The following is a 72,089-nucleotide window of genomic DNA, read 5'->3' on the forward strand; positions in this document are numbered from 1 at the left end:
CATATTGTGATTTCAGACAATTTGGTGCACGTTCTACAGTTTTTAAGAAATTATTCTTTTATAAGAAGTGCAGTTTTTTAGTAATTGGAAAAGGAGAAGGAATTCTTGTGCCAAACTAGCCTTTCTGTTTAGATTAGCAGCAGAAGCAGAATTGCACAGATACTGTTTATCTGTGCTGTTTTTATGAGTTGGGCATTATGTGTTGTGGTTGTGCATTATGCATGTTGTGATTGCACGTTGCAGTTCTGCATTTTATACATTGCAGTCAGGTAACTTCTGTTTTATCATCTTCTTGTGTTTTAAACTGTGTGTATTGCTTATGTATTTGCGTTGTTACTTTTGTAACATTGTGAGCCTCCCTGAGTCTCCACGGGGAGATGGTGGCGGGGTATAAATAAAGTTATTATTATTATTATTGTTATTATTATTATGCATAAAGGTAGTATATAGAGCATAATGTAGCAAGCACCTGGTTTTTGGCTTGAGGCTATTGAGAAATTGTGTATGTGTGTGTGAGCTTCTAAATAACTGTTGACTTCTAGGTAGCCCAATAATTTCATAGGGCACATTTAGGCAAGAAATACTCAGACGTAGTCATGTCAATTCCTTACTCTAAAACAGTGATTCCCAAAGTGGGCGCTACCGCCCCCTGGTGGGCACTGCAGTGATCTAGGGGGGCGGTGATGGCCACAGGTGAAACAGGTAGAAACATTAATACAGTAGAGTCTCACTTATCCAACATAAACGGGCTGGCAGAACATTGGATAAGCAAATATGTTGGATAATAAGGAGGGATTAAGGAAAAGCCAATTAAACATCAAATTAGGTTATGATTTTACAAATTAAGCACCAAAACATCATGTTATACAACAAATTTGACAGAAAAAGTAGTTCAATACGCAGTAATGCTATGTAGTAATTACTGTATTTATAAATTTAGCACCAAAATATCACGATGTATTGAAAACATTGACTACAAAAATGCGTTGGATAATCCAGAACGTTGGATAAGCGAGTGTTGGATAAGTGAGACTCTACTGTATATCTTTCTGTTTAATTGCTATTAAAATTAAAAAAAAATAATTTCCAGGGGCAATATTATTTCTGGAAAGGGGGCAGTAGGCCAAATAAGTTTGGGAACCATTGCTCTAAAATATAGTGAATTTCTCCCTAAACATTCTTAGTCTGGCATCTAATGCTTAACAGCAGAAGTTGAAAGAGATGCATTTGTTTTTATTTTTTCTCTCTACAAGTAACTTGCCATTCTCAACAAGTAACTTACATTATTTTGTTATTTAAAAAATAAAAAAAATATCTAAGTATTAAGGCAGTGCAACGCTAGAAATCTGGTGAATGAAGAAAAATAAGAATCTGTACTTGCGGAGACAATTTCCTCATTTTCCATTCCCCCAGCTGTGTTCCATGTCTTCTTGCACTAATTTATCACAGAAACATAATGCAGGGTTGTTGACTTTATTTCTCATAGTTTGGAAGAAGTACAAGTAATAATATAGTAAAGTAAGTAAGTAAAAGTTTATTTGTATACCGCCCTTTCTCCCAAAAGGGACTCAGGGCGGTTTCCAATATAAAATCAGCATAAAACATTATACAATAAAACACTGAAAATGCTATAAAAATACAAAAAAAACCCATAACAATTGACTAAGACAATCACATAAACAGAAGCAATCTATATATATAAAAGAGTGATGGCATCAGGGCAGCGGACAAAACAACAAAACTACAGGCCCCCCAACCTCGAAAATTGACAGCACAACCCCTCATCCATGCCTCTAGGTTGATACAACAAAAAGAAAAGAAAAATAAAGTCCTAATTAGAGGGAGAGGGATAATTGTTTTTATCCAATTGCTGCCCGTTACAAGGCTAAGCTCCGCCCACTTGGTCTCCTAGCAACCCACTCAGCCCAGGGGACAGGCAGAGTTAGGCCTCACTTAGGCCTCTTCCACACTGCCTATAAAATACAGATTATCAGATTTTAACTGGATTATATGGCAGTGTAGACTCAAGGCCCTTCCACACAGCTATGTAACCCATTTATAATGGACTTAATGTCAGGGGAAAACCTTTATCCTTTACCTTAGCTACCACCAATTCTTCAATACTTTATTTCCCATACCACCAGACTTCGCCACAGCAACGCGTGGCCGGGCACAGCTAGTATAATATATACAGTGTATTGGAATCTTCAGCAGAATTTGCGCATGCAAATGTTTATAATGATTGCTCTGCTGATTGTATTTTGAATAGTGGAGGATGCAAGAGATGTCTGATTTTTGTCAGTCCTATTACGATGCAAACAATTTAACTAGGCACCACTGAGCCATCTTCACCCCTGGGCTACTGAGAACATGCCCAGCAGGCAGTTTTTCAAGCAAGATAGCTTTCTGGTGGCTCTGTGGGCATGCTGAATGTATTGCAATCTTTGATAATTGAACTGTTGAGTCTGGTAAGACATTGCAAGAAGGACAAGGAGTTCAAAAAGAAACAAATGCATGGTTTTGATTATTTGGATAGGGTTGTGCACTGTTTCAAAACAGAAATGATCAAATCTGACTTGATTAGCAGTTTATCTGGACCAGGGGTCCCCAGACTTTTTAAGCTGAGGGCCGGTCCACAATCCGTCAGACTGTTGAGGGGCCGGATTATCATTTGAAAAAAAATACAAACAAATTCTGATGCACACTGCATATGTCTTATTTGTAGTGCAAAAACAACAGCAACAACAACAACAACAACAACAACAACAACAACAACAACGAAAGAACAATACAATATTTAAAAATAAAAACAATTTTAACCAACATACATTTATCAGGATTTCAATGGGAAGTGTGGTCCTGCTTCTGGCCAATGAGATAGTCAAGTTAATTAGGGTTGTTGTTGTTGTTGTTGTTGTTGTTGTTGTTGTTGTTGTTGTTGTTGTGTGCCTTCAAGTCATTTCAGACTTTGGGTGAGCCTAAGTCTAAAATGTATTATTTATTTACTGCATTTATTTACTACATTTGTATCACACCCTTCTCACCCCAAAGGGGACTCAGAGTGGCTTACAAATTATATGTACATACAATATATTATATTATTAGCATAGCACAATTTTAGCATTATATAGTACTATATTGAACTATACCACTATACTGTAAGATTATTAGTAATATTATATGTAATATAGAATATATAATTAATATTATTATATGGTATTATTATTATTAGTGTTATATTGTATTGCATTATAATATTATTATCAATATTATATGTATATACAATATATTATATTATAAAACTGAGGGCGGGGGCCAGGTAAATGACCTCGGAGGGCCGCATCCGGCCCCCGGGCCTTAGTTTGGGGACCCCTGATCTGGACCATGCAGATAGGTTCATTAAATTGGATGCTGGGCAGGTCAACCAATTTAAAGAACTCTAAAAGGGAGCCCCTGGTGGTGCAGCATATTAAAGCGCTGAGCTGCTGAACTTGTGGATCGAAAGGTCGCAGGTTTGAATCTGGGGAGTGGAGTGAGTGCCCACTGTTAGCCCCAGCTTCTGTTAACCTAGCAGTTCGAAACATGCAAATGTGAGTAGATCAATAAGTACCGCTCCAGCGGGAAGGTAACAGCTCTCCATGTAGTCATGCCGGCCACATAACCTTGGAGGTGTCTACGGATAACGCCGGCTCTTTGGCTTAGAAATGGAGATGAGCATCAACCTCCGGAGTCGGACACAACTGGACTTAACATCAGGGGAAAACCTTTACCTTTACCTTAGAAGGGAGATGGTGGCAAGCTTTTAAACAGGAAATTTTAGTTATTTCTATGCAGTGGACAACAAGAGCCAGGTCTTAGTTATTGTTACAAAATGGTCTGATTTAATAGTATTCTGAGGTATGCAGCTGGAAGTTGGCTTGAGAACAGGACAAATGATGGAGCAATCTCTTTCAACCATCTGCTGTCTGAAGTACAATAACTGAACACAGGGTTTATTCCCTACCGTATGGGATGCTGACATGACATTTCTGTCCTAAAAATAATGATGGGGACATTATCCTTTTTATGTTAAAAAAAATATATAGGACACCAAATGTTTACTCAATGTCAGATTGTATGTGATAAAGCTCCTGATGTCACCAGGATTGTCTAAGAATTGCTTTATCCCAATGCTCTTAATATAATTGAAATGAATCAGGGGAAAACAAAGCTTGATCTCTGTATAATAAGATCTTTACAAAGTATTGTGGCATGAAAGCCTTTTAGGAAAAGGAGAAAAGTATGTGTGATTCTAGAGTCTACAGAGAGCCAGCTAGACAGACTGTCTCTCTTTTAATCAAGTGGATTGCAATGGATGGAAAGTTAAATGAAATGAAATGGACGTGTTTAATGAAAGAGATTGTCATAGTTATCCCATGAAACTGATTAAAGTAAGATGAATGAAACACAAATGAGTATTGCAATATAATCTGATGTGTAGGAGACCTCTACTTCAGGCAAACACGATTTCCTTCCATGGCAAGATTTGCCCTAAGCATCCTCACTAGACAAATTCCTCTGGTGCTTGGAGTAACTTTGTCCTTAGGTTTAATTGACTTCATCTGACTTCAGTGACTAAAACATTTCAGAGTTTGGATGATATGTTTGTCCAATCTTATTGAGATGGGAGTCAGGTAAAAAGTCTCAGGGAAAAGAAAATAATAGGCATGTCCGATCGATGAAAAAAATGTTTCAGTTCTCGTTTCTAAAGTAGGGGGCGCTGGCGTTTCGATATAGAAAGTATTTCCGATTTTTTCACCCAAAAATTTCGGATATTTCGTAATGATTCTAAATGTTTCTAAAATGGCGGACGCGCATGCGCAATCGCTAAGAAAAAGGAACCGGGGGGGGGGGGAACGGGACTTTTACAGGGCTCTCCTGCCCTCATTTCTTGAGCTATCCTCATCAAATTTGCAATGCAAAGATACTTTGAAAACTAGAAATTCCCTTCCTATATTTGTAAGCAAAAAGGACACTGGAAATCAATGGTATCTCTGGCTATGTAATCCCACAAGCCTCAACTCAATGCCTTCAATTAGAAATGGACCAGTGACCACCACGCCAAGCAATGCCCTGGCAAGGAATGCAAAGATACTTTGAAAACTAGAAAATCCCTTGCTAAGAGAAAGAACCAGCAACAAAACCCTAACCCTTTCTCCAAACCCCTCTGTGGGAACAGCCAGACTGGGCCCCTTCACCCTCTCCCTCCAGACGTGAGGCTTGCTTGCTCTCCATTCGCAGCAACAGAGACCAGACCACCACCCTCTCCGTGCAAATCCCAGCCCAGAATGGCTCACCTGTGCTACACACCAGGCTTGTATGGCAATCTTCCATGTGGACGCAGAGGACATTAGCCCCCACCTTGCGTCCATCATGGAAGCTTCTGATTGGCCGGGGAGCGGCAGCCATGTTAGGCTGCGCTAAGCTCCCATTCAAGGTAGGTTGCAGAAACAAAAAATTTTTAAAAAATATTTTTAAAAATATATTTTAAAAATGGGGGGGGATTAACGAAACATTAAGAGACAATTAGAGAATGGGCCAACAATGGTTCGAATTACATTGTTGGTTGCGCTGTGAGACAATGTCTCGGAATGCGTATCAAAAAGCGAGAGCAATCCGAAATAATTCCGATATACGATTCAAAACGATTTTTGGACATGTCTAGAAAATAAGCATAAGGAGCTTAGTCAGAACTTGCCACTATTCAGTCAATATCTTTAAGATGTTTGACCTTGCTTAAGAAATGTAAAGGGACAGTCCGAAATCAACAGATGCATACATATAATCAACAGATGCATCCGAAATCAACAGATGCATACACTAGCAGCCTTTAAGAAAGACCTGAAAACATGGCTCTTCCGTTGTGCCTTTGGAAAGTAATCACTACATACATCCCTTTTGCTGCTCTCCTTCAATATTTGTCCTCCAGATCGTACCGCCACTTTATGACCCTGTCCTCTGTGGTTTTTACTCCTACTTCCTTTCTCACCTCGAGTTTTAATCTAGTGTTCATGTGGCCCGCCCTTGGTTTTATTGTTCTTTGATCTTGTTTAATGTAGTGTATATTTTCTTTTATTGTGTTGTTTAATGTGCTATGATTTGTTGTTCTGTTATATTTTGTTATATTGTATTGTTCTGGGCATGGCCCCATGTAAGCCGCCCCGAGTCCCTGTTGGGGAGATGGTGGCGGGGTATAAATAAAGTTTATTATTATTATTATTATTATTATTATTATTATTATTATTATTATTATTATTATTATATAAGACATTATAGTAGTGATAGAAATCCTTTTCACTTATTGTTTTAACACTATCGAATTCCCTTTCACTGGAAACAATGTTGGGGCACTTTCTGCTGTATTTTCCCTGGCAGACAAAGACCCTTTTTATTCAAATAGGACTTTAATGAGTAACTCTTTGCAGGGATGGATTGCCGTTCAGATTTTCAGCTGATTTTGATTTAGCTTTGTAATCCATCTTGGGTCGCAAATCAGGAAGAAGGTGACATAGAAATAGCATGAATAAATACATTGAATTCATATCTGTAAGACATTTAGTGTCTCAGTTCCTTCTACTTGCTAGTATCAAACTCTCCTTCCAAGCAGGCATTTTTTAAAAAATCACAACAGAATGATGACACTACAATAACATTATTGATGACATGCTGTACAGGAAGTGTGCACCCAACTGCCCTTGGTTGTCTGCAGCTATTGCAAAATGTAGTAAATCACTCATACTTTACTTTATGGGTTGTAAAAACTATCATAGTTAAAGATATCTTAGGGCAAGATGGTAAATTTCACAGTTTTCTCCATGAATTCATTGCAAACTCTAGAAGAAATAGCTCCTTATAAGATTACAGGAAGGAAAAAAAATGCTGACTCTAAAATTAAAGAGTATGATTTGCCTCTAGTTTATGTGCTGAGCTTCTGCCAACATCAAGGGCAGCATATGACCCAAGTGGTACATTTTCAGATGATTAGGAACAGAAATAGGCATTAGATTTGGGGTGACAGAACATGCAAATGACATTGAAGGTATTTGAACGCTACAGCAACCAAAAGAACTGGCTATCATTTAGTATTATGTACATAAATATCTTGCAGATATTAAAACTGGCCTGATGTTCCCCAGGGAATATGATGGTAGGCTAGTATTGGAGGCTTATGGTTCCTTCAGTACAACTAAGTTTCCAACTAAGGGTGCATTTTCACTTGGTCAGATTTTCTCAAATCCTAAATCGCTAAATGTAATTTTGCACACACCCCTTTTTTTGTTCCAGATTTTTGCATTTCAGAGTATGATTTTTTACATGAAGCTGTTGTTTTACATATAATCCTAACCAACAGTGATGACTTAGTAAATAGGGTGGAAGGGGAATGTTCCTTAGACTGAAGTGACTATGTTTTTCTAGAGTAGTAGTTCTCAACCTGTGTGTCCTCATATGTTTTGGTTTTCAACTCCCAGAAGTCCTAACAGCTGGTAAACTGGCTGGGATTTCTGGGAGTTGTAGGCCAAAGCACCTGGGGACCCACAGGTTGAGAACCACTGTTCTAGAGCTTGTTTGCAGTGGAAAGGAAAAATAATGTATAGATAATAATGTATGTATCCACACTAGACCCTAAGAAAACTGACTTCAGTAAACTTAGGGAAAACTGAATGTGATCCCATGTTCAGGAATAATAAGAGAGAAAGGAGTTCATGATGGCTGGGTGTTCTGTCACGCGCTGGGCCTGTAACTATTGTCTTTGTATAGGACGTATACTTTATGCCCAGCGAGAAGCCTCAAAAGAGAGGTTAGTGAGAATTTTCCTGAACAAGGATAGTCCTTTGGGTCTTTAATGTGATAACAAAGTCTTTCTTGATGAACAAATAATAAATCTTCAAGGAGTCAAATAACACTTCAAAGTTTCCTTAATAAACTGTTGGCCCTTTCAGTCTTGTCCCCAAGGGACAGGCATTTGGCTTTGGATAACTGTGAAAACCCTCTTATAACCTCTCCCAGGCTGTCTATCAAAATGGGCCTAGCTGATGTGGAACCCACTACTGATTCCAAATGTGTCTGGGTATCGAGTGGACCTACCAACCAAGGCTTGTAGATGTTTCAGCTGGGGTTCCGTGGATCTGTGGTGTTCTTCTCTCTCCGAGGTTCCTTTGGAAACTTTAGGGCTGTTTCCCTCAAGAGCTGTGAGGCTGAGAGGCTGTAAGCTCTCAGCCAGAGCCTTTGGGACCTTTTCCCCTGGAATGTCCATTTCTATTTTCTCGGATGTTCTATATCCCCGGATGTTATTGAGATATGAAGCTTTTCTATGGGACAAGCTGGTCTACGTCCTATAGCTTAGCTTCCTAAGTGAGACTAACTTAAAAATGGCTCCTTCCCTCCCAGAGCCCTGAACAAGGGGCGGAACCAAACTTGATGATTGACAGGCGGCCTGTCCTATGATTGCAAACATTAGCAGCAAGAAAATAAAGTCGGAGCTTCTGCTACAGCTGTACCAGCACACTGGGAGTTTCCGAAAAGCAAGATATTGGAGGCACAGTTTCAAACAGTTCATTCGCATCAGCCTGTGTGTGTTGTGTGGATGCACCCAGACTAATTTGACTCTTCATGGCATTGGCAGTCTAGAACCACCCTCAGTGCTGGGAAGTCAAGTCAGAAAATGATAATATAGTGATATCTGTGATGTAGGACCTCAACCTCCATTTTAACAAATGACTGAGCCAAGACAGACAAGATTTTCAATCATTTCATTGTCTTTGTTACCTGCTTCCTGTACTGAATAAATTCCTGGAAAGAGTTATTTATTCCTAAGGAGAAAGGAGTAATTCCTTCACTTATAGTCTGTATTTTTCTACAGAACTTTTTCTTCACTACCATGCCACTGCTTCACAATGGTTCCTTTTCTTTCTTTGTTTTAAAATATCAGAAATGAATGGATGCCATCTTGTCCTTTCCTTTTATAGGATATTGAGGTGATGCTTCTTGAAATATTCAGAGCCAATGTCTACAACCACATCTAGATTGGGACAAATGAACATCTGGACATCAGAAATGTACAAACTCACTTTGGATGGCCAACAGTCCAACATAGAACTGTCTGTGAATTTTGCTTCTTGTTTTCCTTAAGTAACGAGTAAAACTGTTCTGAATATATATTTCATTCTCTTCCTTCCCCATGACCAATTTTATGCCATTGGTTTAAAAGCTGATTTGCACATAAATCTACAGTAAAAGTGAATTTCATTTCAGTGCTTACAAAATCAATTTGACCTTCTCAAGCCAAGCAATATACCTGCATTTAGTTCACCAATGGATGAAAATGAAAATATGAATATCAATTTGCTATGAACCACATACATTCAATAAAAACCCATTACCCTCAGAATTATCTAGCAAGACTTATGTGAGTAGAAGCTGCTTGCTTACTGTGCCGTCGCGCCTGGGGCTGTAAACTCTTAGTGAAAGAGGCATGGACGTGACATCTTTCCCCAGGGGATTGCTTCTTGCCCTCCTTTAGGGAAACTGGAACTCCCAAGGACCAAAACACTGTAGTTAACTCAAAAACTGGGTTTATTCTTCACAAAGGGGGTAAAAGAAAATATACATTACAGTCTTTGATTGTTTAAGTCCATGAAGCTTGTCCAGATCCCTCTTTCTCTGGCTGTGAATGCCGGAGCAAACTCAACCTCAGTCCAATGACCTATGTCTGAAGACAAGAGTCTTCCTCTGTTGCCAAAGGACTGATGTGAAGGCGCTTGAGACTCCTCAACGTTGTTCAGGTTGGCCCTGAACATGAAGTGTGAGTCCCAAGGGTAAGAACCTCAGAATTGGTGCTGAGAGGTAACTTTTGAAGGGCTTTTTGAGCCAAGCCTCTCTTTCACGTCCATCCGATAGCGAACTTGCTGATGGAATGAAAAGGAGGAAACACAGTCCTACTCCAGGAAGAGGTGGAGCCAAATAGTTTAGCTAAGTGAGCAATATAACAGGTACAAACAACATTGATTGACAGATATAAATAACCAATCCAACTACATTTACAGGGTAAGGGCAAAATCAGGCATGTATCAATTCAAATCTTGAAACTTATAGTTTGACATATAAATGGCGCCACTCGCGCCGTCACACTCCCGGCCTAGATTTCCGGACTTTCGGAAATCTAAACAAAATGGAGTTAAATACCTTTAACTCTAATAACTTTAGACTGTATGTCTTCTGAAAATAACACAACCATGCCGCTAATAGGCCTGTCAAACAAAAAAAAACCTTTTCGTTAGAGACGACCTTAACCTGGGCCTTATGCACTTTATTGTCAGAGCTAGGATATAATTTTGACACAATACCCTTAGCCCATTGGTGTCTAGGAGCAGCTTTTTGTTCAAGTAACATCAAATCCCCAACCTTTACGTTGGCACTTAAACCAAAACCCATTGTTTCTTAGGGCAGACTCAGTAAATGTCCTTCCTTGGTGTTTAACCTTTGCGTGGAAATGCTGTGTCAACAGCAGAGCTATGTGGCTATGGTGTGGCAAAATAACAGGATTTTTAACACAGGATCTAATCTTTGCTCTTTTTAGTCTACCTCCAACCCTAAGGAGACCCTCATTGTCCAGGAAGAGGTTCAAGTCCTTTAAACAACTATTTTTGGGCAAGGAAGCTTTTCTTTCTAGACAAGCTATTTCTTCTAAAAAACACTGTCTTTGAGTGGATCTCAGGATGACTGTTGAGGCTTTTGAAAGATCTTGGGGCTGAATTGCATCACTGTTTTTTGTAGTGATGTAATGTATGAGCCTGGCAATGGCTGCCTGAAGTCTAGTCCGTTTTGAAAATCTTTCAAACTTGGCTGGATTTAAACCTTGCCTTGATAAGTCTTGGCCATCGATGGTAGATTTGCAGGACTGAATTTCTGGCAACTCAGTGTCTTTGAGCACGGAAATGCTTTCTGGAAAGGAAGGATTTTGAAGACATTTGGGTCCAGTGATCCAGGATGACTTGGACAACTTTGCGGCTGATGTTCCTCGGGATGTCACATCTGCCGGATTTTCTGAAGTGGATATGTAATGCCACTGCTCTTCTCCCTCCGCACACACGCTGGCTGGTTCAGCGTAGTTGCTTCTGAAGAGGTCTTCCACAAACTGGGTGATCTGGGCCTTTACCTTCGGATCCTTTAGCATCCTTCTTCTTAAGGACAGGAGACGATGAAGGGCAACATCTCTGTTGTTGGGTAGAGATGGTCTTTCCGGCTTGAAAGGTAAAGGTGCTATCCAATTACCTTCAGGGTCTTGAGTGACTTGGTTGTTCATCATCTCAAGAAACTTCTGATCATTTTTAGAGAAGGCTGTTTGCTCATCTCTCTCTGTCACTTCGATGATGGGAGAGTAATCTGGCATTACTCCCTGGCAGCAAACTGAGATGTGGCTGGCACATCCTTGCATTAGTGAAGGCCTTTTAGTGACAGGCTGGAACATCTTGTTCAGGCAGACTGGGCCTAACACCGTCCATCCTAAAGGCAACTGCTGGGCCATGGGTGATCCCTTAGGACCTTCAATCTGGTTGCTAACACGGAACAGTGTGGGACAATCTGCACCGATAAGCATGACGATGTCTGTTTCCAAGTCCAAAGCTGGAATTAGATCTTGAATACCTTTGAGATGAGGATGGGCTTGTACCACCTCCTTCGTGGCTATCTGTTCTTTGTTCCTGGGAATCAGGCTGCATTCTATAAGGTCAGGAAGATCGTACCTGGCCTTTTGTCCGACAGGTGAGATTTTGAACTTTGTTGCAACTCTGCCATTCATCTTATTCTTTCCAGAACAAGTGGATATGGTGTATTCTATTGTCTCTGTATGAAGGTCAAACATGTTGAAGAACTCTGGGGTTGCAAGAGATGCGTCACTTTGGGCATCCAAAGCGACGTAGACCCTTTTCTTATTCCACGGCTGCTTGTCTGGATACACCTCTGCCAGGCAGATTGGGTGGCAAATCCTGGGCTTGTAGCTATTTTGACAAAGCTTGGTGCAGGCAACCGCAGGAGCCTTGAGAGCTACCTGAGGTTCTGTAGGCTTTTGGTCTTCTTTGGTTTCTTCTTTGGCAGGAGAATTTGACTTTGCTTTGAATTGAGGGGAATCGAAGTTGTGCATTGCAGAGCAATGCTTGATGCTGTTGCAGTGTTGGCATTTAACCTTTTCTTTGCAGTCCTTGGAGAAGTGAATAGTGGCGCCGCAGCATCTAAAGCACACCTTGGCCTTTTGAACTATTTGGAGTCGTTCTTTGTAAGGCTTCTTTGCGAACTCTCTGCATTCAGCTAGGCTGTGTGGCCTTTGATGAATGGGACAGGATATGGTGTTGCTGACTGGTTGAGCAGAAGTTGCAGGAGTTGCGTCTGTCATCTTGACACTTAGGTTCCTACTAAGATCTTTGCCCTGGGCTTTGTCTTCTTTGGAGGTCTTTTCAGGCTTTAGGTCTTGGTACAAAGCGAGAAGACCTGTTTGAGGGTCATTCCTCTCACGGGCTGCTCTAGTGACGAAATCCACCAAAAAGGTGAAGGGCGGGTATACATTTGCATTCTCCTCTTTGTACTTGAACACCTGTTTCCCCCAAGCTTCTCGAAGAGGAAAAGGAAGTTTGCAGAGAATGGCACTCTGCGACGTGTGCTGGTCCAGACATGCTAAACCTGGCAGCTCTGGATTTCCTTTGGCTGAAGCTAGCTCTAGTAAAAGATCACTAAAGTCCCAAAGCTGTTTGCAATCTTTCATCTTCAGTGATGGGAACCTGTTGAGTCGATCCATGAGGGACGCTTCTATCTCAGTGCTCGCACCGAAGCGCTGGTCCAAGCGAGACCACGCTGTGGACAAAGCTCTTTGGGGGTCTGCTACATGAGCAGCATAAAGTCTTTTTACTTGCTCGGCTGAGCTGGGTCCAAGCCACGCCATAAGAAGGGACAGTTCTTCATCCGCTTCTAGCTTGAAATCTCGAATGGCCCTCATGAAGGTGATTTTCCACAGAAGGTAGTCATCCGGTCGGTCAGTGAATTTCTGGACGCCTTTGTCTCTGATGTCTCTTCTTGGATTTCTCAAGAGGGAACCCAATTGAGACTCCAGTGTGTAAGGGTACATCTGAGGAGTGTGATGTGGCGTGACAAACTCAATGTTCTTCGGTTGAACATATCTTTTCGCGATGGTAGGCGATGCTGGGTTCAGCAGATTGCTGGCAGGCAGCACCTCTGAAGCCTTCATCTTCAGCGATGGGAGAATTGACTTGGTATGCAGGGATGAATGTGGTGGTTCACTCCCGGCCATGCCTTGCCAATGTGAATGGACATCTGGATGTTGTTGAAAGACGTCATCCTTTTGTTCCCAAGTAGACAAGTGGTATCTCTGAGGCCTAAGTACAGGGATGGACTCTGACAGAGATGGCACTCTCCCGGCCGTGCTTTGCTGTACTTCTGAGGAATGGGCTGGCCTTGAAGTTGCAAACACTGGAACAGGTGAGCGATCTTCAAGGTGGCGAAAGGAGATATGACTCTGCACTACAGGTGATTCCAGTTGCAGATGTGCTGAAACCTTTGCTGTAGGCTCTTGTGTTGGCAGGAAACTAAGGTTTTCTTGGGTTAGTTCCTGTGATAGAGCTTTGGCTAGAATGTTAGCTCTGACTATCTTTTGTGCTGTGTCTCTTTTTACTTGAAGCAGATCTAGATCCCGTTGCAGTTCATCTTGCTTGGCTTCAGCCATTGCAAGCTCTATTTCTCTCTGGGCCCTGGCCTGTGCTAGGTCAGCTTCTTGTTGAGCCCTAGCCTGCGCTAGAAGCAGTTTCTGCTTGGCTTTAGCCTGTTGAAGGAGGAGTTCCTCTTCATTGAAGGCAAAGTCTTGCCTAGCCATTTCTGCAGACGCCTCTGCTTCTAAAACCTCTTTTCTAATTTTCAAACGGACAGCCTCTCTGTTGTAGTGGGCTGCTTTGGAAGAAGTACTGATGAATGAGTGTGTGGATTGGGAGGAACTGCTATGCCTAGATGAATGCTTGGATTTATGGCTAGCATCATTAGATGGAATCTTGAGCAGACTAGATCTAAGGCTTACACATGGGGAGCCTTGAACCCTTTCTTCTGCACCTTCTACAAGGGGGGATTTGACCCTTGTTTGCAAAATCTCATTGCTATGACTTGACATTCTGTAATTCAAAAGGAAACTTATCCCAAGTTTCAAACAGTACAAAATGCAATACTATAAACAAGACAATTAAAACAGCTGCTTAACTGAGAAGTTAAGCCTGGGCTTTCATAAACTTGCAGCAGGCTTTGAAGAAATGGCAGGAACTGCAGAAGGTTGGAATTTATTGCTTTGCAAACTGGTTTCTGGAAGAGGCTTGGTTGCTGTAAAGGCTGGCTTCTGGAGAAATGTATCTACTTTGCAGAAACCTGGATTTTGCAGCAGTTGCAAGAGCTGGATGTATCAATTTGCTGGTGGCTTGAGATGCAAAAGAGCGGGAAAGCTTGTAAATGTCTCAATTTTGCAAAGGCTAGGCTTCTAGCAAATGTATCCACTTTGCAGAAGGCTTGAACTTGCTGCAGCTACAAGAGCTGAATGTAGCAGTTTGCTGGTGGCTTGAGATGCAAAAAGAGCGGGAAAGCTTGCAAATGTCTCAATTTTGTGAAGGCTGGGCTTCCCTCTGGAGGCAAAGGCAGGCTTCTTTTGACTTCTTTATCTTTAGGAGACTATGGGCTTGGCAAATTCAAGGCCCTTCCTGGCTCCTTCTTTTCCCTTCTTAGCACTTCTGGAAGGCTTCTTTCAGCAGTTCTGGAAAAGAAGGCTCCTCTCTCAGTACTTCTGGAAAAGAAGGCTTCTCTCAGCACTGCTGGAAAAGAAGGGTCCTCTCAGCACTGTGCCGTCGCGCCTGGGGCTGTAAACTCTTAGTGAAAGAGGCATGGACGTGACATCTTTCCCCAGGGGATTGCTTCTTGCCCTCCTTTAGGGAAACTGGAACTCCCAAGGACCAAAACACTGTAGTTAACTCAAAAACTGGGTTTATTCTTCACAAAGGGGGTAAAAGAAAATATACATTACAGTCTTTGATTGTTTAAGTCCATGAAGCTTGTCCAGATCCCTCTTTCTCTGGCTGTGAATGCCGGAGCAAACTCAACCTCAGTCCAATGACCTATGTCTGAAGACAAGAGTCTTCCTCTGTTGCCAAAGGACTGATGTGAAGGCGCTTGAGACTCCTCAACGTTGTTCAGGTTGGCCCTGAACATGAAGTGTGAGTCCCAAGGGTAAGAACCTCAGAATTGGTGCTGAGAGGTAACTTTTGAAGGGCTTTTTGAGCCAAGCCTCTCTTTCACGTCCATCCGATAGCGAACTTGCTGATGGAATGAAAAGGAGGAAACACAGTCCTACTCCAGGAAGAGGTGGAGCCAAATAGTTTAGCTAAGTGAGCAATATAACAGGTACAAACAACATTGATTGACAGATATAAATAACCAATCCAACTACATTTACAGGGTAAGGGCAAAATCAGGCATGTATCAATTCAAATCTTGAAACTTATAGTTTGACATATAAATGGCGCCACTCGCGCCGTCACACTTACTATTTGGAGTTGCATGTGTGCTTTCAATCTTTTAAAATGTTCTTAAACAAGGTCAAAGAAACAGACAATAGTGTGTTAAATCTTAATATATTTATTTATCGTGTCAGAAGCAAACTGAGGGTACAGTTGTGATGTATTTAAAAACAGAAAGTTAAAAACTTGGCATTATGCTAAATGTCCTTTGACCAGTAGCTGGCCACTTGAAGTGCCTCTGGTGAGAAGGCCCTCCATTGTGCATGTGGCAGGGCTCAGACTGCATTGTAATAAGTGGTTTGTGGTTTGCTCTTCTCCACATTCGTATGTTGTGGACTCCACTTTGTGGCCCCATTTCTTAAGGTTGGCCCTGCATCTCGTTGATCCAAAGCACAGTCAGTTTAGCACCTTCCAAGTCATCAAGTCTTCTGTGTGCCCAGGAGGTTATGTATTTGTGGCGCCCCTGAAGTTGAAAATTTGAACCACACTTTGCATAATTGTAACCTATACGAAAAAGAAAGGAAACAATACTTATGGCCTTTTATTTGTAATAAAACAAGCTGGGACATAGCGGCCAAAACTACATTTTTATTGGCCGGTTATAATCCCATTGTGACAACAAAAGTGGCCCTGTATTTGTTTAAAGCTGCTAAAAGGAGATCGGAGTACATAGATCAGATTGGGGTGCAGTGTAAAGGAGATGAGGATAGTTGATGCATACATCTATGGCTAAGTTACATTGGCACCAAGCTGGCAAATACCTGTATATTTGTATTTTATTTTAAGTGAACCAGATGTATGTTGTATTTTGTGTTTGTATTGTCTGTGCTTGATAAGGCCAACTGGCTAATCAATAAATTGTTGTTGTTGTGTGCCCAGGAGGAGTCTCTCATTCAGTATCAGTTTTGGATTGAGGTTCCGGGTTTTAGCCTGCCACTTTTGGACTCTTGCTTGCTGAGGTGTTCCTATGAGTACCCCTGTTGATCTTAAAGAATTATTTCTTGATTAAAGCATTGGTGTGCTGCCTGATATCGTTACAGGGGGTGGGCGAGAGATTTCACTGCCTTGGTCAGGGCCGTAGCCAGAAAAAAAATTCGGGGAGGGTTTTGAAATTTTTTGGGGGGGGGGGGTTGAACCCCTAACACACACACACACACACACGCACCCTCCAACTACAGACCAGTTAATATCTGCTTGAGATAGTGCCTGGAGGGACTCTTAATTTTTTATTTTTTTTTTGCTTCTCATAGACTAAGCATGGGGATTTGGTTAACCTGTTAAAATTCATGAGTAAACCAGGTTTTTTTTTAACCTGAAAAATTTCAGGGAGGGGGGGGTTTGAACCCCTAACACCCCCCCCCCCCCCCCGGCTACAGGCCTGGCCTTGGTCCTTTCATTGTTGTTTGCTACTTCCCGGCAGATGTCAGGTGGTGCAATACCAACTAAACAGTATAATTTCTTCAGTGATAATGCGGCATGTCTCATTGAGAGCCACATCCACTGTTTTAATGTGGTGAGATGTATTCCACACTGGACATGCATATTCAGCAGCAGAGTAGCAAAGTGCAAGGACAGATGTCTTCACTGTGTCTGGTTGTGATCCCCAGGTTGTGTCAGTCAGCTTTCCTATGATGTTATTTCTAGCGCCCACTTATTGCTTGAGAGTCAAGCAGTGCTTCTTGTAAGTAAGGGTAACTCCCAAGTATTTTGATGTACTGCAATGCTCCAGTGAGATTCCTTCCCAGGTAATCCTCAGAGCTTGAGAGGCTTGTCTCTTTGGAGTTGTATACATCTTAATATATGCATGCATATTTATTTTAGCCTGTATCTAATACATAATCTCCTAAAATGAAGCATTTAAGTCACCTCATGGATCAAGTCTCTCCCCCGCAAGCAGTGTGATGAAAATGAAAACCTTTCACCTCTCATATTAACAGTTACTCGATATAGGAGATCAAACAACCATTTCCATTTTCCTTTGTGCTTTCTGTGTTCCATGTATCTTTTTTTTTTTACTAACAGCATAATAGATGTATTTATTTATTCTTTCATTGTTGGCTGATACTGTTTTAACCTTTGTCAAATGTACTGGCATTCTGTTCAATTCAAGCACAACAGTGATATAAAAATGATCACAGATTTTGGGAAATTTGGGTAAGAGACTACGATATCCAGAATCTGGGGCTGCCTATGGGAGCAAGCAACATCCCTGTTGGAACAGCTCCACTGACTGCCGGTGTATTGTCCAGGCACAATTCAAAGTGCTGGTTATCTATCTATATATATAAAAGGGTAGTGAAATTTCGGCCTAGGACAAAACAACAAAACTACACATCCGAGAAACATTAACTTGGCAGCACAACCCCTCATCCATGCCTCTACGTTCATACAACAAAAAGAAAAGAAAAATAAAGTCCTAATTAGAGGGAAAGGAATAATTATTTTTATCCAATTGCTGCCAGTTAAAAGGCTAAGCTCCGCTCACTTGGTCTCCTAACAACCCACTCAGCCCAGGGGACAGGCCAAGTTAGGCCTCACTTAGGCCTCTTCCCCACTGCCTATAAAATACAGATTAGCAGATTTGAACTGGATTATATGGCAGTGTAGACTCAAGACCCTTCCACACAGCTATATAACCCATTTATAATCTTATATTATCTACTTTGAACTGGATTATCTTGACTCCACACTGCCATATAATCCACTTCAGTGTGCAGTCAGACACAACTGGACTTAATGTCAGGAGAAAACCTTTAATCTTTACCTTAACTACCATCAATTACTCAATACTTTATCTCCCATACCACCATACTTCGCCACAGCAACGCGTGGCCGGTTACAGCTAGTGACCTATAAATCTCTATACGATTTAAGCGCAAGCTATTTGGTGGATCATATCTCCCAGTACAAACCTACCCAGGCCCAGAGGATCCTCAGGAGAGGCCTGTCTTTAGATCCTGCCACTATGGGTGTGCATTTTGGGTAAACCCATTCTGTTTTCAGTATCCGGTTTTTGGGTGCCCCCGTTCCATTTTTTGGAACTTCCCAAATTTGGGAGGAAAAAGGCCATTTTTGATCTTGCAGCCTGAAGATCTGTTTTCACTCCCGAAAAATCTGGCCCATTGGTGGCAATGCGGGAACTTCCCAGGCTCCCCTTTCCGTCATTTTTAGGGCTATCATGATGAAAAAGGCCACCCACAGAGAACACATTTACCACTGCAAGCCCACCATGTTTCAGAACTGTTGGACCCCAAGGCAGCATGAGCACTGGAAACCAAACAGAGACCAATAATCATATAATATCTTTATTAAAACAATAATAAATTCAGGAAAGAATAAGTAGAAAGGATGAGTGAGCAATAGTCCTTTAAGGAACGGTATGAATTAGTCCAAAGAGTTGAAGAGATATGTCCAATATTATTGTCCAAAGTCCAGAAACCGAAACACGCTAAAAACTGTTGATAAGTTCTTGAGCGGGGAAAACAACAAGAAAGCAGGAGTGAATAACAAGGTCCAAAGTCACTAGGAAGTCTTGGATTTCAAGTCAGGCAGAAGATGAAGCTAAAAGCAATCTAGATTCAGGAACAAGGTAAGGACGTGAATTTACTCCGGATTAAATCGGGAGTCGTGGCTCGACTTGGCCGCCAGGAACAGGAGACTCGGCTTGGTGAAATCAGGGAACTGGAAACGGTGAAGTGTTCTCAGAAGCTGCTACGTTGACACCACACATTGTTCACAGTGCAAGACACTTTTATAGAACTTAGATCTAATAACAGCGAAGGGAAACCAACTCCTCAAAGACAATCTGCTATTCAGTATCCCCTCTAGATGCCAATCGTTGACTCCTTCGAAACTGCTGTTTCTGAGATCTCTGTTGATGCAAAAACTCCCTTCTGTTAAAGGATACATTCCCTGGGGAACTCGGAACATCTGGTTCTACCACGGGAGTAATGTTTTCAATATCTCTCCCAATTAAGGAAGCATCGGAGCTATCCACAGCTGGGGTCTGTAATTGGAAGGAGCTCGGAGGAGAACTGGGTAAAAAGTCAGAATAAGCTTCATCCTGGTCAAAGTTAATTTCTGAACCAGGTTCAGAACTCAAAGGTGGCTGGGGTATAACAAGAACACTCCTTCAAATTTTCTAGAAATAAAATCATTATTGCTCTGTTATTGTGTTTTTAAATAAAAATTAGTTTAAAGTAGCTCAGAAAGTAGCATTTATGTAAGCAAAAAGTAATATTTTGTGTACAAATTATTTTTTTCTTCATAGAAAATGCCAATGTAATTTTGAGAGAATAATCCCCAAATTGTGAGTAGGCTTTCAAAGTATAGACTTCGTTGCATTGGGAAGTAAATTGCTAATCCAACATTTCCTTCCATCACTAATATCTAATTGTGAGCTTGCTGCAATGGCAGGGGCAGATAAATTCACCAAGGGACACAGTCAGTGGTCCTTCTTATTTATTATTTTATTTATTTATTTGCTACATTTATATCCCGCCCTTCTCACCCCGAAGGGAACTCAGAGCGGCTTACAAATTAAATTTACATACAATATTATATTATTAGCATAGTACAATACTGGCAATAAATTACTATATTGTACTATATCAATATATGGTAATATTATTAGTAATATTACATGTAAAATATAATATATAATTAATATTATTATATTGTATTATTAGTATATCATATTACAATATAATATTATGAATATTATATGTATATACAATATGTTATAATTATATAATTCTTCTGCTCTATCTGAGATGAAAGCCATTATTCCAGCATATTATTCCTCCTTTTAGGAGTACATATGACTCTTTTAAAACTTTAAAATAAAAGGGGTTTTAAATGAATAAAACCCAGCTATTTCTTTTATTCTAATCATAACGACATCAAAGTGGAGTATCCCCCATCTCCTGTAGTACATAAACAGATCCACAACCATAGGAACTGTTTATTGCTTTAGCCATGCTCTCTTTGATGCATTTATCAGTTTAAGCATATTAGTTCTGCTTAAGAGTTATACACAAAAACAGTTCAAAGCAGCTTCATGTAAATATTAAAGAGCAATGGAGATAGAATGGCACCTTGTGGGATGCCACATAACAGCTCATAGAATCATAGAATCATAGAATAGTAGAGTTGGAAGAGACCTCATGGGCCATCCAGTCCAACCCCCTGCCAAGAAGCAGGAAATCACATTCAAAGCACCCCCGACAGATGGTCATCCAGCCTCTGTTTAAAAGCCTCTAAAGAAGGAGCCTCCACCACAGTCTGGGGGAGAGAGTTCCACTGCCGAACAGCCCTCACAGTGACGAAGTTTTTCTGATATTCAGGTGGAATCTCCTTTCCTGTAGTTTGAAGCCATTGTTCCGTGTCCTAGTCTCCAGGGCAGCAGAAAACAAGCTTGCTCCCTCCTCCTTATGACTTCCCCTCACATATTTGTACATGGCTATCATGTCTCCTCTCAGCCTTCTCTTCTGCAGGCTAAACATGCCCAGCTCTTTAAGCCGCTCCTCATAGGGCTTGTTCTCCAGACCCTTGATCATTTTAGTCACCCTCCTCTGGACGCTTTCCAGCTTGTCAACATCTCCCTTCAACTGCGGTGCCCAAAATTGGACACAGTATTCCAGGTGTGGTCTGACCAAGGCAGAATAGAGGGGGAGCATGACTTCCCTGGATCTAGACGCTATACTCCTATTGATGCAGGCCAGAATCCCATTGGCTTTCTTAGCAGCTGCATCACATTGTAGGCTCATGTTTAACTTGTTGTCCACAAGGACTCCAAGATCTTTTTCACATGTACTGATATCTAGCCAGGCGTCCCCCATTCTCTGCTGTGTGTGTATGTCTATGTGCTCTCTCTCTCTCTGTCTCTCTCTCTCTGTCTCTCTCTCTGTCTCTCTCTCTCTCTCTCTCTCTCTCACACACACACACACACACACATTCACCTCTTACCTTCTACAATTTATTTTTCAGTGATTGGTTTGCGTGGGTGTGTGTGTGTGTGTGTGTGCCAAAGATACTGCTTGCATACACTTGAAAATTACCTAGAGCCGACCCTGTATCTCATCTAGTTCCTTCATCGTTGCCCTTGCCTTCTGGTTTCTTGACTGCTGTCTTCATTCTAATTGAACAATGGGTTCCCCTAAAACTGTGGAGACCAAAATCCACTGCTAGTGGTAATCAGAGCCGGCCCTAGATAATTTTCAAGTGTAAGCGAACAGAATTTTGGTGCCCCCTCCCGTATTTTGCCATCCCCCCCCCCGAATTTTGCCACCCCCCAAAAAAACCAATAGCTCAAAAATAAAAGTATAGCAGAGTCTCACTTATCCAACATTCTGGATTATCCAACACATTTTTGTAGTCAATGTTTTCAATATATCGTGATATTTTGGTGCTAAATTCGTAAATACAGTAATTACTACATAGCATTACTGCGTATTGAACTACTTTTTTCTGTCAAATTTGTTGTATAACATGATGTTTTGGTGCTTAATTTGTAAAATCATAACCTAAATTGATTTTTAATAGGCTTTTCCTTAATCCCTCCTTATTATCCAAGATATTCGCTTATCCAAGCTTCTGCCGGTCTGTTTATGTTGGATAAGTGAGACTCTACTGTATTGCTACATTCACACTTGCCTCAAACAGACAAGAACTCTTTCTCCCACCCTGGACATTATTCCACAGATAAATAAACCCCACTTGCCTTTCTTCCTGAATCCTACAGACCAGAAGTAGGGAACTTTATTTTTTGATTTTATTTTATTTTTACATTTTCCCCCTTTTTATTTTTTCTCTTTTTCTTTTGTCTTTTGGCGTTGCCATGTTTCTTTTATCATATATATGTAAAACCTGAATAAATATTTTAAAAGAAGAAGAAGAAGTGGTTTGATAAAGCTATATGAAGTTATCTGAACCAACTCTGTACCCACATATTCAACCATCAATAGCTTGAAAATATTTTTTCAATCCAAAAGGACATCATTTCACTAACCCACTGGAGACATGATAGTTACCTTTATGCAGGATGACTTGAAAGAAAAAAAGAGGAGAGACTTGAGAGAGAAAAAAGGACCTGTCCTAACAGATGACTATCCAGCCTCTGCTTTAAAAAAGCACCAGATAGGCAGATAAGCAGACTCCCAGGCAAGGAGATACAATTAAAACCCTCCCGACAGATGGCCATCCAGCCTCTGCTTTAAAAAAACACCAGATAAGCAAACTTCCCCAGATTCCCAAGCAAGGAGATACAATTAGAACCCTCCCAATAGATGGCCATCCAGCCTCTGCTTTAAAAAAGCACCAGATAAGCAGATAAGCAGACTCCCAGGCAAGGAGATACAATTAGACCCCTCCGAATAGATGGCCATCCAGCCTCTGCTTTAAAAAAGCACCAGGGAAGGAAATTTCCTCAGACTCCCAGGCAAGGAGATACAATTAGACCCCTCCCAATAGATGGCCATCCAGCCTCTGCTTTAAAAAAGCACCAGGGAAGGAAATTTCCTCAGACTCCCAGGCAAGGAGATACAATTAGAACCCTCCCAATAGATGGCCATCCAGCCTCTGCTTTAAAAAAACACCAGATGAGCAAATAAGGAGACTCCCAGGCAAGGAGATACAATTAGAACCCTCCCAATAGATGGCCATCCAGCCTCTGCTTTAAAAAAAAGCACCAGATAAGCAGATAAGCATACTCCCAGGCAAGGAGATACAATTAGAACCCTCCCAATAGATGGCCATCCAGCCTCTGCTTTAAAAAAACACCAGATAAGCAAACTTCCCCAGATTCCCAAGCAAGGAGATACAATTAGAACCCTCCCAATAGATGGCCATCCAGCCTCTGCTTTAAAAAAGCACCAGATAAGCAGATAAGCAGACTCCCAGGCAAGGAGATACAATTAGACCCCTCCCAATAGATGGCCATCCAGCCTCTGCTTTAAAAAAGCACCAGGGAAGGAAATTTCCTCAGACTCCCAGGCAAGGAGATACAATTAGACCCCTCCCAATAGATGGCCATCCAGCCTCTGCTTTAAAAAAAGCACCAGGGAAGGAAATTTCCTCAGACTCCCAGGCAAGGAGATACAATTAGAACCCTCCCAATAGATGGCCATCCAGCCTCTGCTTTAAAAAAACACCAGATGAGCAAATAAGGAGACTCCCAGGCAAGGAGATACAATTAGAACCCTCCCAATAGATGGCCATCCAGCCTCTGCTTTAAAAAAAAGCACCAGAGAAGCAGATAAGCAGACTCCCAGGCAAGGAGATACAATTAGAACCCTCCCAATAGATGGCCATCCAGCCTCTGCTTTAAAATAGCACCAGATAAGCAGATAAGCAGACTCCCAGGCAAGGAGATACAATTAGAACCTTTACAACAGATGGCCATCCAGCCTCTGCTTTAAAAAAGCACCAGATAAGCAGATAAACAGACTCCCAGGCAAGGAGATACAATTAGAACCCTCCCAATAGATGGCCATCCAGCCTCTGCTTTAAAAAAGCACCAGATAAGCAGATAAGCATACTCCCAGGCAAGGAGATACAATTAGAACCCTCCCAATAGATGGCCATCCAGCCTTTGCTTTAAAAAAAAAGCACCAGATAAGCAGATAAGCATACTCCCAGGCAAGGAGATACAATTAGACCCCTCCCAATAGATGGTCATCCAGCCTCTGCTTTAAAAAAGCACCAGATAAGCAGATAAGCAGACTCCCACGCAAGGAGATACAATTAGAACCCTCCCAATAGATGGCCATCCAGCCTCTGCTTTAAAAAAGCACCAGGGAAGCAGATAAGCAGACTCCCAGGCAAGGAGATACAATTAGAACCCTCCCAATAGATGGCCATCCAGCCTCTGCTTTAAAAAAGCACCAGATAAGCAGATAAACAGACTCCCAGGCAAGGAGATACAATTAGAACCCTCCCAATAGATGGCCATCCAGCCTCTGCTTTAAAAAAGCACCAGATAAGCAGATAAACAGACTCCCAGGCAAGGAGATACAATTAGAACCCTCCCAATAGATGGCCATCCAGCCTCTGCTTTTTAAAAAAAGCACCAGATAAGCAGATAAGCAGACTCCCAGGCAAGGAGATACAATTAGACCCCTCCCAATAGATGGCCATCCAGCCTCTGCTTTAAAAAAGCACCAGATAAGCAGATAAGCAGACTCCCAGGCAAGGAGATACAATTAGACCCCTCCCAATAGATGGCCATCCAGCCTCTGCTTTAAAAAAGCACCAGATAAACAGATAAGAATACTCCCAGGCAAGGAGATACAATTAGAATCCTCCCAATAGATGGCCATCCAGCCTCTGCTTTAAAAAAGCACCAGATAAGTAGATAAGCAGACTCCCAGGCAAGGAGATACAATTCCCTATAGATGGCCATCCAACTTCTTTCTCCCACTGTGGACCTTCTACAGATATATAAACCCCACTTACTTAGCTTCCAACAGACCTCAAAACCTCTGAGGATGCCTGCCACAGGCCCCTGAGGGCGAGCGAAGGGCCTGGAGGCCGGGAGAAGGCCCCGTTGGGTGGATCCAGGCCTCGGAGGCCGGGAGAAGGCCCAGGAGGGCGGATCCAGGCCTCAGAGTTTGGGGGGGGGGGGAGAGAGAGAGAGAGAGAGAGAGAGGGAGGGAGGGAGGGAGGGGGAGGGAGGGAGGGAGGGAGGGGGAGGGAGGGAGGGAGGGAGAGAGAGAGAGAGAGAGAGAGAGGGAGGGAGGGAGGGAGGGGGAGGGAGGGAGGGAGGGAGAGAGAGAGAGAGAAGCAGGGAGGGGGGAGAGAGGAGAGAGGAGAGAGAAGGGAAGAAAAAGCCATGCCTGCTGCTGCCGAACATGGAAGGCTTCAACTGAGGCCTATCGCATTAGCCGTTGACGGAGCCAGTGGTCCCCGCGGGGGGGGGGGGGGGCGCTCAATGGCGCCCCTGGGGACCTGCGCCCCAAGCGGGGGCTTCATTGGCCTCCATATTGAACCGGCACTGGTGGTAATATGAAAATAACCAAATAAACTCAATGTATATATTACAATAACATATATCCAAAAAACAGGACTGTTCCAATCGCATAGAAGTAGAAACCAGCAGTTCTTCTCTCGAAATACAAGGCCAAGTTTTTCATGCAAGTAAATGTCCTGTTCTTTATTACATATGAGTAGACTCCACTTCTCATATAACTTGACTGAAACCTGCAACCAGTTTCGACTCACAGGAGTCTTCGTCAGGCGGTTGGGTCTACAAATAATACATATCATGTATGTATTTATGATATGAGCCAAGTTATGGAAAACCTTGGACTATTTCAGTTTCTCCATGGTGTATGTCATATGTTTGATTTCTTCCCTTCTTAATACAGATGCACTTAATCCATGAGATTGATTTGTCGGAAGACTTTCCTATAGGATTTATTTTTGAAAAATTGCTTCACAGTTGGACCTTGCATGTTTTTCTTCTCCATCTGATTTCTAGTGAATGTATTTGAACTGAACAGTTCTCGACAGATTTTTTTAAGGAACAAGAAGCTACAGCTGCTCCTGCTAAGGGTCTTTGTTGATACCCATAAATCACTGATCATGCCAGGTATCATTCCTGTTTGCTAACTGAGGAGTTTACACATATAGTAGGAACAAATAAGTCAGCAAGAAGAAAGCAAAATATTTATTGGTATTGAAAGAAAACAGGAGGTCAGGATGCTGAGATTAGTTTACTCTTGCCCTCTGAGTTTAAGTCAGTACACATTTGCTTTCTATTTTTATACAAACTCTGTTGAACTCTGCATCCTTAGAAGAAGGAAAGCAAAGATGACTGAGATCATGGCTAGAAATGCTCTGCCTATAGTGCCAATTCCCCGCTCAATTTATCACCCTCCCACCATAAAGCCTTAGTTAAAATTTAGGCCCTTTTGAGCCAATCCACCTCCTTACCTCACTGCTTATGCTGACCCTCCACCAGATTTCAAATCTGGCTGGCTCTTTTGGAAGGACAACAAATTGTGAAGCAAGGGAATGGGACAAGGAGTTTGATGGGTTAAAAATAAGGTCCGCATAGTGAAAGCAATGGTATTCCCCATAGTAAGCTATGGATGCGAGAGTTGTACCATAAGGAAGGCTGAGCAAAGGAAGATAGATGCTTTTGAACTTTGGTGCTGGAGGAAAATTCTGAGAGTGCCTTGGACCGCAAGAAGATCTGTTCAGTCTCCATCTCCATGTCTTCCTAACTTGATTTAATGTTATTTCTAAAGGTCAATGATCAGTATCTAATCTGGGTAGAATCTTAACTTTCTTAATCTTTGAAACCAATGAATTTGACACCCAAATCATATCGATTCTCGACCAGCTGTTATGCCTGGCCAAGAAGTACGTATAATCTTTTTCTCCTTTGTGAAGTAATCTTCATGCATCCTGAAGATGGTATTCTTCTTTTATATTCTTGAATTCCTTGGGTAATGTTCCTATAAGTTCTTTCCTTTGTTTTGCTTTACCTGAGCTTTTGTCCTTAGAGCTGTCTATGACTCCATTAAAGTCCCCCAATATAATTAGGCTGTCAAATTCTTTGTCTGCAATTAGTTCTTTTAAATTTTTCACAAATGTCGATTTTGAGTAATTAGGAGCATATATATTACATATTAATATTTTCATGTTCTCCACTATAATTGTAACCCCTAGGATCCTACCTTCTTTATCTTTAAAGGATAGGTATGCTGGGATTTTCGCATTAATGTAGGTTATCCGATGAGTGAAATTCTTCTGTGTCAAGTATGTCACATCTGCTTGTGTTATATGCGTCTCCTGCAAAGCTGCGTTGTTTAATAGAAGTATTTGCTGTATGACAAGCAAGATGTTTCTTTTAAACTTTTTCTTATGTAACTTTCCTGCTTTTCATGAACTAAGTTCCCAATTCATAATAAATGAAAAGCTGATAAGACCATCATTAGCTTCAGAGATAAGTACAGTTATGTCTTCCATCCTGCATCAGCCAGAGATTTTGCTTAGTTTAAAGGAAACATTAGCTCATGCTAATGACTGCTGCAGCTTCTTAATTTACATATTAGATGAGATAAATATCAAGCAAATTAATGCCGAAGACGGGCTTTCATTCCACAGTTGCATTCTGCAGATATTGTGTACAGAGGTTGTATGCCGTTTACATGAAGATGCTGAAAATAGGTTTAATAGGTTTCTTGCTCTCATTCTCATTTGGTGAAAGAACAAACATGAAAAATGCTTCTTAGTGCTTTAGTACATTTACTTTTGAATGGAAATAATATGTATAATAGCAAAACTTTATTTATATCCCATCCCATCTCCCAATACAGGGAAGATGGGAATGTAACTGCAATTTGTGCGTGTTATGGGTAAAATAAGTACTTTAGACCAAGTAAGAGCTCTGTTAAGGCACATCTGGTAATGTCTGTCTCAAATAAAGCCACTATGTGAAAATTCATGCCCACAAGGTGATTAATCTTAATCAAAGCCTGGAAAGCTCTTACCATTTGGAACAACATGTTCCCAAGGGAGGCATCTGCCACACATTACTAGAAAGTTAATAGAATGCTGAATCAATAGGCTGGCCCCAATACTCAGATTCAGAGAACTTGAAGCGTTCTGTTCAATACAGTCAAATATTGGCATCTTAAAAAGCTAGTCTTCACCACAAAAATAGAGCTCAGCATCACATGCATACATCACAGCTATCTTGATTTGACAAGAGCTATCCTATTTAATTTTTGATGGCCCACTTTTCCAGCTGCTTATAAATGCAGTTGATGTCCTCTTTCCACTTTCTGCCTTTGTCCTGAAGTTACACCCAAAGTAAATTCTGGTAAAACACCTCAGTAGGAGGGATGCGGGGGGTGAATTCTTGTTCTTTTCAGCAAATGCTGGACAAAAACAAATGGCTGCTTGTGTTTTTTTATTAATATTTTTTGCTATCTTGGCCAAGCTTTGATGCTGCTTGACCACATGTGTCCAGTGGAAGGCTGGGGGTACAGACACGTATACTAAGTGAGATTTTTTTACCATCTCTTCACACGGGGCATTTTTGCTCCATTTCTCAGCAAGGACAGGGCCTTCTGTGTGCCATAGCTGTCAAGGAAACAGCCCCCCAAGATGCACGCCTGTGGGTTCCCCAACCAACTGGTAGAAGCCCTAGAGCAGGGGTCCCCAAACTAAGGCCCGGGGGCCAGATGTGGCCCTCCAAGGTCATTTACCCGCCCCCCACCCTCAGTTTTAGACTTAGGCTTGTTTAAAGTCTGAAATGACTTGAAGGCAAACAACAACAGCAATCCTACTTAACTTGACTATCCCATTGGGCAGAAGCAGGCCCACGCTTCCCATTGAAATCCTGATAGGTTTATGTTGGTTAACATTATTTTTATTTTGAAATATTGTATTGTGTTGTCGAAGGCTTTCATGACCGGGATCACAGGGTTGTTGTATGTCTTTCGGGCTGTGTGGCCATGTTCCAGAAGCATTCTCTCCTGACGTTTCGACCACATCTATGGCAGGCATCCTCAGAGGTTGTACCTCACAACCTCTGAGGATGCCTGCCATAGATGTGGGCAAAACGTCAGGAGAGAATGCTTCTGGAACATGGCCACACAGCCCGAAAGACATACAACAACCCAAATATTGTATTGTTTATTCATTTACTAATATTGTGCTACGATAATAATATAATTTATTGTATATACATATAATATTGATAATAATACTATAATGTAATACAATGTGATATTTATTTATTTATTACAGCATTTCAGTACTTATAGCACCCTAACTTCCTTCATGTTTACAAATTTCACTCAGTACGCTTTGCCCAGTCCATTGTATGATTTTATTACTGTGTTTTATTATGTGTTTTATAATGACTGTGATTTTATTTTATGCCTTTTAATTTTATTTGTGTGTTTTTTGTATTTGATACCATTGTATGCTTATTTTATATCTGTGAGCCGCCCCGAGTGTCCCTCTGGGGAGATGGTGGTGGTGTATAAAAATTAAATTATTATTATTATTATTATTATTATTATTATTATTATTATTCTACCCCACCCTTCTCACCCAGTAGGGGACTCAGGGTGGCTAATAATAATAATACAATGTAATAATATTGTATAACATAATACTACTTATTATATATTATATATTAAATATTAGTAATAATAATATGGTATAGTACAATATAGTAATATATAATGCTAATATTGTGCTATGCTAATAATATAATATATTGTGTATACATATAATACTGATAGTAATGTTGCAATGTAATACAATATAATGCTAATAATAATACAATATAATATTTATTATATATTATATATTACAGTATAGTGGCATATTACAATAAGCTGCTCTGAGTCCCCTTTGGGGTGAGAGAGGGTAGAGTATAAATGTAGCAAATAAATAAATAAATAAATAAATAAATAAATAAATAAATAAATAAATAAATAATTGTTGTTGGGGGGTTTTTTTGCACTACAAATAAGACATGTGCAGTGTACATAGGAATTTATTCATTTTTTTAAAAATGATAATTCGGCCCCTCAACAATCTGACGGACCATGAACTGGCCCTCCACTTTAAAAGTTTGAGGACCCCTGCCCTAGAGCCTTGGGACTTCTAGATCACCAGATCCAGAGACCAGCAAGCAGCTGGCAACCTTCCCCTATATTGTTTCAACCCCTCAGTAAAAGGATTACGCTGACTCCCTGTCTTGAAGGTGCCTTCTTTGACTCTTTTCTTTTCCCTGAAGCAAAAGTGTGCCTTTTCTTGCCCTTCCTATCACTGTCCTTTTTCTGTTATTTTGACAAGTTTTCCCTGGTGGGATTCGAACCCATGATATGCCTTGCCACTGGGTTACCAGGCCGCCATACGATACGCTTCCATTGCCGGTTACTAATATTTATCTTTCAACCTACTGAGGGGGGAGCGAGGATTCCCTTTCTTCCTGGGGGCTTCAGCCCCAGACTTATGTGTTCATTATGTTCCTTCCCCGTAGACCTCCAAGCCCCTCTACTCCCTAGCCCCTGAGAAGCCTGGCTTGCTAGGGACTTAGAAAATGACACCCTCAAAAACGGTGTTCTTGGTTCTCCTTTCTTGAGGAGCCTTTCTCCAGTGTGCCTAAACAGTGTCCCTTTGACTCCATGCAATCTTCCTTTACCCCAAGCCTGCATGCCTCCCAATATTATGATTTTATATAATCATAAATTTGATTATCATAATAACTTCCTGGGACCCCGTTTCCTCAATGTTGTGTATATTAATATTTCTTGTGTTCTCTTGAACAATCCAAGCTACTGAGGTCATCACAGCACGGGAACTCTCATCCAGCTCCCATGCCTCAACTTAATTACATGTACATGGACAATCTGAACCCATAATCTCAGGGTCACCCAAAGGACTTCAGCTACTTCTTTGACAACCCACCCGGGGAGAAAAGGCCACCCTTCATTGTGATCTGGCCGTGGGGTCGCCCATCATGCCAGATGAGGATTATTTCCTTCTTCATCTCCCTTTCTCAGCAACATTTGCATGATTAAATCTCTGTAAAGACAATCCATTGGACATTTGGAATATGGAGCCACCAGATGCCCGCAAGGGGCTATGTCGACTACACCTCACGAAACAATAAGATCACCAAGAAGGCAGAACAGCCTGAATCATTTTATTATTTTTCTTTTACAGAAGAGACTCATTTGTCATTATTATTCTATTGTTTTGACACTTCCCCAGCTGGTCAGTCCCCTTCTCCTCCTGTGATTGGAGGAATCTCCAGAGCGGGAAATGTCATCCGATTGGTTAGCAGGAGCCAGCATCGCACTAATCCCACCCTAGTGGGAACCGGCCAGCCAATCACAAGCAAGCCAGCCGGCCTGCAGTGGGGGAAAATTTAAATATTGAAGTGCATATATAGCACTAATTTACTGACAATGTATCCCAGTTTCGTGGAAAGCTATTTCAAACTGGCATCTTAATCATATGGTCAAACTTTATCCTCGGTGGCTGAAATCCTACACTGGTGAGCGTCTCATTGGGTCTTCTTCCATCTCACCAAGGCACGGATCCTCATTTGGGGGACTTGGACTGGCATCAGCCGGAGGCTTAGCAGGGCTGAAATCATTGCTGCTTAGGTTTCCATCAATAGGGCTCAGGGTCTCACTAGCCTGAGTCTCCCTTGCAATTCAGCTTCACCATCACACGACACAGCAGGCTCTACCTGCTTTCCTACCAAAGTCGGAGGGAAGTTCCAAAAGGTGCTTCCTCCATGATTACAAGGAGGAAAGTGTATTTTGAGTAGCTGTGATGGAGCTACCTACACTTTCATCCTTATTTCCCCATGTGATGTAGGAAAGGCAGTGTTCTGGTACGGCTGTACTAGAAGCTCCAACTTTATTTTCTTTCTGCTAATGTTTGCAGTCACAGGGCAGGCCACCTGTCCATCATCATTAAGTTTGGTTCTGCCCCTTGTTCAGGGCTCTGGGAGGGAAGGAGCCATTTTTAAGTCAGTCTCACTTAAGGAAGCTAAGCTATAGGACGTAGACCAGCCCGCTTCATATCTCAAGAACATCCGGGGATATAGAACATCTGAGGAATCAGAAACAGAAATTCCAGGGGAAAGGTCCCAAAGGTTCTGGCTAAGAGCGCACAGCCTCTCAGCCTCACAGCTCCTGAGGGAAACAGCCCTAAAGTTTCCAAAGAAACCTAGGAGAGGGAACAGCACCACAGATCCACGCAACCCCAGCTGAAACATCTGCAAGCCTTGGTTGGTAGGTCCACTCGATACCCAGACGCATTTGGAATTGGTCGTGGGTCCCACATCAGCTAGGCCCATATAATAGACAGCCTGGGAGAGGTTATAAAGGGGATTTTCTTCTTATAGAGAAAGCACAGTTATCCGAAGCCAATTGTCTGTCCCCTGGGGACAAGACTGAAAAGGCCAACAGTTTATTAAAGAAACCTTGAAGTGTTATTTGACTCCTTGAAGATTTATTATTTGTTAAATAATAAAGACGTTGTTATCTCATTAAAGACTCAAAGGACTATCCTTTTCAGGAAAATCCTCAAGAACCTCTCTTTGGGGCACCCTGGCTTCCCACTGGGCATAAAATATACGTCCTATACAAAGACAATAGCTACAGGCCCAGCGCGTGACAGAACAGGCAGAGTGGCAAGACGTGGTGCAGTGGGTTGTGCCCTTTCTGCCATCTGATGGGGAAACAGTGTCAAATCCCCCTCTCCCATCCCTTCTGTGTGATGAGAGGAGGAGCGAGGGCATACAGGGTGCCATGAGCCGCCCCACACACCTTCCCTTTCACCAGTGATTGCCAGCACAATGGCACGGTCCTTCTTAGTGCTGATTCAGTGATTCATCATTCACATTCTGAATAGAAGTAACTGTTTAATAGCGGCAAAACATAACTGAAATGGAAACCAAAATATTATTTTATGCCGTGATATCATGAGGATGGGAAATGAGAAGGAGCATGCACAACTCTACTAAACAATAAGCTTTGTGGAGTATGCCATAAATATTTCAGGGAATCAGTTCAGCTAGTATAAGCTTTTATTTATTGTACTGCCTTCTCTGTGGTAAATGACCTTGGAAAGCAGAAAGAAACATTCAAAATATTTTATGCCTTCATTTATGGATAGTCTGTATTCAGAAGGAGTGATCACAGCTTCAGGAGTAGGGCAATTTCTGCAGTCACCATGTCTTTGTGCTGATCACCATTTTGTCTTTTGCATTGGGCTTGGTAGACAAGACAAGCAATCAACAGAAGAGCTCTAAGCACCTGGTAAATACTTTCTTTTGAAAATCAAAGGCCATCAATTTAGCAATCCACTTGGCAATCTATAGTTTTGCTTAGCCGGGTTGCCGAAGTGTAAAGAAAGCAGGCAAAGATTTAAGATCTGAAAGTAAAATGAACTTCCTTCCCTTGCGCTCTGAGTTTGCTTCATTGTGGGTTCTTATCAGCTTGTCACCATTTGTTTTGTGTTTGCAATTATGTCATCAAAAAAGCAATCCCTGCATTTCTCAGGAAATCTTTCTGGGCAACTTCAAGCCACATTCTTAATTCTACCATCATTTTCTTTAGAGCTGCCTTTGTGGGAAAAGAAAGAGAAGATTTTTTTTTTTAAAAAAAGAAAAAAATATTAATCTGTGTTGGTCAGCAAAAACGTGGCCAGTCCTAAATTGAGTCATTCTTATTTCATGTGGAATATTTTGCCCTGCATGTTTACTTCGCCTACTTTTGATGCAAAATCAATTTAAAAGTTTTCCCCTAGAGAATGTGGATAGAATTTGCATTCATTGTGACATTGCTGATATGCCTGCTTTCCTTCCATCTTTCCTTCCTTAATGAAAAAATTGTAGAGTACATGATAGTGAATTTTGGTGACTACTTCAAGGCAAAGTTTTTAGTCTTGGATAGAACCATGGAACCAAGCCAGGCAAATAGAGGTTTGTCCACACTGGGACAAAAGGCAGACTCACAATGGATGAGCTGCTGGCTGTTTTCCTGATGCACAACAGCTTCCAGTGACTATCTTGAGTTTGTAGGCTATTCTCTCAGTTTGTCCCAATTTAAGCAAAGTTAGGAGATATTCTGAAATTTCCAGCAAACTCCAAGGTATCCTTGGGCTTTAAAGCAGTCTAGGTAACTGGATTGGATCTGATTTGGCACTGCCATCAGTTGTGGTAGGGGATGGATCATGCCTGTGTCACCAGTGCTGTTGCTCCTAACTGGCCATAGACCACCTTCTTCTGTTTGGTGTCCAATCTGACATCAGGAAAAGTGCCTGTGATGGCCAGAAGCTCAGACAGCATCATCACAAGATATCACTCATGGCTGAGTATGATGATCTTTTGCGGTGAGGACATACATTCCCAGATGGAAGGTGATCCCGACAAGGGTTTTTCTTTTTATATAAATTTTTATTAAAGTCATTTGCCAAGGGGTGTGAATCACATCGACCATTACACACAGTGAACATGGGGGATAACATGGGGGTAAGAAAAAAAAATAGGAGGTTAGAGGAAATCTATTAATCGAAACCCTACATCAGGAAACAAAAGGAAAAAGAAAAAGAGGACAGAAACAGAAAACAGAAAGCAAAAAACAAAAAATCAGAACATCACTTAAATACTAACAGTTATCACATATACAGTAGAGTCTCACTTATCTAAGCTAAACGGGCCGGCAGAAGCTTGGATAAGCGAATATGTTGGATAATAAGGAGGAATTAAGGAAAAGCCTATTAAACATTAAATTAGGTTATGATTTTACAAAGTAAGCACAAAATGGCTTGTATTATCCAGAGGCTTGGATAAGCGAGGCTTGGATAAGTGAGACTCTACTGTAATTAAAATTGACTTCCATCAGATGTGTGTTGTTATGTATCGTATTCATTTGGTATAAACTATACCCTTGTATTTCCTCTTCTATTTGTTTGTTGTATTATTTTTCTCTCCTTTAGTGTTTATTCTGGGGCAGTTGTGCAGCCTTTTATCTTTGGCTATTGTATCCTTATATTATCACTTTACAGTTCTCTGTTCTTAAATAGTTTGTAACTAATTCCCAATCTGTTTGTTTTTTGGGTTTGCCTTGAGTGTTCGGTAATAAGTATGTTAATTTGTCCGCACTCATAATTTCCAAGATTTTAATAAACCAGTTTTTTTATATCCGGACTGTTTTTTTCCCTCCATCCCTTAGCATATGTTATTCTTGATGCTGTTATCAGATAATTAAATAAGATTTCTTTATTTTTTTCCCTCTACGTTGTCATACATACCCAGGAGGAGCAACTTGGGGTCTAAACTAATCTTAATTTGAAGTATTCTCTGTATATTCCTATGTATTTCTTTCCAGAATTCTTTTGCTTTTGCACAAGTCCACCAACAGTGGAAGTACGTGCCGACAAGGGTTTTTCTTGATGCACCTTCTTATTGGCATGTTTCTGTTTCGCTCTCTATTTATGCCTCTTCAAATTCCATAGCACTGTTGGTAATAGCTGACCTCCAGTTAGAGGGCCAGGATTTCCAATTCTCTGTGTCTATTCCAAATTTTGAAGGTGAGCTTTAAGCCTGTCTTTAAATCTCTTCTTTTGTCTACCTACATTTAATTTCCTTTCCTGAGCTGAGAGTAAACTGCTTTGGGAGAAGGTGATTGGGCATTCAGACAATGTTGGCAGTCCAGCAAAGTTGATGGTGGAGGATCATCATTTCAATGCTGGTAGTCTTTATTTCTTCCAGAATGCTGACAGTTATCCACCTGTCTTCCTAAGAAATTTCCAGGATTTTCCAAAGTCAACACTGATGGAATCATTCCAGAAGTTGAGAGGCATACAACAGAGTTGGAAAGATAATAGCTCTAAAACAAACATCTTGGTATCCTTATGAATGTCCTGAAACTCAAACACTCTCTACTTCATTAAAACAAATGATGCACTTGCAGAGTTCAGACAGTTTTGTATTCTGGCATCATTTTTGACTTTTGTGGAGAGGTGGCTGCCTAGGTAGCGGAAATGGTCATCTTTTTCCAGCATTACACCATTAAGCTTTATTTCTGGCACTGCAGAGGGATTGCTTGGTGCCTGCAAGTAGAATACTCTGGTTTTCTTGATGTTCAGTGAGGGGCCACACTTTTCATATGCTTCTGCAAAGGTGTTTAAAGTGGGTTCTAGGTTTTCCTCTGATTGAGCACAGACTACATTATCATCAGCATACTGGAGTTCTATAACAGAAGCTGTTGTGACTTTACTTTTGGCTTTCAGCCTTCTGAGGTTAAAGAGCTTGCCATCTGTCTGATAGGTGATTTTCACACTGGCGGAAAGCTTCCTGTCAACAAGATGTAGAATCGTAGTTATGAAGATGAAAAAGAAGTTTGAGGGAATAATGCATCTCTATTTGATGCCTGATCCTACATTAAATGGGTCACTTTGGGAGATATTGCTGTTCAAGACTGTTGCCATCATTTCATCATGGTGCAATTTCAGGATGTTAACTAATTTATCAGGGCATCCAAATTTTGGGCCACAGAGCACTTGGATTCACTGTGTCGAAGATTTCAGCGAGGTTGATGAATGCCATGTACAGATGTTGATTTTGTTCCCTGCATTGGCTAGGAGTAGCAGCAATAGCAACATGGAGTAGCAGACAACATGAACACCTTCCCATTGTAGACCCTAGGTCACATAAAAACCATTACCATAAAAAAACTTTAAACAAAATACACAAAAAATCTTTTAAATAAATTGCAAGCACAACTCCCAATTATGTTTTCTAAATCTATAACTCTGTTTGCAGTATGCTCTGATCTCTGTGCGCACACAACATCATGTATTTAATGCCGTTGTTTGGTATCTGTGTACTCCATAGGATTGGATGGACCCCAATCTTGCTAATCTGTGCTCTAGATTTAAATGAATATTTGGGACTTCATCACACTTACCAATTTAAGTATCCCAGGGTGCTTGCCAGCCAGTTAAGGGATGGATGAGCATATAGCCCATCACATATCCCAAAACTTCTGGCAGAAGTCCTGTGTTGCGCTGGCTCTGATTGAGCAATGCTTCCCTCATGTGATGGGAGAAGTGTCATCTTGGAGTGGCATTCCACCCTATTTGTCTGCTATTTTTCCATGCTTGCTGATGAAATGGCATCAGGTGGGCAGATGTGATAAGGTCCCTGTCAGCAATTTATTACGGTCTATGACCAGAATATATAAAAATGGGCACAGGTGCCCGAAAAGGAGAATCGCAGTTCCCATAAAAGTCAAATAAAAGAACAAGTTAAAAACATGTTATAATGAAAACAAATTAAAATCAGACTATTAGCAGGGTTGGCTAATAGTAAATATCGATCCACTAAAAGGCTCTGGAGGAGGATAGAGGGAGCATTTGCAGCATTTCAGTTATAACAGATTGCTCTGGCTACAGGCCCTGCGGGGTCAGTTATCATCCGTCTGATGGAAATTGCTGCCGCACAGAACCTGGCGACACTATAGGTTATTGCAGAACAGGAGTCCGAGAGCAGCAGAGGGGTATAGTACCTTTCAGTGCGGCCTGGATGTTTTAAAAGCCAAGGAGTGATTAAATTGATTCTAATATCTCTATAAAACATACACCGGAGGAGCACGTGCTCGATTGTTTCGATATGGCCAGACTCACAAGGGCATAGTCTCTCCTGAGCAGGGGTCTTCTGGTACCTCCCCTTCAGTACTGCCGATGGGAGGGCGTGGCATCTTGCAAGAGTGAAGGCTTTACGATGATTAGGCACCTCCAGGTTTGTTAAATAAGCCATGGGAGCGATGGTATATCTGTTATCTGCACTAATGTTAAAGACTGGAGAGCAAGCTACTAGGCTTGTCTGATCAATGGAAAAAATGTTTCAATTCTCGTTTCTAAAGTAGGGGGTGCCGGCTCTTCGATATAGAAATTATTTCTTAATGTTTCACCCAAAATTTTCGGATATTTCCGAAAATTCGTAATGTTTCTAAAATGTTTCTAAAATGGCAGACGCGCATGCGCAATCGCCAAAAAACAGGAAACCGGGGGGGACCTTTCTGGGGGTCTCCCACCCTCATTTCTTGAGCTATTCTCATCAAATTTGGTACAGTGGGAGAACACATTCCACACTCTTTGCTCAACAAATTGCAGAATGTTTCCTGTCTCCTATGATTTTTGGCAAATTTTCATAACATTTTATAATACACTATTTTTCAATATTTGAAGAAACCTGTTCCTGCTTTGAAAGTCTTATTTCCTGTTCAATTGGGTTCTTATCACTGTAAAAGTCCCTCTTCTACTTGTGTAGACTTTGGATTAGAAATGCAGCACATGCCAAGCAATGCCTTGGCAGGAATGCCACTGTCCTTTGGAAACTATAAATTGCCTTTGAACCTTTTGATCAATGGTGCCACTGGCTGACCTTGTGATTGCAAAAATGAAACTCTGGCTGAGGACTTTGGATTAGAAATGCAGCACACGCCAAACAATGCCTTGGCAGGAGTGCCCATGTCCTTTGGAAACTATAAATTGCTGTGGACCCTCTATTGAATCAAATCAATGTCTGACTTTGTGACTGCAGAAATAAAACTCAGCCCAAGGCTTGGGAATAGAAATGGAGCGTGAGGGAAGCAATGCCTTGGCGGGTGCCCCACGTCCTTTGGAAACTATTTCTTCCAATGTACCCTTTAGGTTTGAAAACAATGTGTGTCTTTGTGATTGCTGCAATAACACTCAGCCCGGGGGCTTGGGATTACAAATGGAGTGGGAGGGAAGCAATGCACTTGCAGGAATGCAGATGTCCTTTGGAAACTATTATTTTCAAGTCCCCCCCCCTTTCAGGATTGCAAAGAAGGGCTGATGTGGTGATTGCTAAATTCCAAAAAAGAAAACAGAAAGGCAAAAGGTCTCCCTCAGGAGTAGATGGAAATCACCCCAAGCTCAGCACTAGCAGGGACGCAGATGTCCTTTGGAAAAAAAAAAGTTTCCTAAAGCCAGCCACAGCAAGGACTCTGCCCCAAGCCCCCAGCCAATTTCCCCCCCCCCCCAAAAAACACAATATCGAACCAGCAACAACAGAAACACTCTACCCCAGCCCTCTCTCCCCCAAGCAAGCAAGCAGCTTCCCAGCGCACGTGAAACACCCTCTCTCCTCGGTATCCCAACCCAGAATGGCTTGGCTCAGTTGGGGAGGGGATTTTTTTAGAGATCCTCCACGTGGACGTGGAGGACGCTAGCCCCCACCTTTTTCAGCCATCGTGGAAGTCTCTGATTGGCCAGGGAGTGGTAGCCATGTTAGGCTGCACTAGGCTCCCATTCATGTTAGGTTGCAGAAACAAAAAAAATTAATTTTTTTTTTAAAAAATATTTTTTTAAAAATTGGAAGGAAAAAATTTAATGAAAATTTTAAGAAACAATTAGAGAATGGGCCAACGATGGTTTGAATTACATTGCCAGTTGCGCCCAGGGAAAACGTTTCAATACTCGTTTCAAAAAACGAGAACAATCCGAAATAATTATGAAACGAGAAACATAACGAATATTTGGACAACCCTACAAGCTACTCAGCTCCAGTGTCAGCTCTGCCCCACATAGCATCCTTACAACAGCTTTAATAGAAGTCCCACACAAACCCTACACCTCCAGTGGCGAGGCACTCTGCAAAACAACTACTCCCCCAACTGAGGCAAGCCTAGAAACAGGTTGTGACAACAATATATTGATGCAGAATGAGGAGGAGGACGAAGTCTCCATCCTGACCCCAATTCAGTGCCTGGCACCCTGGAAGGATGGAGATTCAACCTCGATACGAGAAATGCCTACGCCAAAACAGATCAAACCTATTACTGAAGAACAGTACCATCAGCAACAAACATGCCATCAACCCAAGAAGATAAGAGATCCCTACAACAATTGTGTGTTCACCGGAGAAATTGGTGGCATTGTCCAAGATGCAGATATAAATTGACTCTCAGAATCTGTACCACTCAAACCACCAGACAAGACCAAACTCAGCATTCTGTCATGGAACATTGCAGGGTAGAAGTCCTCTATAAAAGATCCCTCCTTTTTAGATTATCTAGCCCAGCATCACATCATACTGATGCAGGAAACCTGGGCGGTAGATGACATATCAAGTAACGGATTCCAATCCTACTCTGAGCCCCCAAACAGATATGGGAGAGCCAAAGGAGGTTTAACAATCTTAATCTCCAACAAGCTTCAGGTAAAGGTAACTTCTCTACCTCCACTAATGCCAAGCGCCATGGCTATTTTAATCCATCTTATTAACCATAAAGTGTTGATAATAAATGCTTACATACCCCCAATGAAAAAAAAGCCCAAATCAAAGCTGCATGGATGGAGATGGAATCCTATAAGGCCTCTGGTTACAATTCCAATCATGGCCAAGGCAGGCAGCAGCAAAACGATATGGAAACTACTAGGCTAGTGAACGCTGCAATCCGTGAATTATATTTAATTACCTGTTGATCATATATTCAAATTATTTATGACTTTTATTTGCAAATTAGCATAACACCTTTGCAGCTCCATATGTGCTATGTGGGTATTTCTACTTCAGTCTCAAACTTCAAATTTTTAGTTGGACTATGAAGCTACAGAGACGATGAAGAAAGCAGGGCCTGTGATTTGTTTTCCCAATGTCAACATGGCAGATGTCGCAGACTTTCAGAGACAGCTGAGAATGATGATAGAAAGTGTCATAATAGCTTTATGTGTGCTTTTATGTTACCCCCCATTCCCTAATGTACTTACTTTCTGTTCTAGAATAAATCCAGTCATTGTCTTAAAGAAACACTCAATTAGAGAGCACAAATGTTGTTCCGGTAATTAAATGGGATGTTGCATATTAACATGGGGAAGATATATTAAAAAGTGCATTTTAAAAAGACCACTGGAACTATATTTACAAATAACTGCTGTGATAATATTTATATTAAGAATAAAGCCAGGGGAAGCTTTCTAAATTAAATATTTAACATAGAATGGTTATAGGAGACATGAAGGAGAATAGCTCCACTCATGTTTTCAGGCAGAAGCCTGCTGGCATGCTAGAAGGAAGTGATCCTTTTATATAAAAAACATTATTGCTAGCATGAGGTCATTGTACATTCACAGGGGATTATTTGATGATACTATGAGATTTGAAATGTGGAACTCCTTCAGGCAGAACTTTATAATTCATTTCAAGCCCTTCTCTGCTTGTAGTACTTAAGAGCAGGCTTCTGCAGCCCTCTAGATATTGTTGGAATTTCATTGGATTGGAATAAAGAAACACATATTTCCTTTATTGCGCTGAAATAAAGAAAAGCAAGAAATCAAACTTCTAGAGATCTGTTTCACAACTATGTGCATTTTGCATAATAAAGTCATACATTTGTGAAGATTCTGGCATGTTTCCATGAAACTAGTCATATAAAAATGTAAGCAGATTTCACAAGTGGGAATGATTAAAACGGACACAGTTGAAAATAAATGTAAAATTCAGGTGCATTGGAGAAAATATGTACACAAGTCTTCATCCATTCCAATTATGTTTATTATGGTTTACTAGCCACACCTAGAAGTTTATATGTTACCCACTACTAACAAATTAGGGCTAGGATCTCACTAATATGGGAATGTCTGCATGCCTATCTTACTGAAATTTTGGGGATTTCTTTAAGGCAGGGGTCCTCAAGCCTTTTAAAAAGATGGCCGGTTCATGGTCCCCCAGACCGTTGAGGGGTCAGACTATAGTTTGAAAAAGAATGAACAATTCCTGTGCACACTCCTCATATCTTCTTCGTGGCCTGAAGTTAGGGAATTTTTTAATGGTATTTGTTGTAAGTTATTAATTGTTATATACAATACTAGCTGTGCCCGGCCACACGTTGCTGTGGCGAAGTATGGTGATATGGGAAATAAAGTATTGAGGAATTGGTGGTAGTTAAGATAAAGGGTAAAGGTTTTCCCCTGTAGAGTAAAATCTCACTTATCCAACATTCGCTTATCCAATGTTCTGGATTATCCAATGCAGCCTGCCTTTTAGTAGTCAATGTTTTTGTAGTCAGTGCTTTAAATTCATTGTGATATTTTGGTGGTAAATCTGTAAATACAGTAATTACTACATAGCATTACTGCGCATGGAACTACTTTTTCTGTCAAAATTTGTTGTATAACATGATGTTTTGGTGCTTAATTTGTATAATGATTACCAAATTTGATGTTTAATCGGCTTTTCCTGAATCCCTCATTATCAAACATATTCACTTATCAAACGTTCTGCCTGCCTGTTTATGTTGGATAAGTGAGACTCTACTGTATATTTATAATCTTATATTATCTGCATAGAACTGGATTATAAGAGGCCCCTTAAGTCTCAAAGGCAGAAACAACAGGCAACCTCGGAAACCCCTTCGGATCTATTTGAATAACGAATTTATTACGTTAAAGGACTTATTCCGAAGATTTGCCCATGCCTACTGAGCATGGGATGTGTTCCATAACAGCCAGCCCTTACCAATTCTGGTCAAATGTAGTTGGCATCAGCTCTTTTTGTATAGATCAATGAAGAAAAACTCACATTTTGGAAGAAATAATGAGTCATATTTTAATTCAATGCTCCCTAGATTTAATTTTTTCCTTCAAAAAAGAAAGATAACTGATCTGGCCTCTTTTCATATTCAGGTCTTTTAGAATCTCTAGATTGACTGCATCACTCCTTGATGATTTGCATTCACTAAAGTATACCAGATTCTCCGTGATATATATTTTTATTACTTGTTTCTCCTTGCTTATATCTACTTTCCTCTACCTCATCTGGCCATATGTGAATTAACTGTGATGGTGGAAATGAAAGCTTGCTTTGAACAATTCTGCTCTTCTATTAACAGTTCACTGTAACCAATAAATAGTAGAGAATTTGCATGTCTGATGTGGGGGAAGATTTTATTGAACAGCTAACCAAACAGCATGAAATCTGAATACATTTCGATGCTTTTAATCACAGCTCAAACAGAAATGAGTGAAAGGAGCTCAAAATTCAAGTCACGAGGCAATAGTGCAGGCTTGGAAGTCTTGATATAAAGTACAGAACATGGAAATTCTTGAGCAGGGCACCACATTTTTGTTATCTGAGGAAAGGAATAAGAGTCCCACCACATTTCTTGTAAATGTGATGATCAGATTGGCAGTTTAATTATTCTTCTAACCCACTAAAAGAAAATCATCTTTTATACCACCTAAAGGCTAGCAGGTCAGTCTATGGCAGGGATCCTCAAACTTTTTAAGCCAAGGACTAGAAACACATTTTCATGCACACTTCACAAATCTTATTTGAAGTGCAACCCCCCCCCCCCAAAAAAAAAAAACAACCCATGAAAGAACAATGCAATATTTAAAATGAAGAACAATGTTAACCAACATAAATTTTCCAGTATTCCAGTAGGAAGTGTGGACCTGCTTTTGGCTAATGAGAAAGTCAAGTAAATTAGGACTGTTGTTGTATGCCTTCAAGGTGTATAATAATAATAATAATAATAATAATAATAATAATAATAATAATAATAATAATAATAATAGAAGAGAGACAAAAGGCCTGATCCTTGCAGCCCAGGAGCAAGCCATCAGAACAAATGCAATTAAGGCCAAGATCGAAAAATCAGCTGATGACCCAAAATGCAGACTGTGCAAGGAAACCGACGAAACCATTGATCATATTCTCAGCTGCTGTAAGAAAATTGCACAGACAGACTACAAACAGAGGCACAACTACGTGGCCCAAATGATTCATTGGAATTTATGCTTCAAGTACCACCTCCCAGCAGTAAAGAACTGGTGGGATCACAAACCTGCAAAAGTATTGGAAAATGAACATGCAAAGATACTGTGGGACTTCCGAATCCAGACTGACAAAGTTCTGGAACACAACACACCAGACATCACAGTTGTGGAAAAGAAAAAGGTTTGGATCATTGATGTTGCCATCCCAGGTGACAGTCGCATTGACGAAAAACAACAGGAAAAACTCAGCCACTATCAGGACCTCAAGATTGAACTTCAAAGACTCTGGAAGAAACCAGTGCAGGTGGTCCCGGTAGTGATCGGCACACTGGGTACTGTGCCAAAAGATCTCAGCCGGCATTTGGAAACAATAGAAATTGACAAAATTACGATCTGCCAACTGCAAAAGGCCACCCTGCTGGGATCTGCGCGCATCATCTGAAAATACATCACACAGTCCTAGACACTTGGGAAGTGTTCGACTTGTGATTTTGTGATATGAAATCCAGCATATCTATCTTGTTTGCTGTGTGATAATAAAATAAAATAATAATAATAATAATAATAATTTATGTATATACCACCCTATCTCCCGGATGGGACTCAGGGCGGTTTCCAGTCATAAAACAACACAAACATTACATAACAACATAATAACACATTATTAAGCAAAGTAAAATAATACAATTATAGCAATAAATAACACTTACATGACCAGATAAAGGGGACGGGAACCATAAACCCAATATATTAAAATGTATCATTTTAGGCTAGAGAAATCTTGTGCAATATATTCAGGCCCAGAAGTCGGCAGTATTCAAATGTAATTACTCAAAAACCTGCCGACACCACCAGGTCTTCAGTTCCTTACAGAAATTGGATAATGTAGGGGATTGCCTGATCTCTTTTGGCAATGCATTCCAGAGCCGGGGGGCCACTGCCGAGAAGGCTCGTTCCCTCGTCTCCACCAGCCGCACTTGAGACGGTGGTGGGAACGAGAGGAGAGCCTCCCTGGATGATCTCAAGGTCCGCACTGGCTCATAGGAAGAGATGCGATCACGGAGATAGGTAGGGCCCGAGCCGTGTTTCAGAGTTAGGGCAATCCTAAATCTAAACTTTAGGGTGGGGGTCAGATAAATGACCTTGGAGGGCTTCATCTGCCCCATGGGCCTTAGTTTGGGGACCCCTGGTCTATCATATCCATAGGACATGGAATACTTCTCCAAACTTATTGCCACCTCCCAACATCTGCACCTGATGTAACTATTTCACTCTACACTCTCTTTCAAACAATACAGTTATGGTTCTTTTATCCTATCCTCCTGTATAATCTTTTCTGAGACTAAGGTCTTCTGGCAACATTTACAGCAATCAGCCAGGACTAGGCTGACCACAGTCACTCAGAGGACTGGGTTGTTGTATGTCTTTCGGGCTGTGTGGCCATGTTCCAGAAGTATTCTCTCCTGACGTTTTGCCCACATCTATGGCAGGCATCCTCAGAGGTTGTGAGGCATGGATAAACAAGGCAAGGCAAGGAATATATATATGTGGAGAGTCCAAGGTGTGACAAGAGTCCTTTGTCAGTTGGAAGCCAGCATTATTGTTTCAGTTAATCATCCTAATTAGCATTGGAAAGGTTTGTCTCTTGCCTGGGGGGCATCGTTTGTTCAGTCATTAGCCGTCCTTGGGGCTCCTCTGCCCTCAGAGTGTTGCTTCCCATCTACTGTGTTGATTTTAGAGTTTTTTTAATACTGATAGCCAGATTTTGTTTATTTTCATGGTTTCCTCCTTTCTGTTGAAGTTGTCCACATGCTTGTGGATTTCAATGGCTTCTCTGTGTAGTCTGACATGATAGTTGTTGGAGTGGTCCAGCATTTCTGTGTTCTCAAATAATATCCTGTGTCCAGGCTGGTTCGCTGAGTGCTCTGCTATGGCTAATTTCTCTGGTTGAATTAATCTGCAGTGCCTTTCATGTTCTTTGACTCGTGTTTGGGCAATGCTGCGTTTGGTGGTCCCTATGTAGACTTGTCCACAGCTGCATGGTATCCGGTAGACTCCTGCAGAGGAGAGAGGATCCCTCTTGTCCTTCGCTGACCGTAGCATTTGTTGGATTTTCTTTGTGGGTCTGTAGATAGTTTGTAGGTTGTGCTTCTTCATCAGTTTGCCTATGCGGTCAGTGGTTCCCTTGATGTATGGTAAGAACACCTTTCCTCTGGGTGGATCTTTGTCTTGACTCTCATGGCTTGTTCTTGGCCTTGCAGCTCTTCTGATGTCTGTGGTGGAGTCTCCATTGGCCTGTAGAGCCCAGTTTAGGTGGTTGAGTTCACCTTGGAGGAGGTGAAGTTCACAGATTCCTTGTGCACGGTCTGTCAGGGCTTTGATTGTGCTTCTTTTTTGACTTGGGAGATGATTGGAGTTCTTATGAAAGTATCTATCTGTGTGTGTAGGTTTTCTGTAAACTGTGTGGCCCAATTGTTGATTTGGTTTGCGGATGACCAGAACATCTAGAAATGGCAGTTTTCCTTCCTTTTCTTTTTCCATGGTGAATTGTATGTTTCAGGTGACTTTTTCTTCATCTGCCCCTCAGATGAACCTATCATGTGAGGATTTCTTTGGCAAGATTTGTTCAAAAGGGGTTGTCATTGTTTTTCTCTGAGACTGAAAGAGGATGAGTTGCCCATAGTTACCTAATTGGTTTCCATGGCCAGCGGGGTATTTGAACCTTGGTTTCTTGGAGTCCTTGTTCAGTACTCAAACCATTACATCATACTGTTCTCCCCAGTTTATCGTAGTATGTGACGTATAAAAAATGAATTAAGGTGTGCAAGATGTAGTTCCAAAAACTTCAATGAAGAGATTCTTGATTTTTTTTTCACCACTCTTATCCATTTACTCTCTCTTTAAAACAAAGGATACACTGATTAAATCATCCTTTCTTGCTTGCTGTACTAAGGAATTCCAGGACCTTGATTATTTTAACACGCCTTACAGGTAATGGAGAAAATGAGACCAGCTGTTAACACATTGATACAGTTAACGTTTGATCGGATCAAAGCTGCTAGTTGAGAAAGTTTGTATAAACATTTTTTAAATGGGAAAAATGCTCCCTTTTATTTTTGTTTATTTATATACACAGAAAAGGGATTAAAGGTGAGAAAAGGAAGGATTTTTAGAATATGCCATTTGATGTATTAAGCTTTATTGCTTCTTTCCTGTCTTTCCAATGCTCATCGACTTCATCACATTATCTATATATATAAAAGGGTAATGAAATTTTGGCCTTGGACAAAACAACAAAACTACACACCCCAGAAACACTAAACTTGGCAGCACAACCCGCCATCCATGCCTCCACGTTCATACAACAAAAAGAAAAGAAAAAGAAAGTCCTAATTAGAGGGAGAGGAATAATTGTTTTTATCCAATTGCTGCCAGTTAGAAGGCTAAGCTCCGCTCACTTGGTCTCCTAGCAACCTACTCACCCCAGGGGACAGGCAGAGGTAGGCCTCACTTAGGCCTATTCCACACTGCCTATAAAATACAGATTATCATATTTGAACTGGATTACAGTATATGGTAGTGTAGACTCAAGGCCCTTCCACACAGCTATATAACCCATTTATAATCTTAGATTATCTGCTTTGAACTGGATTATCTGGACTCCACACTGCCATATAATCCACTTCAGTGTGCATTTTATACAGCTGTGTAGAAGGGGCCTCATATAATCCAGTTCTAAGCAGATTAAATAAGATTATAAATACAATATGTAATAATTACTGTGATATAATAATACAGAAAAATATAATCTCTAAAATCAGGACAGTAAATTAAGAGCAACACTCTGAAACCATAAGCCACAGCAATGCGTGGCCGGGCAAAGCTAGTCACCATATAAAATGTGATGTCTTTAAATACACACTATTCTTCCTTCCTTCCTTCCTTCCTTCCTTCCTTCCAACTGTAAGTGGCAGATTTACTGATTCAACTTGCTTATTGCAATCTTCTCCAGGAGTATTTCTATTTTCCGATCTGGAAGCAGGGGTAGCATCATTGTCAACAGCAAAGTAACAATAGGACCTTCAACATCTACAGAAGACCCCAATTCCCAGGCATGAAAGCACAACAAAAACAATGTGGCAAAAATGAAAATTGTTCTATCATAATTTCTCACAGTTCTCTTCTTGACAAAAGGAAAGCTGCTCTCATGAATACACATTTTCCCCTGTACTCTTATGCATTATGCATGCAGCTGTTCTAAGAGAGCAGGGAATTGCTTGTCCCTACTAAAGAGGGATTGAAATCAGCAGTTTGGTAAACACACCAACTGCAAAAAAGTGATTTCCATTCTTGCTGTACTAGATTAACCACTGTAGTTTATGAGTTGAGCTGGGTTGGGTAGGAGAATGATATGGTATTTTCAACTGCAACGCATCTTTAAATCCTACACTACAAGCAAGGTGACTTCATCATTTTGTATTCCCATCTCTAATTTTACCATCTCAAAGGCTCTTGTACAATGAAAGCATCTGAATTTCTTAAAGGGGAAGGAAAGATGGGGATGGAGGAACAAAGTCTCCTATCATGTCAGACTACACAGAGAAGCCATTGAAATCCACAAGTATGTGGACAACTTCAACAGAAAGGAAGAAACCATGAAAATGAACAAAATCTGGCTACCAGTATTAAAAAACTCTAAAATCAAAACAGTGGATGGGAACCAACACTTTGAGGGCAGAGCACAGCTAATGACTAACAAAGGATGCCCCCAGGCAAGAGACAAAAACCTTTCCAATGCTAATTAGGGTGATTAACTGAAACATTAATGCTGGCTTCCCAGTGACAAAGGACTCTTGTCACACCCTGGACTCTCCACGGATATATATTCTTTCCTTTCCTTACTTAGTTTATCCATACCTCACAACCTCTGAGGATGCCTGCCATAGATGTGGGCGAAACGTCAGGAGAGAATACTTCTGGAACGTGGCCACACAGCCCGAAAGACATACAACAACCCAAAGTCTCCTCACTTTGTGTTGTCGAAGGCTTTCATGGCCAGGATCACAGGGTTGTTGTATGTCTTTCGGGCTGTGTGGCCATGTTCCAGAAGTATTCTCTCCTCACAACCTCACAACCTCTGAGGATGCCTGCCATAGATGTGGGCGAAACGTCAGGAGAGAATACTTCTGGAACATGGCCACACAGCCCGAAAGACATACAACAACCCTCTCCTCACTTTGCTCAACTGTTATGGAAACAATATCAACATTTTAGTGTTTACAACTGGCTGTTTTGTAAGCTGCCAAGTACTTTTACAAGCAGTGAGAATATAGGGTTTTAATCTGTGTTATTATCATACTAGGATTTTCCCCCCAAAAAACAAGTTTTTTAAACTCTTTATTAACAATTGAGAGCTATTGTAAAATATAACACCAGTGCTCTTTTTTTAACTTTTTTAAAAAAACTAATATTTTTCTTGTAACATAACTGTAGCATAGATAATAATTGGATAATCCATTCCTAAATAAAATCAAAAGTAAATGCCTAAGCAGTTAATTTGAAGATACAGTAGAATCTCACTTATCCAAGCCTCGCTTATCCAAGTTTCTGGATTATCCAAGCCATTTTTGTAGTCAATGTTTTCAATGTATCTCACATGTCCCCGCATGGAGCTGGAGCTGAGAAAGGGAGCTCATCTGTGCTCTCCCCAGGTTAGATTCGAACCAGCAACCTTCAAGTCAGCAATCCAATCTTCAAGCCCCTTGCGTCACCAGGAGCTCCTGTCATCATATATGATATCATATCTAGGACTTCTTCACACAGGGGTTTTTCTGCACCATTTTTCCAGTTGTCTTTTTTTAGCTGTTTACAGTAGAGTCTCACTTATCCAAGCCTCGCTTATCCAAGTTTCTGGATTATCCAAGCCATTTTTGTAGTCAATGTTTTCAATATATCGTGATATTTTGGTGCTAAATTCGTAAATACAGTAATTACAACGTAACATTACTGCGTATTGAACTGCTTTTTCTGTCAAATTTGTTGTAAAACATGATGTTTTGGTGCTTAATTTGTAAAATCATAGCCTAATTTGATGTTTAATAGGCTTTTCCTTAATTCCTCCTTATTATCCAAGATATTCACTTATCCAAGCTTCTGCTGGCCCGTTTAGCTTGGATAAGTGAGACTCTACTGTAGTTGCCAATTTGAGACTGAAAAAAATGTGTCAGGTAGGAATCAGCTGTCAGGAATTCCTAGCAATGCCTCATCATTTCTAAGTCAATGAAAATGGATGGACTTTGTCTCCTTAATAATTTATTAGTAACAACATTTCAAGTGGTGCAAGTACAAAGCAACTAAGCTCTCTGCAGTTTGCTAATGGTTGTTAATGGTTCCTGAGCATTTTGATTACTGGTTTAGGAAATTAGGACCCGACTTTCAGGCCTCGCCTTTTAGCTTGGAACGCTATCATAGAAGAAAAGCTGAAAGCTGATGCCATGTTTCGTATGTTTCGTTGCTTTATCTCATTCTGACTTAATGTCCTTTAGGAAACTATAAATTCCTAACTATACATCCTTTTTTTATTAGGGGTGGGGGTAGCAGTGTTTGATAACAATCATGAGTGATTGCCTATACTAGTAGTATAGTAGAATAGTATTATAGTAGTATTAATAAACTTTTATATTGTTTATGACTTCTGGTCTATACCATATTTGTGATAATTTCATTGTCCACTAGCTTAGTGCAGATCAAATTTGGCTTGTCTTAGTTGAACTTATACCTTGAACATGATCCCTTCTTGCCTGCCCCCCAAAAAAGAAAATCTTGAATTCTGGAATGTGACAGAAAAGTAGGTATCATGTAATTCACTGATATGGACAATACGCTAATTTAACAGAGAAACACATGGTTTAAGTTAACTGAAATCAATACTTTAATTTGGCATTTATGCAAAACACAATATTGTTAATAGCTGCTTCTTGATCGTAATGCTACGTGCCATTTATTTTAACTGCCCCATGTTGCTATTTGTAAAACTAGTGACACTAATATAAGCACATACATCTACAACCTCAGTAAGCAGGAATATTTGGCAATTGCTAATAAATATAACTATAGCAAAAGAGAGAGATGGAAAGAGACTCTTTAGTATGGATTCTTGTAGATGTAAACTAGGATCTTTGCTGAAGCTTCTGTTTTTTCCTTCCACCCATGCAGGTTTATGTCTCTGCAGGGGAAATGTCACCCTTATGCCTGAGAGTAGATTAATAACTCGATGATGTGTCTGACGCTTTCTGTAAGTTGTTGTAAGGTCGGAGGGCTGTCTAGATACTGCCAAAACAATTGAATCAATAGAAAACACCCTCAAGAAATGAACGTTTTAATTCTGCAACAAGCCACAGTGACTTCAAAAGTGAAGGGGCTGGTGGTTCAGGCAACAGTTTAAAGGTGGCTCAAGTGATACACCTCTCCAAGCAACTCATAAAAGTGACAGACATGTAAGTGAGCGCATTTGTTTTTTTATCCTCAAAAGACAGCGCCTGGCCTGCCACTGCAAATCTATTGTTCTGGCAGACAATACATATGTCAGAGATGGGAAGCTTGTCCCTTTTAATATACAACAGAGAGAAGCCATGAAAAGTGCAGCAAGCTTGAATTCCCGGGGAAAATTGCAACAAACAATGAAATAGGACATCTAAGTGCAGACATCATCACACGCAGGAGCCAGAAGGCACAGGTAGTACTTCTATATATATAAAAGGGTAATGACATTTTGGCCTAGGACAAAACAACAAAACTACACATCCCAGAAACACTAAACTTGGCAGCGCAACCCCTCATCCATGCCTCTGCATTCATACAACAAAAAGAAAAGAAAAATAAAGTCCTAATTAGAGGGAAAGGAATAATTGTTTATATCCAATTGCTGCCAGTTAGAAGGCTAAGCTCCACCCACTTGCTATCCTAGCAACCCACTCAGCCCAGGGGACAGACAGAGTTAGGCCTCACTTAGGCCTCTTCCACACTGCATATAAAATACAGATTAGCAGATTTGAACTGGATTATATGCAGTGTAGACTCAAGGCCCTTGAGTTTTATTGTTTTGTCCTAGGCCAAAATTTCATTACCCTTTTATATATATAGAAGTACTACCTGTGCCTTCTGGCTCCTGCGTGTGATGATGTCTGCACTTAGATGTCCTATTTCATTGTTTGTTGCAATTTTCCCCGGGAATTCAAGCTTGCTGAATTCAATACAGCTATATAACCCATTTATAATCTTATATTATCTGCTTTGAACTGGATTAACTTGACTCCACACTGCCATATAATCCACTTCAGTGTGCATTTTATCCAGCAGTGTAGAAGGGGCCCCATATAATCCAGTTCTAAGCAGATAATATAAGATTATAAATATACAGTAGAGTCTCACTTATCCAACATAAACAGGCCGGCAGAACGTTTAATAAGTGAATATGTTGGATAATAAGGGATTCAGGAAAAGCCGATTAAACATAAAATTTGGTAATCATTATACAAATTAAGCACCAAAACATCATGTTATACAACTAATTTGACAGAAAAAGTAGTTCAATACGCAGTAATGTTATGCTGTAATTACTGTATTTACAAATTTACCACCAAAATATCACAATGAATTTAAAGCACTGACTACAAAAACACTGACTACTAAAAGGCAGGCTGCGTTGGATAATCCAGAACATTGGATAAGCGAATGTTGGATAAGTGAAATTTTACTCTACAGGGGAAAACCTTTACCCTTTACCTTAACTTAACTACCACCAATTCCTCAATACTTTATTTCCCATACCACCATACTTCGCCACAGCAACGTGTGGCCGGGCACAGCTAGTATTTTATAAACGACTGCACGAGACAATCTTGAATCTTCATCTGGTCTACAAAGGACTCACTTGATTTTTGTCTGATGAGTCCCAGCAACAGAATTGGACACACATTTTCATTAACATATCAACAAAACATGGCCCCATTTCTTGTGGTTATTCGATTTGTAGGGGAATGACTCTTCCACACCACCACAAAACTGTACGTGGATTTTTCATTCCCAGTCTTCCAAACAACTATTGACTACCAAAATGCATTGGATAATCCAGAAGTTGGATAAGCGAATGTTGGATAAGTGAGACTCTACTGTATTTCTGTTGTGTGCCTTCAAATAATTTCTGATTTATAATAATCCTAAAGCAAACCAATCATGGGATTTTCTTGGCATGATGTGTTCAGGTGGAACACATCTTGCCCTTGCTCTACACTACTATACAATCCAGTTCCTGAATCTAGATTATCTGCTTTGAACTTGACTAAATGGCAATGTAGATTCCGGAAGGAAGGAAAAAAGTGAAAAAGAGAAAAGGAGGAGGCAAATACTTGGCACAGCTTTCCTGCTATCCATTTATTCTTTCTATGCATTTCTTGAATCTATTTTGAAGTTTTACATCTCTTTTACACTACACAGTTAGGTTATCTTTTTACACTCCTTTAGCTAACTACAAATCTGCAATTAAGGTGGTATCAAAGTGCTATAAATTCCTCCATATGACAGACTACAGGTGTTGCTACATTTGGTGACAATGATTTCCATAAATGAATTATTGATTGCTTTGATATGCATTGGTTTGATATGTTCTATTAACTGCTATTATATGTTTCATCCATTGTTGTTCTTCATCTTGATCTGTAAGAAGAGGTGAGTACGAAATAAATGTTATTGTTAATGTTACTACTGGTTGAACCTCATTTCTATGTGTTTTTTCTTTAAATATTCTCCTGTGACTGATTCTCATTGCAGTTTATAAAATGATCATATAACCTTCTGCTATATTTTACCATTTCTTCGAAGAAGACAAAAGGAAAAATATTTTCTAAATTCCAAGCAGAGATGGAAGCATATGAAACGTCAGCCCGAGAGAGCGAGAGGGCAGGAACAGGGGACATGAAAGAGCTAAAGACATATTATTGTGAGGTGAAGGGAAAGATTTGTTCGGCCTAAAGAGCAGAAATGTGATGATTTGGGTCGAGGTGTACACAAGGGCTTTGGAGGGCACCAAATAATATTTGAAATCAATGATATCTGCAGTGCTTAATCCAGGCAACTGAAGTGAAAGAGTGAGTCAATAAAACAAGAAACAAGGTGAGAGCCATCCACCCTTAATGATGTGTCCTAGAATCAGTTTCTAGTGTCAAGGCAAGTATTCAGTGTGTCTGTGTGGAACTGGCAGAATAGGACTCCACCACGGACACAAAGGAAATTGCTTCCTCTGTTTGCTGTCTTCGGCAAGGTGAGTTCTTTGTGTTGGTATCAAAGGTAACCGATTAGAAATCCTTAGGTTCCTGAGCTTAAAAGGAAATGTTTTGACAACACGGGAAACCTAGCTGGTTTGCAATGCAATCCGCCCTCTTGTGCTGCCACATATTTAAAACTTTAGATTTCAAACAGGCATAAATCAATGTTTTAATCCACTTTACAATTTGGTATAAAAGAAGATCAAGCCGTGCTTTACATATACAAAGAATTATAGGATGTTGTACAAGAATTCCGTTCTTCCAAGCCTGTATGTCTCTGCTTTAGGGATTGCATTTCATGTTTATGTCCTTATTAACTGAAAAGGCAGAAGGAAGGAGAAGGAAAACCTGACTGCAATGTATATAAATTAAAATTTTCTGTTTTTGAAGTGAATGAATGGAAAATTTTCACTTGTGTTTTCCATGTTACAAAAGCAGGAACATACACTCATTTTAAAGTGAAAAATCAAATGCAATATATTAGGGCTGCACATGGATCTGTTTTTCAAAATGGTCTATAGCGGGGGTCCCCAAACTACAGCCCGCAGGCCACATGCAGCCCCTTATAGAATTATAGAATCATAGAATAGTAAAGTTGGAAGAGACCTCATGGGCCATCCAGTCCAACCCCCTGCAAGAAGCAGGAAATCACATTCAAAGCACCCCCGACAGATGGCCATCCAGCCTCTGCTTAAAAGCCTCCAAAGAAGGAGCCTCCACCACGGCCCGGGGGAGAGAGTTCCACTGCCAAACAGCCCTTACAGTGAGGAAGTTCTTCCTGATGTTCAGGTGGAATCTCCTTTCCTGTAGTTTGAAGCCATTGTTCCGTGTCCTAGTCTGCAGGGCAGCAGAAAACAAGCTTGCTCCCTCCTCCCTATGACTTCCCCTCACATATTTATACATGGCTATCATGTCTCCTCTCAGCCTTCTCTTCTGTAGGCTAAACATGCCCAGCTCTTTAAGCCACTCCTCATAGGGCTTGTTCTCCAGACTCTTGATCATTTTAGTTGCCCTCCTCTGGACGCTTTCCAGCTTGTCAACATCTCCCTTCAACTGCGGTGCCCAAAATTGGACACAGTATTCCAGGTGTGGTCTGACCAAGGCAGAATAGAGGGGTAGCATGACTTCCCTGGATCTAGATGCTATTCCCCTATTGATACAGGCCAGAATCCCGTTGGCTTTTTTAGCTGCCGCATCACATTGTTGGCTCATGTTTAACTTGTTGTCCACGAGGACTCCAAGGTCTTTTTTGCACACACTGCTGTCAAGCCAGGCGTCCCCCATTCTGTATCTTTGATTTCCATTTTTTCTGCCGAAATGAAGTATCTTGCATTTGTCCCTGTGGAACTTCATTTTGTTAGTTTCGGCCCATCTCTCTAGTTTGTCAAGATCGTTTTGAATTCTGCTCCTGTCTTCTGGAGTGTTAGCTATCCCTCCCAGTTTTGTGTCGTCTGCAAACTTGGTGATCGCGCCTTCTAACCCTTCGTCTAAGTCGTTAATAAAGATGTCTATCCGGGGATCTATCCGGCCCCCGCAGCTCTACCGCCTTTCCTGTCCACTCCTTGCACAAGCCTTGGAGCACTTATAGGTTGATCTTATAACATAAGGACTTTATTGCATGAGGGAGGCTAAGTGGCATTGAAGCAGGACCATTACTAGTCTGCCTCTTCCCTGCAGTTAACCTTTCCAAATGACTGACAAACAAACCCCGCCAATCCACATTCTCCACATCGACCTGATGGAGGGGGATATTCTAGTTCAGTGATTGCATGCTAGCACTGAAGTGATGTCAGGAGGTTGAGTTCTCTTGCTCTCCACCTTGCTATTCCAGAATTATTATATTTTTAATAGTAACAAAAACACCAACAACAATGCAGCAGTAGAAAGGAAGGACTACAAGGCTATGCAAAAGTATGACTATAGGACAATAGACTGGCAAATTAGCAGTTTGTATTTTTTTCTCTTTCTTATCTCTCTTGCCAGCCATCTACCTGGTTTGTTTGCATTTTCAAATGAGTTCTGTCTTGTCCATTTTAATTGATTAGCTAATTTCTCAAGTTCCAAATTTCTTTTTTGCTTATGTAATACTAGCTGTGCCCGGCCACGCGTTGCTGTGGCATTGTCTGGTGGTGTTGGTGAGAAATTGTTGAGGTAGTGGTGGTATTGAATGTCTGTTGTATGGTTGTCTTTATGTTTAGTATGCACACTGAAGTGGATTATATGGCAGTGTGGAGTCAAGATAATCCAGTTCAAAGCAGATAATATAAGATTATAAATGGGTTATATAGATGTGTGGAAGGGCCTTGAGTCTACATTGCCATATAATCCAGTTAAAATCTGATAATCTGTGGAAGAGGCCTAAGTGAGGCCTAACTGTGCCTGTCCCCTGGGCTGAGTAGGTTGCTAGGAGACCAAGTGGGTGGAGCTTAGCCTTCAAACTGACAGCAATTGGATAAAAACTTTTATTCCTCTCCCTGTAATTAGGACTTTATTTTTCTTTTCCTTTTTGTTGTATCAACCTAGAGCCGTGAATGATGGGTTGTGTTGTCAAATTTTGAGGTTGGGGGGCCTGTAGTTTTGTTGTTTTGTCCGCTGCCCTGATGTCATCACTCTTTTATATATATATATATATATATATATATATATATATATATATATATTTCTAATTTTTTCAGAATATTTCCATCTCCTGGCTTCTCTCCCAAAAAACTTTTTACAATTAAAAGAAGAATATGATTTAGACGATATTTGGAGAACGTGAAATCCTAAGCAAAAAGATTTTACATTTTATTCTAATTGGCATAATTCATGGTCCAGAATCGATATGATCTGGATATCTAAAAGTCTGGAATCAAAAGTAGGAGAAATAAGAATTCTTGCAAGAGATCTCTCAGATCGCTGCCCAATGATCATGAATATAAACTATTTAAAAAAACCCTTTAAATTGGAGATTAGATAATAATTTAATTAAACAGGAAATTGATATTGAAAAGATTAAAATAATGACTAAAGAATATTTCCAACCAAATGATAATCAAGAGACTAGTACGCAAACAACCTGGGATGCCTATAAAGCGGTAGCCAGGGGCTATCTTATACAACAAAAAGCACGGAAAAACAGAATTAAAAATCAAAAATTACAAGATATTCAAAAAGAAATTGATATTGTCTTGTAAGAATGGAGAGTGTACTCACACCACTATGCATCTGCTATCGCTGCTAATGTGATGGCCATGGACGAGTGGTTTAATGCAACAAATTCCACTGAATTATAGAAAAAGTATTTAGCAACTTTTTTGTTCCATCGTCTTCAATACAATTTCTAAGCCATTCTTTATTTGTGCATCTCATTTAAATAACAGCAGCAGCTGCTATTACAATCTAAATCAATTTCTTAATTGTTGCCAGATTTCTCACAAGCAGTGTATTTTCTTGCAGTTCCCATGTTCAGCACACTTAGTTACATTGACAGAATGTTCCAGAATAATAGATATGGGTGTATCATCCAAAATCATTGTGCCATACTGCAGAAATTATGCTGCAAAACAGGAGTTAAAGGATGTATTTGAAAATGCTTAACTGGAAGCTCCATTTTAAAACTACATCATCTAATTGATTTGCAGTATTTTTGTATACATATAATCTATTGTACTTACTAGGCATGTCCGATCGATGAAAAAAATGTTTCATTTCTTGTTTCTAAAGTAGGGGACGCTAGCGCTTCGATATAGAAAGTATTTCCGATTTTTTCACCCAAAAATTTCGGATATTTCCGAAAAATCGTAATGATTCTAAATGTTTCTAAAATGGCGGATGCGCATGCGAAATCGCCAAAAAAAAAAAAAAAGGTACTGGGGAGGGGGGACTTTTACAGGGCTCTCCCGCCCTCATTTCTTGAGCTATCTTCATCAAATTTGCAATGCCCTTGCAAGTTGTGCAAAGATACTTTGAAAACTAGAAATTCCCTTGCTATATTTGTAAGCAAGAAGGACACTGGAAATCAATGGTGCCTGTGACTATGTAATCCCACAAGCCTCAACCCAATGCCTTCAATTAGAAATGGACCAGTGACCACCACGCCAAGCAATGCCCTGGCAAGGAGTGCAAAGATACTTTGAAAGCTAGAAATTCCCTTGCTAAGAGAAAGAACCAGCAACAAAACCCTAACCCTTTCTCCAAACCCCTCTGTGGGAACAGCCAGACTGGGCCCCTTCACCCTCTCCCTGCAGACACGAGGCTTGCTTGCTCTCAGTTCACAGCAATGGAGACCAGACCACCACCCTCTCCGCGCAAAACCCAGCCCAGAATGGCGCGCCTGGGCTACACACTGGGCTTGTATGGCAATCTTCCATGTGGACGCAGAGGACGTTAGCCCCCACCTTTGCGTCCATCGTGGAAGCTTCTGATTGGCCGGGGAGCGGCAGCCAGTTAGGCTGCACTAAGCTCCCATTCAAGGTAGGTTGCAGAAACAATTTTTTAAAAATATTTTAAAAAATATATTTTAAAAAATTGGGAAAAAATTTAATGAAACATTAAGAGACAATTAGAGAATGGGCCAACAATGGTTCGAATTACGTTGCTGGTTGCACTGTGAAATAATGTCTTGGAATGCGTATCAAAAAGCAAGAACAACCCGAAATAATTCCGATATACGATTCAAAATGATTTTTTGGACATGTCTAGTACTTACTGTGATTCTATAAGAATGGGTTTAATTGCATATAGGTTTTGCCATCCTACAAGGTGTGATATTCAGTTCTTGGCAACTGTTCCCTTGCTGACTATTTCTGCAATTTGGGAGAGTGTGCAGAACAGTGTGGGGTATGGTTCTGGGAGGCAAAAATAAGGTTAAAATATGTTCTGTCCATTAAGGGAAAACCCAATGGCAGCATTTCCCATATCCAAAGCCTCTTATACCTGATGTCCTCATTATTATTTAATCCATTTGAATTTACGGGTGATCTAAATGCTTCCTTTTTCTAAAGAGTCTGGGATGCATGTGGAATACATATTCTCCTTGCTCTTGCTTCACTGTTTATTATTTTTGGAAAGAATATCATTTGGATTCTATCCAAACATCATCAGAAAAACTGACATTGAAGTCTGCTTTTGACTTCAAATATGACATCCTTAACTTACAGAATTTTTAGTGCTCTCCTAGCAGAGTTGTTACTGTATGCACAGACATTGCTTTCCATATTATCAAGCCGTAACATTATCATTTTTAGACATGTTTTGCACTGGCTTCCAGTATAAAATGCAAATCCTGAATGAGCAAGACCAAAGAAGAATTGCTGGTTTACGCTGATAACGTTGACTAGCTTAATACCAAAATAGAAATATGAAGAGTATTTTGTTATTTAACCATTTCCACCACAGTTACAATTAAATCAATGGTTTTATGTTTGGGGTGGTGGTGGTTAATTTTTTTTAGATTCAGTGCCAATCATTTATTTTTATTTGATTTTTTAAAAAACACCCCCATGCCACCACCGTTAACATGTTATAAAAACGAGACAAAATCAAAGCCAGTACGAAGACTTGAGGATTCTGGATGAATGGATTTTAATCTTGGACATTCTTAAAATTGTATATAATGTGACTTTATTTTGTAATGGTATCTGTTTTATATAAACAGTTGTTTTGTCGATTGTTTTATATGAATTGTTGTTTTTACATTGTTTTTAGGCATTGAATTTTTGCCTATTTACTGTAAGCCGCTTTGAGTCTCCTCGGAGAGAAAGGCGGGGTAAAAGTGATGTAAATAAATAAATAAATAAATAAAATACACAAAAATAAGAAATATGGTGAGATTGGTCACCATCACCACAAGTTTTATCCTAATAGTGAGCCTACGTTATTTGTTTGTATAAGTCGCCACATTTATATTCTGCCAATCTTGGAAACATCAAGTCACGAACACCTGGTGTTCTTTTTCATCTGATTCCAAGCTAAATACATGCTTTGTTTTAATATGCATGTCCCTTAGTACCTGAGGAGGCTGAGTATTATCTTTGGCTAGGCCTGAGCTTATTTTCATGCTTGAACTATTTGGCATCAAGCACAATAATAAATGGTCTCCCAGGTCTTACATTAAAAAGACAGTTTTAAAGGGACATGTGAGTGGTGGTGGGTGTTGAAGAAAAGCAAAAGTAGAGCCAATACCACTCTGCGTTTTACTGTTCCATCTGTAATCCTTCAAGGTTAGCGTTTCATAAACAGTTTGGAAACCAACATAAACATTCCCCAAAGCCCAGACTGATGAAATAAAAGTCTGCAGGAGAGCTGACCTGCATAGGACAATCTGCTGAGTCTAAATTTGGTCCTCTTAAAGCCTCCTCTCTGGGCTCACTTCACCTATAGATTTAGATCTGAATCAAAACAGGAGCTGTGCCATCCAAATGCATTTCGTTACCTCAAGCAAAGGAAGGCATTTTACACCCCAAACTCTCGTAAACTTAGTAACTTTATTGATTCTTACTCCTCACTGGCAATGAAGCAGCATACTACATAATAATTTTGTGCTGATGGCCAGCTTAAGGTGTGCAGGGCAGGCTGTGCACCACACAGAATGCAGGAAAGTTTATTTTGATGCCTGCAGTTTCAAAGATCAGAAGGTTAATGAACAAGGGTTAAATATTATGTTGACAAACTAGCTACTTGGCTGGAATTTACTAGTACAGTAGAGTCTCACTTATCCAACATAAACGGGCCGTCAGAACGTTGGATAAGTGAATATGTTGGATAATAAGGAGAGATTAAGAAAAAGCCTATTAAACAACAAAATCTATATATATAAAAGAGTAATGAAATTTCGGCCTAGGACAAAACAACAAAACTACACATCCCAGAAACACTAAACTTGGCAGCACAACCCCTCATCCATGCCTCTACATTCATACAACAAAAAGAAAAGAAAAATAAAGTCCTAATTAGAGGGAGAGGAATAATTGCTTTCATCCGATTGCTGCCAGTTACAAGGCTAAGCTCCACCCACTTGGTCTCCTAGCAACCCACTCACCCCAGGGGACAGGCAGAGTTAGACCTCACTTAGGCCTCTTCCACACTACCTATAAAATACAGATTATCTGCTTTCAACTGGATTATCTTGACTCCACACTGCCGTATAATCCACTTCAGTGTGCATTTTATCCAGTTGTGTAGAAGGGGGCTTAATGACAGGGGAAAACCTTTACCCTTTACCTTAACTACCACCAGTTCCTCAATACTTTATTTCCCATACCACCATACTTCGCCACAGCAACGCGTGGCCGGGCACAGCTAGTAGGTTATAATTTTACAAAATAGGTTTTGGAACTCCCTCCCTAGGGAGATCAGGCAGGCCCCTACCCTTCTCTCCTTCCGGAAGAGCCTAAAAACTTGGCTCTTCCAAAAAGCCTTCGAGGATTAATTATTGTAGGGCTGATCTATCTGCCCATCTAACAATAGGATGCCTGGCCATGATTATTTTGCACTTTATTGACGGTTTTAACTGTGAAACTACCTCTCCCATGCTGAAGTTTTCTGCACTCTGGCCCAGTTCCGTGTTTTTAGCCTTCCCGTTTTTAATCATTTTATGCTGTATGCCGACTTTTATGACTGTTTACTGATGTTGATGTTTTATTGATGCGACATTTGTTTTATTCTTGATATTTGTTTTATTGTTTTATTGCTGCTGTTGTATTGTTGTTGGGCATGGCCCCATGTAAGCCGCTCTGAGTTCCTCTGGGGAGATGGGGCGGGGTATAAAAATAAAGTATTATTATTATTACAAATTAAGCACCGAAACATCATGTTATACAACAAATTTGAGACAAAGTAGTTCATTACACATTCATGCTATGTAGTAATTACTGTATTTACGAATTTAGCACCAAAATATCACAATGTATTGAAAACATTGACTACAAAAATGCATTGGATAATCCAGAAAGTTGGATAAGTGAGTGTTGCATAAGTGAGACTCTACTGTACTACACCCTCAGTTTCAAAATAAACAATGTAAACTTCATTTAAACAAACTTCAATTAAATGCAAATAGTTATGTGCCTTCAAGCTGTCTCTGGGGTATGGTGGTCTCTGGCAAGATTTGTTCAGAGATTTGTCTTTGCTTTCCTCTCAGGCTGTGTGAGTGTGACTTCCCAAGTTTGTTCAGAGGGTTTCTTTTGGCTGAGCAGGGAGTGGAACCCTGGTCTTCAGAATTGTTCTCCAACACCCAAAACACTGCATCACAAATTCTCTCTAACTGCATAGTACACATAAATTAATCAAATGCAGGATTGAATAAGTCATGCCAGACTACACAGAGAAGCCATTGAAATCCACAAGCATGTGGACAACTTCAACAGAAAGGAAGAAACCATGAAAATGAACAAAATCTGGCTACCAGTATTAAAAAACTCTAAAATCAAAACAGTAGATGGGAACCAACACTCTGAGGGCAGAGGACAGCTAATGACTGAACAAAGGATGCCCCCAGGCAAGAGACAAAACCTTTCCAATTAGGGTGATTAACTGAAGCATTAATGCTGGCTTCCCAGTGACAAAGGACTCTTGCCACACCCTGGACTCTACACAGATATATATTCTTTCCTTTCCTTAGTTTATCCATACCTCACAACCTCTGAGGATGCTTGCCATAGATGTGGGCGAAACGTCAGGAGAGAACATGATTTTAATTTCTGAAATCTGTTTCTACTTTGTTATTTGTGTTTATTGTGCATTTAGTCATTGTTGCAGTGTGCCTGCAAGTTGTTTGCAATCTATAGGAATCTATAGCATAGGGGATTTTTTGGCATTATTTATTTAGAATATGGATTACCATTGCCCTCTTTTGCATCTGAGAGAGGATGACTTGAATAAGGCTGAATGGGGATTTAATAATAGAATCATAGAGTTGGAAGAGACCTTGTGGGCCATCAAGTCCAACCCCCTCCAGCGTCATAGACCAGTTCGCAAATCACTACAGCATTCTGGTTGTCCTCTGGGAATATACAGAGGAAAAAAACATGTTTTTCTTCTCTTAAAAGAAGGACAGTTTCCTGCTCATTGAAAGTTTGAAAGCAACTCCTGTGGGCATGGAGCTGAATTCTTTATATTTTGATTATTCTAATAGTCCTTATTTAATACTTATTATCTTTTTCTTCCTTGGGGACCTGCAGCATATATTTTATTATCCAAAGCATAACGTTTTGTTTGAGTCTCTTTAGAAGTTGAACATCTGAAAAACATTAAAAATAATAGAATTATAATAGAAATGTCTATCATAACAAAAACAAGAGTAGAGCAAGAATGTGCAAATTTCTTCTCCCCATCAGTAAAGTAAAAAGCAACTTGAATTATTCTAAACCCAGGGTCTAATGTTTCAAGAACTTAAGCTTTTTTGTCCCATAATATAATTTAAACCAACAGATTTTTTGCTAATCACTTCCAAACACAAAGCACTAATTAGATTTCTTTCAATTTTTTATATCTCTCCCTGACAGTTTTCTCACTGTATTATTTTGACAAGGGTAGGGAGATATACACAGTCATAATGTTAATGCAATGCCCTCTGGTACTGTTTATCCTTAACATACAAAAGGAAATTGTCAGCACCCCATAACTAACAAATAGCAAAACATAGAGATAACCAGTTAGGTTTCTTTGGGTGATTTAAAATATATATTACTTTGAAATGAAAAGATTTTCAATTAATTCATAAAAAATACTCTCAAAATCCAAGGTGCTTGAAAAATCAGGTTTTCCTGGATTTGAATTTAAGCTGAATGGATACAGCTGTACTTTGGTTTCTATATTTTGCCAAACTGCATATTGCTAAGCTCAAAAATACACAAAGTTGTGGATTAAAATTGACATACAAAGCATTTTTTCTTTTTTTCTGTTTTCTTTCAAATTGGCAGACTGATATAGAAATTGGACAGACTTATGACAAAATACATGTTATAGAATTGAAGGGGGCTGGTGTAGCCACACCTATTCCTTACTGTTGTTTGTCCTTTAATTTAGTGCCCACATATGGAGAAAACACACATTTGCACTCCAAAATGCCAACTGCATCCAGTCTGGTCATTGCAGCCTGGAGAAAGTTGTTGCTGTTGTTCTTGACATCCTTCAACAAATTTCTGACTTAGAACAACTGTCAAGATTGGTTCAGAGGGGGTTGGCCATTGTTATCCTCTGAAAAAACTATTATTCACACCACAGGATTATTTGTTTTATTTTATTTATTTACAGTATTTATATTCCGCCCTTCTCACCCCGAAGGGGACTCAGGGCGGATTACATTATACACACATAGGGCAAACATTCAATGCCCATAAACACATCAAACAGAGACCGAGACAGACAGACGCAGAGGCAATTTAACCTTCTTCTGAGGGGATGTTCGATTCTGGCCACAGGGGGGAGCAGCTGCTTCATCATCCATACTGACGGCACTTCCTCATTCCAGGTTGTAAATTAGTTAAACTTGCCTCCCCACTTTTATAAGTGGTACCTTATTTCCTACTTGATAGATGCAACTATCTTTTGGGTTGCTAGGTCAGCAACGAGCAGGGGCTATTTTTTATTTTTAATTGACGGGTGCTCACCCCGCCACGGGCTGGCCTCGTACTCATGACCTCATGGTCAGAGTGATTTATTGCAGCAGCTGCTCAACAGCCTGCGCCACAGCCCGGCCCTAGTGTGACACTACTTTAACTCCTCACCTTTCTTGGCAAGCAGACTCAAGGCGGCTTACAACAAAGGAACCCCCGGTGGAGTAGTTAAAGCATTGACTTGTCCAAAAGCCCAACAATATTGGAAAGATGTAAATGAAGCTATACAATTAATTTTAAAGATAAAAATCAGAAGAGATCCTGAGTACTTTCTAGTCGGAATGTTAGATATAGAACATGATAAAGACAAAGAGATTCTGTTCAACTATCTGGTCATTGCGGTGAGAATAACATATGCCAGGCTGTGGATACAAAAAGAGATCCCAAATAAGGAGGAATGGCTGATTAAAGTCATGTGATGAACATGGATGGGCTCACTTACTGGTTATCTCCAAGTCAAGGTTTGCCTAAGAAAGAAACTAATTGGGACCTGGTAAAGGACTATTTAAAACAAATGAAACTTAATCCTATCTGCTGAACAAATACAATCTTAGAAACTGATGAGGACGAAGGGGATACGGATTTGACGGACTTTTTAGAATTTTTTCAGAACCAGTTAAAGGAAGATGGAAGTCAACTTTTTAAAATATAATATTACTATTTTTATTTTTATTCTTATCTTTTTCTTTATTTTTTATTTTTTTACTTTTATTCTATCTTTTACTATGATTATTATTATTTCCTTTTCTCTTTCTTCTTTAATCTTTTTTTCTACTTTCTAATGATCACAAATGTTCCCCCACTTTCGATGTGAAAATATTACTGTCTTACCAATACATCTTTTCTTTTTTCTTTATTCTCAATATATAAAATCTTCAATAAAGATATTGTAAAAAAAAAAAAAAGCAAAAAGCATTGACTTGAAGGTTGGGTTGCAGACCTGAAGGCTGCCAGGTTCGAATCCCACCTGGGGAGAGCGCGGATGAGCTCCCTCTATCAGCTCCAGCTCCATGCGGGGATATGAGAGAAGCCTCCCCAAGGATGGTAAAACATCAAAACATCCGGGCGTCCCCTGGGCAACGTCCTTGCAGACGGCCAATTCTCTCACTCCAGAAGCGACTTGCAGTTTCTCAAGTCGCTCCTGACACAAAAAAAACAAAACAAAAACAACAACAAAATAATATATAGTTCAAAGTTAAAACATGGTTAAAATCACATATTCATAAACCCAAGTACATGCACTAGACCATACCCTCTGCAATACTGCATTGTTGCGACACTTCCTGAGACCATGTCGACCCTGTTTACCTCTTCCTTTTTATTTTGTGTCACAGCTGTCCCATTTCACCAGTGGTGATTCTTCTTGCAATTGTGGCTGCATCTGCTAAGAGACCATAGCTTTCAAAAGGTTATTGTTTAGTTTGTAGTAATTCAATGAACAAAGTGAATTTCCCCTAGTGAAAAATTGTCATAAGATAGCCCAGATATTTCACTCTGAATGTTTTCTTACCTCATACGTGATGCAACCAGCCATCTATATATATAAAAGAGTGATGGCGTCACGGCGACCCACAAAACAACAAAACTACAGGCCCCCCAACCTCTAAATTTGACATCACAACCCATCATCCATGCCTCTAGGTTGATACAACAAAAAGAAAAGAAAAATAAAGTCCTAATTAGAGGGAGAAGAATAATTGTTTTTATCCAATTGCTGCCAGTTAGAAGGCTAAGCTCCTCCAACTTGGTTTCCTAGCAACCCAATAAAAAATAATAAAAAACACAAAAAATAATTTAAAACACTAAAAAATTAATACAATAAAATACTATAATAACAGAAAATAACTAAAAATAATACAAGAAAATAATAAAATATAAAAAATAAAAAGATAACTTACAATAAAATTAATTAAAAAATTTACAAATAACGTCAAATAAAAATTACACAACAATTTTTAACCAATACCACCACCACTTTGCCACAGCAACGTGTGGCCGGGCACAGCTAGTGTCTTCTAAGTTGTCTTGGTGTTTCTTCTTTATTATGACAAGACACCTGAGTCACACCCATCAAGTATACAACTTTAGAAACATTGAACCCTAAATCCTGTATTTAACATTCAAATCATATTTGAGTTAAAATATGATATTGTGCATGTGTGAATGAATTCCAGATTTCTGTATCCATGTTCTAAGCAACATTTGGGTATGTCTAAATGGCTTATGCTGTACTCTTTAAAAATCCTATATTTTTCTAGGCTTTCAGTTTGATCAATCACTGCTTAGCTGAACAAATACAAGAACCCCCCCCCCCCCATGAAAAATAAATACAGTTCAAAAGCTTTCATTTGATTTATATGCCACTGGGCCAGATGGAGTCAAAAGGTTTGAATTTATTATAATTATGTTAGGTGCTTCCTGGTGTTAAATGTTATACAGGCAGGTTTTGAGGAAGTTTGTCAGCTCAGCAGGAGAAGAATGTAAGTGGGCCGGAGACTTTGGCTACTAATGCAAAACAGATTCTTAATTATAAGAGGCATTTTCATGGAATGCGGGCAACTCAGCTGCTCTTGCTTCCTTTTAACAGACCCTAAATGGGAGTATTTGAACATTCAATGCAGCTGTCAGTAAAATTCTCCCAAGCTTAACAGTGGACTACTGGACTAATGAAAATCTACAGAGGAGTCTGTCTATACAAGCATGCATAAATGTTACCAGTTAATAACAATTAATTTTTAGAGAAGTTTCCTCTTATATGGTACTCTCCAGCTATGTTAGATTAAAATACCCACCAACCTGGGCTAGAATGGTTAAACTGGAGCCGGGCTGTGGTGCAGGCTGGTAAACAGCTACTGCAATAAATCACTCTGACCATGAGGTCATGAGTTCGAGGCCAGCCCGTGGCGGGGTGAGCACCTGTCAATTAAAAATAAAATATAGCCCCTGCTCGTTGCTGACTTAGCAACCCGAAAGATAGTTGCATCTATCAAGTAGGAAATAAGGTACCACTTATAAAGGTGGGGAGGCAAGTTTAACTAATTTACGATTTGGAATGAGGAAGTGAGGAAGTGCCATCAGAGTTGATGATGAAGCAGCTGCTCCCCCTGTGGCCAGAATTGAACATCCCCTCAGGAGAAGGTTAAATTGCCTCTGTGTCTGTCTGTCTGTTGTCTCTGTCTCGGTTCGATGTGTTTATGGGCATTGAATGTTTGCCCTATATGTACATAATGTGATCCGCCCTGAGTCCCCTTCGGGGTGAGAAGGGCGGAATATAAATACTGCAAATAAATAAATAAATAAATAACTGGGTGTAATGGGAGTTGTTATCCTAGACAGGTGTGATAGTGAGCTGGGAGTAGAGTGCTGGGACTCAGAATCTCTGTAAACATAAGGCTGGATCTATACTGCAATATTAAATCCAGATTATCTGTTTTGATCTGGATTATATGGCAGTGCAGAGTCATACAATCCAGTTCAAAGCAGATAATAATACCACTGCCAGTGGCACTTCTGGTTCTTGGAAGAGTCAGTTTTTTCGTGACTGGAAGGTGAAGAGAGAGGAAGGCCAGAAGATCTGCAAAAAGTGTGTCCAGTCGGAGCTGTATGAGCTGTATTCAAATCCAGTTGGAGAGTATTCAAGTCCATACAGAGTTTAATATTGAGACCATCTTAGAGACAGTTGAGCACCATACAAGAAAGAGACAATAAGAAGAAATAAAGATTCAAGAGCCTCAGTTTGGCCAGAATTGTGTCTATCTCTTCTCATAAAGACTTTGTAGTGAGACTCAGGGGGAGAGAAAGTCTAAAAGCATGTGGACAACTTCAACAGAAAGGAGGAAACCATGAAAATGAACAAAATCTGGCTACCAGTATTAAAAAAACTCTAAAATCAAAACAGTGGATGGGAACCAACACTCTGAGGGCAGAGGAGCCCCAAGGACGCTAATGACTGAACAAAGGATGCCCTCCAGGCAAGAGACAAAACCTTTCCAATGCTAATTAGGGTGATTAACTGAAACATTAATGCTGGCTTCCCAGTGACAAAGGACTCTTGCCACACCCTGGACTCTCCACAGATATATATTTTCCTTTCCTTGCTTAGTTTATCCATGCCACACAGCCTCTGAGGATTCCTGCCATAGATGTGGGCGAAACATCAGGAGAGAATACTTCTGGAACATGGCCACACAGCCCGAAAGACATACAACAACCCTGTGATCCCGGCCATGAGAGCCTTCGACAACACAAAGTATACAATTCTTGTCAGTTAATACATTCTTGTTTAATCCAACTATATAGTCTCCGATCTGTTCCCTCTGCAGTCAGTTCACCTTCCAAGTAGTTAAGATAGCATGAGGGCAGAACATGTGATTTTAAGGGAAAAAATAATGCTTGTTTGGCTCCAAGGATCCTTGGCATAGGAGCCTCTCATTTTTATGCCCCTTGAGATTTTCCTGGCAACAGCAGGAGGCAGCAAAGCCATAGGCAACAGTAGCACCAGCCAGCTGATTCTAGTTGCATGTTAATTTTACATAGTGCTCTGGAGTGAGTAACACAAGGTCAGGGCCAATGCTGTAAATTAGTATGGCAGCTGTACACAATGACCTAGCACTTCTGGGGGAGAGGGAGAGGTCTTGCTTTTCTGTTTTCAATGAAGGGCCAAGGGCAGGAATGAGCAGTGAGTTAATGGGGTGCCGATGCTGGTACTGTTAAAGATAGACCTCCTTAACCCCAGAGATCAGCTTCACTGGCCTGTTGTGTATTCACCTGCAATAATATGGGAACCCAAAGCAATTCTAACTATGGCACACTGTTGATATAAATACTTCTTTAGGAAGAATTGTTATACATTATGTTATATATTCATACCTCATCTTTTGTAAAATCACAGCACATCCTTTTTACAACCACCTAGTTCTTTTTTCTCATTTCTGGTGAGGTTCTCAGTTAATTGGATGAGAGTTAATATTTTAAGTTTTGAAATTCTGAGGGCAGTCTCCATGCCTAGACAAAAGTCTCATTTTTTAAAAAAAAAAAAATCTTCTCCCCCCTTTTGAGGGTGAGGTAGGGAAGCAAGACAAACACAATTTTCTGCCTTAATGCATTAACTGGACAACACAGTCTAAGGTTGTGTGGCTATACAAGTATGTGTGATGCCTAGGGCACCTTTGGCCTCTGACCCTGTGGCCATTACGGTCCAGGATGAAGAAGACTTTGGCTTTCTCCCATGTCAGCAAGATTCAACACTTTTCCAGATGCCTCATATTAACATCTTCGAGCCAGAGCCAATTAAGGATGCCCTTGAAACTGTGCCAGCTCTCCCAGATTCTCCAGAAGGCTTAGTGTTTGATCGTAGAGCATTTGTGGAAACAGAAAGATTGCATAGACGAAGCTTGTGGAGAAGTGCCAGATTAGCGGAGCGTGGAGACTATGGCTAAACCCTGTTCTCTTGGGAAGAATTTGGGAGTTAGACACCTGGCGCGGTGACTGTGACAAGCTCAGTTCTCTTGGGAAGTTTTAGGGAGTTAGGCACCTGGATTGGGGGAACTTATGAACTTCAATAAAAGTATTGCGCTGAGAACTTTCCTTCACGGTGTCAACTTTACTTCTGACTGGAAAGCATCATCGTCTCTAGCTCTTGGAATCCAAGCGGCCGGGCGCTGGTCTACCTCCTTGCCCAAGTTTGGACTGCGTTTCAGCTCCTGTTCATCTAGTTCCTGCCTTGCTTTGAAATCCTGCTTTTGGACATTTACTCCAGAGAACTCTTATTGCCTCTTTGATCATTTTCCCCCACTTAATACTCGAGCCGAGTTTGAGTGTGTTTCGGTTTCTGGACTTTGGACTTTAATATTGGACATAAGACTTTCATTTATTGGACTAATTTTGATCTTTCCTGAAAGGTCAACTGCTTATTCAACTTTGCTGCTTATTTCCTTTTGGAACTTTATTTGCTTTAATAAAGATATTATATTGTTATTGGCCTCTGTGTTGGTTTTCAGTGCTCTCGCTGCCTTGGGGTGTAATAGTATGGTTGACTGCAACCCAACAGTCTTTGCGAGAATAGTCACTGCAGAGAGAATGTTGGAAACTAGAGTCCAACATGATCTGGAGGAACACACAGTTCCCACTCCTGGCTAACTAGGGTGGATCTACAGTGACAAGTAAAGTGAACTGGAACCAGCATCAAAAATCCCCTTTGTGGCCCAACAGGAATTCCCTGAGCTATCTCACTGACAGCAGGAAACTAATCCCCACTGCCAAGCCACCCCATCTCGCATCTTCCCTTATGGGTCATGTAATCCAGCAGTAGGAAAACCTCCTCCTGGACCAGATAGATGCCCATCTTGCTGAGGAGAAGGTAGGATGGGGCATCCCATATTCCCAGGTTTTTTTTTCGTGCCAGGAGCAACTTGAGTCGCTTCTGGAGTGAGAGAATTGACCATCCACAAGGACGTTGCCCAGGGGACGGCAGGATGTTTTTGATGTTTTTACCATCCTTGTGGGAGGCTTCTCTCATGTTCCCGCATGGAGCTGGAGCTGATAGAGGGAGCTCATCCACACTCTCCCCAGGTGGGATTCGAACCTGGCAGCTTTCAGATCAGCAACCCAACCTTCAAGTCACTTAGTCCACTACGCCATCTGGGGGCTCCATCCCCAGGTCACCTGAGCTGCAGCTGTCTATCCAGTACCTAACTCAGGGGGGAACCTGACTCCTGCTTTCCCCCAAGTTAGTGAAAGCTGTTTTAGCTAGCTTTCCCTGGGTTAAAATGGATCAATCCCTGTGCACTGTGACCCCACCCCAATTGGGAGGGGGGGGTCAGTGTTGGTGAGACTTTAGATATAGCTTGAATTAAAGGGTCTTGTGATTTTTTTAAAACCAGCAGCACAAAATCCCTGTTTAAATGCCTATTTTATATTCATTTTCCAGCAAAATACCTTGTTCTAAAAGTGTTTTGATATGTCAGGGCAAAATGTCAGGACAATGTCAGGATAAAAGTGCAAAAGATGAACAATGGACAATGGTTGATGAGCTTAGATATTTGGGAAGAGGCATACATACCAGTCTATTTCAAACTGGAATATACAAACACAGAGTTCCACTAAATACACGTGGTATAATGTAGATGTGGCCAACATTACAGGGCATATGATAAGTTTTCAATCTGTGGATTTCCTTTATTGCAGTTCTGTCTATTGTTGTTGATCTGCTGTTCACTGTTGTTGAAAGGTCACGTTAAAATAAAAATCAATCAGTTTTAAAGCTGCTGTCACATTTC

The sequence above is a fragment of the Anolis carolinensis genome, unplaced genomic scaffold, assembly GCF_035594765.1.
Source record: "Anolis carolinensis isolate JA03-04 unplaced genomic scaffold, rAnoCar3.1.pri scaffold_9, whole genome shotgun sequence".
In the NCBI taxonomy this organism is placed as follows: domain Eukaryota; kingdom Metazoa; phylum Chordata; class Lepidosauria; order Squamata; family Dactyloidae; genus Anolis; species Anolis carolinensis.